General features: G+C 42.3%; 1 protein-coding gene across 3 annotated transcripts; it reads left to right on the plus strand.

Annotated features, from left to right (window-relative positions):
• The first annotated feature begins 650 nt into the window (after positions 1–650).
• On the plus strand, positions 651–57,171 carry jag2b (jagged canonical Notch ligand 2b). 3 transcript variants are annotated; one of them, XM_034075935.1, is made up of 26 exons: positions 651–995; positions 1,879–2,199; positions 21,699–21,753; positions 26,512–26,769; positions 27,490–27,550; positions 29,968–30,098; positions 32,089–32,208; positions 32,697–32,810; positions 33,079–33,192; positions 36,654–36,764; positions 37,145–37,191; positions 38,927–39,100; positions 44,632–44,794; positions 44,887–45,048; positions 46,149–46,262; positions 46,904–47,017; positions 47,818–47,931; positions 48,344–48,460; positions 48,744–48,771; positions 49,652–49,737; positions 52,191–52,304; positions 52,459–52,574; positions 53,554–53,811; positions 53,914–54,045; positions 54,202–54,352; positions 54,487–57,171. In XM_034075935.1, exons 1-26 carry the CDS (start codon positions 927–929, stop codon positions 55,017–55,019), a joined length of 3,777 nt encoding a protein of 1,258 aa, XP_033931826.1. In that variant the 5' UTR covers positions 651–926; the 3' UTR covers positions 55,020–57,171. The 3 variants fall into 3 exon arrangements, with proteins under 3 accessions (XP_033931826.1, XP_033931827.1, XP_033931828.1); XM_034075936.1 differs by lacking the exon at positions 36,654–36,764; XM_034075937.1 differs by lacking the exons at positions 33,079–33,192; positions 36,654–36,764.
• Positions 57,172–72,089: the final 14,918 nt, after the last annotated feature.

Here is a 72,089-nt window from a genome sequence, read left to right on the forward strand (position 1 = left end):
AAATTATACATTAGTAACGTAAATGTTGTTTAGGGAGCATTATTATGATTAAATACAATTAGATCAAGTGGAAAAACCCATTTGGATGCGAGGTTTAAAATAAAAAACACACTAAGAGGCCTTCAGAACCAATGTTCCGTGTAAACTGTTAATTTAATGGTAGCTGTAATCAAATTATCATAATCAAATCACGTGTCAGTCACCAGATTTCAGTCCACATTGACCTAAGACTTTCAGTCTATGTGGGGCTTCTATGAAAGTTTGGTAATAAATTATACTCTATTATATATACTATAAATAATTGTGTGAAAATTAAGCCTGATATTTTTTTTTATAAAAGCACAATTTTAATTGTCTCGTCTCTTAAATAAATTCAAGATGAGTTCCTAACTTGAAATAATAGCCCTGCTCATCATGATATATTTTCGGGTGCTTTTAATTAAAGTCCACCCCTGCTTTGTTCGCATGCTGTAATGCGGTTTGCCCAAATGAATCTCAATACAAACCCAGCATAATTCAAGTTTTGGGAGGGAGGAGGAGGTGGAGGAGGGTTGGCGGGGGTTATTGTACTCTTGTCCGCCCCTTAATCCGGTTGGCTCAGAGACTGCCCGCAGGCCAATTTGTAAGTGGTTTGCGGAGCTGCCAATCACAGCAGATTGCCTCTCCTCAGGCTGTGGCTGCCAAAGCTTTCAGTTGCTGTGTGGAGAGATTTGACGGTGGGACACTCCTGTACATGGACCATCACTGCAATCCGCCTGCGAGCACACACACGCATGTAATGCCTCGGTGAAATTTGGACGTACACGGTGGAGAAAACACGCATGTGAATATTTTATTTTTGCATGTCAGGAGAGGAGGATCTCGTCGCCGGGTCCGCGGCTGTTTGTCTTTTCATATCGCTTCTCCCACTCTAATTAATCGGAGGCATGTGGAATCGCACAAGGATTAGGAATTGCTTCCCAATAGTGTGCCTGCTGTTGACGTTATGGACGGAGGTAAGGAGGCTCTTGTTTTAATTCAAAAATATTTTTATTCTGCTCCCTCGCAAATAAAATATTTTTAAAATTACAAATGTCAAAAGTTGGTGGGCGTGGGCAGATGTATTTGCTCTCCGGCGTTGCATATTCGCATCACATTAATCGATGATTTAATTACGTAGCAGTCAGTTGTGCAGCATGTGATCATGTTACCATGACAAGATTGAACTCTGAGGAATTGATACAGGCTCCTCTCCATTTTTCTTTATATGATTATATTATATAGAGCACTGTGCGTTTTTTTTTTAAGGAGAATTAGGCCTGAACCAATAAGTTGTAAGTTGCATGGCATCAGGCTGCTGCAGCGGTTAATTTCCCCCCGTCAGAGTAACGTGATTGTCTAAATCCCCAGCATGCAAACTGTAGGCTGTTCACGTGCTCCCTTCATGATGCAACACATTATTTTGGAATATTAAACCCAATTTGGTTTAACGATTTTAATTTCCCAGTTAGACACTTGTTTGGCCACTTGTCCCAATTTTACGCATCAATTTGAGCGATGCATGCGGTGTAGCATGCGAATATATAGGCCAGTGTTTCCCACATATCTGAAATATACTTGGGCGGGTGGTGGCGGCGGGCGGCGGGCGACGGGCGGGGGGGGGGGGAGGTGCGCGGAGAAAAAAAAGAGAAAAAGTTTTAACCGCATGTTTATTTATTGACTTTTCATTCCTGTATAATCATTTTGCGCAAAGATGGCACTGTTTGTCAGAGCACTTCATCCTTCTGGGATTTCATGAAGAACAGCTCCAACGCCTGTGTGTATGGGAACGCCTCTGGTGCTGGTCCATTAACTAAGGCCTATATTTAAATGTGGTCTTTTTAAAAATGTTGTTTCTAGGTGTCCCAGTCAACCGGCTATTTCGAGCTGCAGCTGATCTCCGTGGAGAATGTAAACGGCGAGTTGGCGGACGGGGAGTGCTGTGATGGCTCCAGGAGCTCCATGGACCTGCGCTGCAGCCGAGACGAGTGCGACACTTACTTCAAGATCTGCCTGAAGGAGTACCAGATGGAGGTCACCACCACCGGCACGTGCACGTTCGGAGCTGGATCTACGCAAGTTCTCGGTGGAAATATGTTTTCTTTTAAGGGAGCGAAGAATAATCCGAATAAGATCGACGAAGGAGGCAAGATTTTGATCCCTTTCCAGTTCGCCTGGCTGGTGAGTTCTGTTTCCTTGCTGCAATTAAGTGTTTCCTTGAGATGTTCATGTCTTCACCGTTTAAAACGTGGGCAATTTAGTGTTTATGTGTTGCATATGTTTGTACACGAGCCTTGTGGACGTCAAACAATCATGTTAAAATGGATTGGAGCCACTCTGCCATTCAGAATTCATTTAGTTGATCACAGCAGCACTGATATCAAGTTCCCATTCAGAGTTTGTTTCCGGTCATTGCAAAGTAAGTTACATTCATTATTTGGTGAGAAATACCCATCACAATCTTCTTTTGTTAGACGAGCAGTCCAAAACCCTCAAAAATAATTCCATTTAATATCATGTTAAACCAAGAAAAGTAGTAAATTCTGACATTTCATAACCGGCAACCATTGAATTTAAGACTGTTCTTAAAAGGTGACTTATCGATTAGTCGACCAGTCCTTTCATCTGTCATCCAACCATCTTCTAGTGCAGAACACTCTAGATCTTCAGTGGCTTCACAGAAAGATCCTGTTAAAAGTTACACGTCTATCCAAATAACTACAGCTTAATGTATCACATGGATGGCAAGTCGACCAATAACCCTTAATGATTGTGTACCCATCGATTCACGTGGATGAAAGACGGACCATATTGAGTGTCATTTGCAGCATCCTGTTCTTATGAGAATTGACACACCAGTTAAACGGGGGCATGCTTCTGGAGGATCCTATTGCAGCTACAGTGGTTCACAGTGTCATCTTTTAAAGTTGCCCTGATATATGAGGGTTGGCTTTGTTCCAATCCACCGGCTTGCACCTGCCAAGCCCATGATGGGGTAATTGGACTGGGGGAAATGCTTTGATATGTAGACCCTGCAGGGGGACCTCTCTTACACGGAGAAACGGTTATGGCAAAGCTGCTTCCAGAAACTTGACATGTTGCTGATTGACGAGGGTGCTTCAATCTTATCATCTGACAATCCATCAAGCGGAATTAGATTTATTGGGACTTTTCGCTTGGACCCACATGGTTAATCCTGCGCCTTCTGTATGATGATTGTGGGAAACCTCAGGGAAAGTTGATTTAAGGTAGAATTGGTTTGTGTTTCGACTTCCATAAGATATCTAACTTTTTTTTTACTTTAAAGCAAAGGCTACATAAACTATGGAGTCACCCCTGGAGTCAGGTGTGACGCAGGAAGATGGCATGTACTGGGTCTGCAGGTGCAGCTCGGCTGTAATGGATGGTTGCCCCAATTAATTCCCCATTATTATTATTATTATTATTATTATTATAATGATGAATGAGTGTGAATTATGTTTCAATGCCTCTGGGCAGTGGTTTGGCGCTTTCTGCTGGATGGTTTTGACACCTCGTGTACCCCCTCTGCACCCCACAGCTTCCGCTCCTGCTGTGGGTGCCAGGGGGCCCCTGGTGGCCCCTCCAGGGCAATTAAGCTGCACTGACTGCAGATGAGTGATAGTTGATGGATTAGGAACACGACTAAGGTGTGCTTCTGATGTCCCAGAGCGCTGAACACACCTTTAGCTGTTTGGTTAAGAGGGAAGCACTCCAAGTTTTTTATCACCTAGTTCTTGATGCCAACGACTTTGAGGGGAAATATTGTTGATTGTTTTGGACAATGTGACGCTATAAAGTACTGCTTTTAGGAATAAAGCTATTGTTGTGTTGCTTCCTGTTTTTGTTCAGGTTTGTATGCAATGGAGGTCAAAGGAACTAGACTGTAATGGGAATAAAACACCAGACTTGTTCTGTTTTTTTATTTGGAAGTAGAGATGAATAGTCCTTTTGATGATGGACAGTACAATTAATGCAACTATTTTGACGATTAATTGGTTATTTTAAGGCAAAAAATAGGCTATAATTGACTTGTTTCGGCTATTTTGATGTATTTCCTTTTTTTTCAATTTATTTGTATTTCCTTTTTTTTCAATTTCTTTTTATTAGTGGTAACATCACGGTTGGCTTTGGGAAATGTTGGTTATTGACTAAATGTTTCATCAATTATTAGCAGAATAACTAATGGTAAAATATTGCTTTCTTCAGCGCCATCTTAGATTGTTTAATACCAAAAAAGTGAATATTGTCTGTTAACTGCGTCTTCTGTGATATGGACTGAATATCTCTTGGGTATTTGATGATAGGTTAGATAAAACAAACCAATTAATTAATCTAAAAAACACATCAGTTGCATGCAGCCCTTTCTTAAAAGAGAAATCCCTTACACTTGATTTCCATAATTGGTAGTTCCAAATAATCAGCAGCACTTTCTCCTGACAGCTCGGCTGGTTTCTGTCGTCTTTTGTGTTGAAGGCATCACACGTTTGATCCAGGGTTGGTCTTTGTGTATTTAATTATTTCAGGGTTTCCCGCAGCTGTTTATAGCAGAGGCGGTCCCCCTTTTAGTGAATTAACAGCCGCCTTTGTTAACGTTTTTAAGCTTCAGGGGAAAATGGCAAAGGTGTGATTTCACACAGTAAAAGCCATATACTTAATAGACCATCAGGAGGGAAGGTGGGTTACGGGCGGCATTTACCCCCAAGGCTAAGCAAGGTGCCACAGCTATATGTTAATATATCTTACATGCCTGCATCACACGGAACACGAAGCAGTGCTATTCCTTTATTGGACTCATTGACTGACACCTGGAGGCAGAGGTGAAGAGGGCTATTCTGGTGTGTTGTCTTTCTGTTAAGTGGCCCTGGCTGATAACGTGCACTATTCCAGTGCCAGATGTCACAGCAACTCTGCAGGGTCACTTGCTCTGGCGTTGTCGCTCTTCTGACTGTAGAAACAAAGATGTAGTGTATTATTGGCTGTGTCATCGGGACACATGCCAACTTCAAGCCCCGATGGGAACCAATGAGGGGTGGACTATGCTGTCACCCTGAGATCGAGCAAATTAAATGTGAGAAGTGCAGGTTTCTTTGAACCGTTTGCTCCAAATTCTGAAATATTACGTCTTTTATAACTCCTTAAAATCTGTGGATAGAATCAAGCTGCATGGTTTGAATATCTTTCTTACAAATCAGTACATTTCAAATGGACGTTTTTATATTCTGAGTTGTGACAATACCCCTTTGATGCCCTTAATTGTCTAAATAGGCACTTTTAAAATTCTCAAAGAGCCCTTTGTATCTTTCAGTGGAGTCGCATGCAACACAGTGAAAATCATCCTGTATCTCTAGGAAACGTTCCTTCTTCCTCTTTTAACGCATGGAGACATAATGGGCTCTTATTGGCCAACTTATCACCACACCATTGTGATGCAGTCGCTAATGGCAGATTTGACTCGGATTGCACAATGCTTATCCATTCCTTGGAAGTCTTCCAGTGACTCTCCAGCTCTGTCTCGTCCTGCCAGCATGCCAGTAAAGAGACTGACTATTGATGCTGCTGCCACCTCTGAGCTCATCCTACACTCAGTGTTTCCCCACAGGCTTGCATTTACAGTAAATGCACATTGCTTCTCCTTTCTCTTCTGATTTTTTTTTTTTTTATATTGGTGTCATTGATAATATAAGCAAACGTTTTGAAGCGGAGGACGTTTTATAGGAAAGACTCATGTCATGTGGCAATTCTATGGACTTAAAATAATATATAATTAAACTTTTAGAGTTTTTTTTTATGAAGTTTGTATATCAAAACTTGCATTTTGAAGTAGCTTACAGACCAGAAGGAGAATATAGTTAGCCTAGCCTAGCAGTGATGCTAAACATTGACACAGTGGTGCTTTTAGCTAAATGCTAACATGCTCACAAAGACATTGCTGACATAATGACGTTTAGCATGTGCCCCATCTTGCTGTAGCATGTTAGCATGCTAATTTTACACTACAGATGAGGCTGAGAAGCCCATAAGCACCTTTTTCTAAGCTCTCAAATAAAAATGTATGTGTTTGTGCTCTCTCCACATACATATATAATTTGTGGTTTTTACATTTTGCTGAGTAATGAAACTTGCACTTGTTGCCTGGCAACATTGCTGTGACAACATGACTCCTGGCAGTTGCTGCGCCTGGCTTTTCATTTCCTAAAACCACAAATAGTTTTTAGAATAAACAGACAAAGAATAATGTCTTGATTATTGAGTTTTATAGTTGTATTTTTTGACTTTATAAAACCATGCTAGCTGTTTCCCCTCCATTTCCTGTCTTTATGCTAAGCTAGGATAATCACTTCCTGTGTCCAGCTCTGCAGTTTATGTACACAAAACTATACCAATATTAATATGACATGTAAAGTGTATTTCCTAAAATATTTAAAGTGGACCTATCATGCTATATTTGAAACATATATTGTAGGGCCATACCTATATAAAACATGTCTGTGAAGTCTTTTTTCAACATACCAAACGGATCGTGCATTTTAGCCATGCCTCATTTCGCTCCATTTGCTGTATTCCAGCCCTGTTTTTGCAAGGGCTGATGCTGTGGCAAATGAGCTGCAGCTGACCACGCCCCCCTCCTTTGCAGGGGGGTAAAAGGCAGGAGCGTCATGTTACCATGCTGTTACCATGCCACGCAACCTCTCATTCCCCTGATAGGTGGAGAGTTGCCCATATAGGCGGAGCTCCTTGTTTCTGATGTCAGAGATATTTCAAATCTGGATCAGTCTGTATCAGCCCCGTTTTTAGAGATTTGGGTATGGAGGAAACGAGAGGGTTTCGTTTTCTGACACTTGGTGAGTTCCCTGACACACCGGGGACACATACTCACGTACAAAAGTGCATTTTGCATGATGTCCCCTTTAAGCTTCTATTTTACGAGTCAGCACTCTCGCATGTGGATCATCGTCTAGCTCTTTGGCCTTTCTGATTGAGTTTCCACATTGTTGACCCATGCTGTGTGAGCACTTCAGGAGAGAGATGGAGGGAGAGAGACGCCACGTCTTACTTCCATTTGATCACTAATGAAATTGCCGGTGGAATTTCTTTGCCTCTCTCTCCCCCTCCCTGCCCCCCAGCTACATTAGCCGGACGTCCGTTTGAGCCGTCCTGTAACTGTATCTGCTCTGAACCTGGATGTGTATCAGACCTCCCTCGGCTAGTAAATAGATGCATGGAGCTGACCTGCAACCTCATTAAGAAGCTAGGGCCGTTCTGAATTAAGTGTTGAAGTGTTATTTCAAATAGACAGTCAAGACCGTTTTTAAACTTCTGTAAACACCCAGCCTCTTGAGAGTGTCTGTGATGAACAGATGAAGTATGTGTACCGAGTTGCTTTGTTTGGTCTGTTGCTCGTGCACTCCCTTGTGTGGCGTGCTGTCAGTCTCAAGAGGCTGATCATTTCTAAAAAAAAAGTGGGAGGTATAGACGATCTCATTCGCATTTTAACAACAGGTTGATCTGCACAGACCTGCTAAGATTGTTTTTCTTGGAACAAACCCAGAGTATTTACATGTTCTTGGCTTGCTGCTCTGCAAGTGAAGTGTTCTCCAAATGTCATACTTTTATTCGTTTATATCTTGTGCTCCTGTCAAGCCTTGTCCTGCACGTCTCTCGTAGTTGTCTTACGTGTTATAAGTTATTCAAGGTGTTCTCCCTAAGGTATTTTTTTTTGTCATAAATACTGACATGTTTTGAGGTGCAAACACATTTTATACCAGCACATAATGGGCCGCACAGAACTGCATGTTCATCATATTTATTTTATGTTTAGGATTCGTGTTCATAAATGCCAGTATAAAACCCACATCGTTTGTCAACTTTGAAAGAAATGCAAACCGTAACCAGCAACACTGTCGGTGGTTAAGCTAGCTCTCTTAGGTGAATGCCGCCTTTGTGATAAACTTTAATATGGGATCTCTTGGATTCTTTTTGCGGTTGTTTCTTATTGTCTTCCACTCTGGCAGTCTTCATGCCAATGAGGAAAAACTGTGAGGGGAGAATCCCAGCTGGGACACTGTAGTGCTATCAAAATTGGAAATAAATAGAAGTGGGGCTCGAGTTATATCTGATTCAGGCACTTTGACTCTCTCCTCTGCCTGAGACCGCAGTCAGCTTTATTTTGGATACACACACACACACACACACACACACACACACCCATAAGCTAACGCAGGCTGCCGTGGTTAGCCACACCTGATGCGGAGCTTGTCAGAGCTGTTGCTAGGAGACGGCTACATAGGCCTCTTGTAAACAATTATCTTTCCTCTCTGCCGCTCCCTCCCCCCTCCGTCCGCCTGCTGGTCCCAGGGCTGCTGCGTGGAAAACCACTCACAGGGGTCTCACCTGTGATTCAGCTCCGCTCCGTATTGATTATATAATTATCTGAACTCCCAAGGTGAAACGACGGCGTGTCCTGAGTGCTGGTTTCTTCAGCCCAGCTTTTTACTTGTTAAGAAGACAACAACAATAATAATAATAGCAATTAGCAAGCAACATGTGTGCATTGCATTAACTCTTTTATGTTCTCCTGACAAGCAGCTGTTAAACTTGAGTGCAAACATAGCATTCCCCTTTTCTTTATGCAACATGTTGTGCAGTGAAAGTGTCTTTTAGTAATGCCGACCAAAGTGTCTATCTGGAGCATTTAGTGCAATCAAGACATCAGCCTTACCTTGGGCATGGCTAACAAGTTGATAAGCCTTACGGTCCGTCTACATGACAGGCATCAAAACATCTTGAAGCTGGGCGTGTCTGAGGCTTGGCGATTTCACGCGACCAACAACCAATCAGGAATCTCCCTCCCGCCCCCGGCATACAAAGCAATAGCAATGTTAAAACGAAGTAAACTGGATATAAAATCCCCAAACAGGCGAAAACCTACCAGTTCCACCCACTGTCTCTGCCACCTCCCTCCATGCCTGGTTCCTCCGGTTTGTATCCCGGTAAATAGTTCTGGTCGTAAAGAACTGGGTGATTTGCTACCGTAATTTCTCGTTTGGAATATGAGGAAATGAACTGCGGTCTGGCTCTCCCAGCTTGCACGCGGTTTGATTGGCTAGCGCTTGTACGGCGGGATTTGCATAACGGGATTTGATTGGCTGATGCCAGCTTCGAAAGCATCGGGAGCATCAAAAGTTGAACATTGCTTTTGATGCTCACGATGCTTGCAAAGCCACGCTCCGCTCCCCACAATGCAGTTCGGCGAAGATTTAAAATCAACTACGTCACCCCATTCAAGTGAATGGGCGAAGCGTTGAAAGCATGTTTCGATGCCTGTAGTGTAGACGGGCCGTTAGTGTGGTGCCCCCCCTTGTGTGTGTTTTGAGCTTGTATTTAATACCCTGTCGTAAAAAATAAACACGGTAGACTAATATCAATGTAAGCCCTACATTTTGGTGTTTTTTCTGGTGGCCTTTGGCAAAAGGTTTTTGTTTGACATGACCAGAAGAAATAGGTGAACTAAAGATGATTCTTCTTTGCTTCAGAGTCTGTGTGTTTGCTACCATTTAACCTTTGAGTGTTCAAACCTGGAACTGTATGAACTTGGGTGGAGCACCACAGACACATATGAACAGAATGTATCCTCACTAACTGGATGATTTAAACGTGTAGTCCACTTATAAGTGACATTAATGTGATGGCTTGGATAAAGAAAAATGATACTTAAGTCACAAAGACTTAATGAAATGTGTCTACTTTTCCCAATAGCACACTTCCATTTTAATAAACATTTTTCTTTTACAGAAATCTGTTTTCTTTCATCAATAATGCATCTGGTGTTAGACATTATTTTGGGGTATACCGATGGGTCAAAGTTTCAAAAAGAAACTATTATTTGAGTGATGCCATTTTGGAATTACTTGTAGTGCTTTTGATTACAGAGTATAACTTACAATTGAAAAGGATCACGGTAGCTCAACCTCACTGTATGTAACCTAATTTATTTGAAATGACATTTAGTCCTAACGGGCAGTTGTGTTGCATTATGTGAAACTATGTAAAGGGCCAAAGAATCAGTATGCAGTCTCAAAATGGTGTCGTATGCTCTTTCTTGCAAGCATTACAAATAAGTCTCTTAGCTGCTGCTTCACCTACTCTTTTGCACCTATAAAGGAGTCAAATGAAAACCACTATCACTCCTACTCTTGACTCCTTCCTCCTTAGACATGGCACATTTTGTGTCATACAAATCTAGCGTACCGATGCCTGTCGTCAAAGCCTGCGCGCCTGCACGACATCGGTGTTGTTGCTTTGCTCGTCAACAAAGAGGCAGTGTAGTATTGACTGTGTGATCTGGACAGCTGCCCTGTGGAAACCCGCGTGGACTGAACTCTTGTCAGCGCCACCTGACTCCGACTACATTCTCGATGTGTGTGTGTTGTGGTGGCGGCGAGGATTTCCTCCGAGAACACTTTGTTTTGTTCTGTGATTTCACCAAAGGTACAGCATGTACGAGTGGGCAAGTAGCTGCTTTAATGCGCCAATAATTAGAAGTTGTGTTCCTTCTCGCTGCCTCAGGGGGGGATGATGTTTTAACTTGCTCCATTATGTTGAACAGACACATCGAGTTCAAACTAGGACCTGGCAAATTTGGAATGTAGCCGTTGTGTGGAGGAAGTTTCTCATTCAATGCGAAGAGCCTTTGCAACTTGATTTTGATAATTTTGTTGCGATGCTTTTAACCGTTTTCATTGGCTTTCCACTCATTTCTGACATATTTCTACATGAGCCAAAATGCACAAATGTCCCTCTGGTGCTGCCCTCCTTACCCAGTTACCTTGAAAAGCTACATCCAGAAGTATCAACACTACAGTTGTCCTAAAGTTATGTCTTGTTCGCTTTCATACTTAAATCATTCTGATATGTGGCTGAAAGGTGGTGATAAAGGAAATAAGTGTGCGGTGTCAAATATTTAAGTGGCGCCATCATGAGTATGCCATAGATCATGTATGTTCCCTTTAGCTTGTTAAAAGCTTAGGTATTCAAAATCGTTTAAACATATCCCGCAGCGATGTATGAATCCACTCAATGCAAGTTTAAGCAAACCACTGCACGGTTTGACTGTCAACCAGCATTCACACTGGTTATGTAAATGTTTTTTCACGAGGACCCTGTGTACAGATGACGCAAGAGGGACCGAGTTGGTCCTTGAGGCTGGTTTCCTGTAAGTCGTCCCATTATTTAACCATAGTGCCACATCCTCTGCAGTCAAGCCCACAGCGATGCGACCAGGTGAAAGAAGGGAAGGATAGCACCGCTTTCAAACATGATGGCGATGGGATGTTGCCTGAGTCCTTTTGTTGTGATGGTGCAGGTACTCCTCAGGGTGCTCTCCTGGGTCCAAGCGCATGTGACACTTCAGAAAGCTCTACTGCGTGTTTATATCTGCAGTATCCAAGGCTGAAGGAGTGTTGTTTAAATCAGCTACTGTACATATAGCTAAGGCTGGTCAATGTGCCAATATGGGGTCTTTTGACTGGGATTGAGTCGAGGCTGAAATCACAATGCTTGTCCTTTTACACGGGAAAACTTCATATGTTTTCTCAAATGAAAAGTAGTCAGACTTCTATTAGTCCAAAACAATCAATAAGAATACCAAATAACTTTGGTAGTGGTTGAAATATTTCGGTGTATGTTTAGGCAAGCTGTAAGAGGACTTACTTTTCAGTGCTTCAAACATACATTTGTGTATTTCAAAAACCTACCTAGCACCAAATAAGATGACACCCTGACTGGGTTAGAAACATGCCATTCTCCTCGTTCCTCTCATGCATTTTCATCAAAGATCAGAGTATTTCCACCCATTGTATAAGAACTACTTTTTCAAAGGTGCACCATACAGTAGATTGTAAATATAGCTATGTTGAAACGATCAATATGAGAGATAATGTGTTCTTTACACATAAAGCATGTCCTACTGGAAACGCACACAAGTATACATCTGACAATTAGCATAACCCTTTAAGGGAAAGCTTTACAGATTGAGAAAGGCTGCTTCTGCTGTCGAGGAGGCTTGTTACCAGTGATACATTGTCACTACGTTAAAGGTGGGGTAGATAAGTTTCAGAAACCGGCTCGAGATACACTTGTTGTTATATTCCATGGAATGCTCTTAACATCCCGATAGCAATGAATATCTTAAGTGCTTTGACAAAAAATCCATAAAAATCTGTCATCTGTAGAAGCCGTAATACTGTAAAAAGTACAACCAATCGGGTGGCCTACCTGCCTGTCAGCCTTCCATCGGGGCACACACTTATCTCGTGCCCTCATTGGTCATGTGCTCGTTCGTGTGTGTGTTGGGGGAGGGGCTCTGTGAGGAAGTGGCAGATTTTCTCCGGTTGTGTATTTTCAAATTCTAGCGATCTCGAGCCGGTTTCTCAAACTTACCTACCCCACCTTTAATTGTGACTAAATTATATTGACTCGATTCTTCTGTTATCAATGCGGAGAGGACTGGAAGCCACTACAGCATCCTTTTGATTCCAAATGCTGTTGATTGGTGGGGGTGGCTTGTGACAATAACGATAAACACATCGCCGATAATCATGTCCACTCTTCAAACCATTTCCTCACATCTGACTCATTTTTAGATTTTTTGCATGACTTGAAACATCAGTCGTAGCCTCTGATAACGTAACTCAAAGTATTGCATGCTGGCTGCTGAGGTGTTTCTGCGTAGTAATGTGTATTTTGTCTGTATTGTATGAACACACGGTGGCTGCGTGTTGCTGTTGCCCGCTGCGTCCCCTGCCTCTTGTTAAACGAACGGTGTGCAGGTGCCAGAGGCTCCTTGTGGGGGTAATTAAAGCGTGTCGTTACATGGGCAGTTAAATTGTCACTGTACTGGTGAACCCGCTGTGTTGCCCTCCGCCAGGCTCCCTGTTGCTTTGGATCAGGTGTAAGTCTGTTTCTGAAGCGTGTCTGTTGCTGTAGGACACGTGTGTCAAACCCGAGGCCCGGGGGCCAAATCAGGACCGTGGTGGATTTAATTTCGGCCCGCAGGATAATTTCTAATTACTATTAGATCTGGCCCGCCGGTATATTGCACCTTCACTCCATCCTGAGGGTCTCCTCCGCTCAGAGCCTGAGCCCAAACATTGATGACCTTGCTCCCGAGATGAGACGCCAAGTATCTGCTTGAGCTAGCATCAGAGCAGCATCAGAGCAGCAACCTGAGTTTAATGGATGCTTCCTTCTGCACTTTCTCTCACGACAACAGGGCATGTTTGGTTTGTTCTTTGAGGGAAATAGTTTTTTTGAAGCTGTTGTTGGCCTGTGGAAAAATGTAATCATAAGAAATGACTCAGAAAAGCTGCAGATAGAGCCATGAGAAATGAATGCAACTGATTATTTAATGTTTCATGTTTTTATAGGCAATATTTAAGCTTAGTTAGTTCCAAGTTTAATATGTGCAATAAGTTAATTTCAATAAGTTCTGCAATAAGCATTGAACCAGTCCGGCCCTCCACTAGTACCATTTCTTTATTTTGGCCCACTGTGTATTTGAGTCTGACCCCCCTGCTGTAGGAGCTCCGAAGCTACTTCCACACCCATTTGTTTTAAAAACTGCAATTTACTCGGTCACTGATGATTTCGTTCCATACTAACCTGAAAACTTGTGTCACATGACCTTAATGTCATGAATGGGGCCTGCCCAGTGTAAACGGGAAGCATATTGTCAACTCAGCGGTTGGTTGCTAAATAATTGTACTATATAATATAAAGTCTCGTTTGATCTGCCTATATCTTTCCCGCACACAATCTCAATCAAATAGACATAAATGTTTTTTTTTTTTAAAACTGTTTTAAGACTGGTTCGAGGTTACTGTAGCCGTGGTCTTGCTCAGTCTCTATAATAATATAATTACATTTGCTTAAAAATAGATACAAATGAAAGTATTACTGCATTGTGGCTCTAGAAATGTGGTCAACACACGTCTCACTCGTTTTGCTGTTGTCTCACTTGTAGCTCTGCGAGGTGGCTTTCCCTCGAGAGCAGGAAGAGCTGTGCGTTAAGGTTTTCTTAGTCAATTAAGTGGTCTTTCGGTCCGAGTAAACTAAGATGTCCTTTTACTGAATAGTCATTTTTCTAAATCCTTTTTTCTTGCTGAATGTCTTATTTCAGACACACTGAAAATATTTGCATGATTCTTTTTGCAGAAACAGACGTGTCAATTCCATGAACCTATCGATTGTTTAACACATTTGTATATTGCTAATAAACTAAGAATGTTAGCACATCTCTTAGTCATTGATTTAGGCATGAATCGAGGCCCTTTGTTCCATTGAATTCTATTGTCCTGACGTTTCCGTTTTGAAGCATATCAGACATTCAGCTCAGTTCGTGCATCCTTTACAAGTTCAACAGGAGTTAACCCCGTTTGTTTTTGACTCCGTGTCCAACATTTAATTGCTGACATTCTTCACTTGCACATGTCTATTGTTTGCCTATGATGTATGCTAATGCACATGTGTTGCTGTTTGTTCGACGTGTTGCATACTCTTGGATCAAGCTGGGTAATTAGCACCAGGAGGGGAGGGGTTTGTTGTATTGGAAGTGCATGGGTAATGTCCCTGTTGGCATAGTAGCAGCATGCTCAATGCTGTGTGTGTGTGTGTGCTACGTGCTTACAGACAAGACACACACACTAGCCAGCCAAATGCCTTGCATCTCTTGGCCCACGACTCTGGCAGGAAACTTGTGTGCAGAACTTAAAACTCTCCACCCAGCAATGACTTGACTGAATGCGCCATGCTGTGGTTATAATGGTGCTTATGCATATTGTCTTAAGGTATTGGTCCGATGAGCTCGTCACGGAACCGGATATAGAATCTGGTTCGTCTACATATTTTGTCACGTAGCAGTAGTGCTGTGTACCGGTACGCCGAACCGGTACTGGACTTGTAAAAAGTTTCGGTTCAAGTCCGGTTAAAACCGGAACGTCGGGAACCGGTACTTGGACTCGCAAAAAAACTAGCACTTACGTATATTCTGGTGTCTGTGGTTATTTAAAACATTCCCTGATAAACGTTATTCAGCGTCAATAAATGAGTGCTAATCCCAGTGTGCTCAGTGTACAACATCACATGTCATTTCACCTTCGATTCACGGTTTGAAAACGTAGCATTTCGCCACATGCTAATGCTAACCGGAACGGAAGAATTTTCAGAATAAAAGCATTAAGTTAATATTGTGAACTTCCGTTTTTTCAGAATAAAACTGATTTAAATTAAATAGTGTATTTAACTCAAAATTACGCCATATCAACATTGATTTTAATTTCTAACAGTATGTATGTACATCACTATGTATGTAGTATGTACTCCTGTATAATGTACACAAGCAGAGTTGTAGAAAAGTGGCAAAAAGTGTTTTTTTTACATTTGTACTTTGTAGAGAAATGTGGACACAAGTTGGAAGGGAGCAAAATAAACCTGACGAGTTTGAATTTGAGTTGATTATGAGTTAATTTTCAATTGATAATTAGCTCACAATAAGTTCACTTTAGTTACTCACACAACTTGACACAAGCCATGGGTTCAGGTCCGGACTTAGAAGTCCGGCCCTGAACCTGAACCTCTGGACTTGAGTCCGGACCTGAACCTGAATGTGAGTCCAGGTACGCAGCACTACGTAGCAGCATTTAAAAACAAGTGCCGTTGGCTTGCCAAATGTTTTGTTTGATGCGCTGGAACGTGGTGAAGACAATGGGATGGATTTCGTTGAGCTCGTAAATTAAAATACAGACTGTTCTTGTTTCTTTGATGGAAGCACTTTGGCTTTAATAGTCTTGAGTGTCGTTGCAACAGTCACTCGACGAATGACTCGCCCCGTTTTTGGATGCTTTTGGTCAACGATTTGAAAATATGTTCAAAATTCAAATTTGTTGTGCTTTGTTTTGTGAATATATTACCCTGGAGCATGCAAGATACAGATATGTTTAGTATAGATGACAAAAAGGGTCAAAACCTTTCCAACTTATACTCCTCTGCCTGCCAACACCATCCTCACATGTTCAAGGATGCTGCCGCTGGAGGTCTTTGATCCTTGCCTCTGAACAGATTGAGGAGCTAGACTGAGAGGGATTTGCATTTGGGTCCACCCTCCAGGGAGAAGTGATGTGAAGATGGTTCAGCACACATCTACTTTTTCTACTTTTCACCCTTGATTGGAAGACGCTGCTACCCCAACCCCCAAACAACCCCCCTCCCATTTGAAATCACAGAGGGTGTCTAGACTTTGTGACATTCAGCCGGTTTTGTTGTCTAATTCTTTAATTGCCCTCGGTATCATTGGGAGTTAATTATGCCAAATTGTTTCGCTTCCCGTAAGTCTTAACTGCTAATAAGAATCAAAGACGCGACTGACTTTTCAGAATAGATTAGGATCATTTTATGGGATGGCTTTCATTCTATAATTCCTAATTACGGCCCATTTGCGGTTGCTTTTCTATATTTTGACCAGTAATTCCAACGACGAGTGTCTGAAGAAGGTACAAGGTGCATCCATGTTGTGCGCAGAGATGGCGCAGCTCCATTGCCCTTACTGGAATAGTGTAGACTCAGCCCGAGTAAAAACCAAAAGCTGGGATTGACATCACAGATTAATGAAGATTACATGCAGCGATTACTGGCCACGGGATGAATCGTGATGACCTCATGTCCCATCAGAAGGCAATAAATCAGGAGATGCTACAGGGAGGTGAACATTCAGGTCGCCTATCCATGACATGGGCGCTGAAATAACTCAACCTTGGTGTGTTGTTATTGCGAGTAAACATCAGTGATTCTTATGGTTGCCTAGAGAACAGAACCTAGAAATAATCAACATTTGAGGTCCTCCCCACTTTCCCTAAGAGGCAGAAATAAGTCACTCAAACCACAGATCTACAAAGCAGCCTTCCATTGATACCGATTGTTGGCAGACTGGGATCTCCCATGGGATTACACACCAGGCCTGGATCTCACATTCTTAGTATTCTTCGAATGCAAACATGCACATCGCCCCACATGCAGAGGGCTGACCCCTCTTTTGAAAAAGAAGTGTGCAGATCCCATGCTTAGTGACCCCAACCTGCCCCGGCTTCCACTTCCCACTGCTACCTCTCCCTGTCCCTTTTTTTTCAAATGTATTTCAATGGCCACCTTCCACTTACAAATGCACCCCTGATCCAGCGTGGGAACCTACACCTGTGGCTCTCCCAAGACGAGCCTCGAATACCTGAATTTAATCCATCTCTGGCGTTTGGTCCATTTTGTGCTTCGTGATGCAAACGGGGCGCTTGAGGGTTTCATCGTTTGACACGCATTCGCTGAGAACAAGACAAATAAACATCTTTTTCCTAACCATGCCCCCCCTTCTCGACTTGAAAACTCGGATTTCTGCGAGTAAATCCTCTTATCCATCAGGGGACGGGCCTGGTGGGGTTTCGGAGGTTTGACTGACAGAGGATTCTTCGAGGTCTGGGATAAAGTCGTTCACTCTGTCAAATGTAGCTGACGCATGTTTTTTGAGTATATCAAAAAGTGCTGGAAATGAAATCAAGGTATTCCTCTGATATTTTGTAATTGGTAAAAACATTAAGACTCATGCGAGATGCACTTTTTTGACTTTGCCCTGCGACTGACTGCCCCGGCTCAGCAGCACACATGCTGACACTAATTGTCCTCGTGCTGACTGTGTCTCTTCGTGGACAATGGTTTTGATTGGGATGGGGGTGAGTTATGATGTTGGGACAAGGGCCTTTGTTCAGTAGCCTTTCCCCCTTCCCTCCCCCACACCTCCCCTTTATCCCCCTGCCCATCCATCTATCTTGTTCCAACCATTTGGGCAGCTGTCACTTAATCCAGCTAATCACAGAGTGGGATGGTCTGTGGGAAACCAGACTAGTCCGTGGCTTTGCTCAACCCAACATGCACCCACTCTGGGAACTACTTACCCAAACAATTACAACACGTAGGCATGCAAGGGAGCAGGGTTTTAGGTGCAGGAGGTCACAATGCGGCCACCTGTTCTTCCCTTGATCTTTTGATTCTGCTTTGTGACGAGGTTCGTCTGCAGAACTCGCACAGTCGTCCCATACAGGCGTCCTCCGAAGATCTCCTGCCACTAATTCATTCATTGCCACTCAAAGTCCCTCTTGTATGCATTGGCATATGCACACACCCACCCACATGCTCAGACTGGGGCAGCTCGCCCACCCTATTGTGGTGGGGGGAGGGGGATTGGGCGGAAAGGTCAGAAGCCGAGCTACATGTCGTGGGATGATCACGTTCATGTCAAATAATCCATCTTTGAGGCTGCATCTGTTGTGCGTCTGCGGTCGGGCGGGTTGGCAGAGCTTCCAGGAACTGCGGCACGAGTGTCGCCAAACCCCCCAGACGCACTTCTTTCTTCCATAGCCCTTTTCGTCCACACCCACCTCCCCAAACCAGAGCCTAGTGGTGGCCTCTTGTGTGTCTCCAGTAGCTACAGTCTCATGCAGTTGTACCCCCCTCCGTTGTCCAAGGTCCGACCCAAGCCTTTTAGCTCACCCCTCTCCTGTCATCTTCTATTCCCTTCTCTTGTCACCCATGGTCTTCCACAATAACACTCCCCTCCCCTTCCTCCCGCCACCACCCACAGCCAGACAAGCCTTCTTAATCCCACAGCCCAGCAGCAACCAGCCTACCAGCTTGTTGGTCCCCCAGATCAACAACACAGACTGACACACACATCCAATCCCCCTCCCTGGGATTTCTCTTCCCCGCTTCATTGAAGCATTGAAGTCCCTCAAATACTTGCCTTATGCTTTTTTTTTTTTACCCCCCCCCCAGGCCAACGTCCCATCAATGACATTACAGTAGAGGTCACAGCAGTCACTCTGTGGCTACTACAACTGTCACTGGTGGTGACGTAATGACTGTTATTTAGGTCAGCTGGTTGCCTAGCAGTGTGCCCTGCAGCACACCAGCTAGATTACTCTTCTGATGCTGGTTAGCTTGTTTGGTTTCCATCTGTGTGTTCATGTTTACTCAAACCAGTGTCGGCTCATGTTTTTCGCTACGTCATTGCAAATAAGTAGTCGGAACAATCCCTCCAAACAACCATCGAATATCAGTTAAAGTGTTTACCTAAATTGACAACATGGAATATTTCAAATGAAATAATATTTGTTATATTGCTAAATAAATCAAAACCGTTGTATTTTGAGCCACTGTGAGGCGTGCATTAGTAAATGGTGTCCCAGATAAAACTTGGGTCACACATTTATAATCTGTTTGTGTATTCATCAAATATCCATTAAGTCAGACAGTAATGAATAGTAGCTATCCTATTTTACAAGAGCTCACATCTTCAACACACGATTAAAACCAAACGGATTCCATAAAACTATATAAAATCCCCCTAATTGACATTTCTGCTTCATTATGCAATGGATCGGCCTTCTTGTTCATACCATTTCTGATTATCCACTAATTGATTAATAAACTAATTTCATTACAGACTACAAGGCTTTCATCATTGCCCCACTACTGTTTTACTGGTCAACTGTTATAGTGATAATCCCCTTAGCTGCTGATTTACCGCCGTCTGACAAGCAAGGACCGAGCCCGGCAGAGTTCATCTCAGACGGCGAATATTGGCAAAGTGACCTTCTTAAAGGTGGGGTAGGTACGTTTCAGAAACCGGCTCGAGATACACTTTTTGTTATATTCCATGGAATGCTCTTAACATCGATAGCAAAGAATATCTGAAGTGCTTTGACAAAAAAATCCATAAAAAAATGTCATCTGTAGAAGCCGTAATACTGTAAAAAGTAAAACCACCGTTTGGATGGCCTACCTGCCTGCCAGCCTTCCATCGGGGCACACACTTATCTCGTGCCCTCATTGGTCATGTGCGCGTTCGTGTGTGTTGGGGGAGGGGCTCTGTGAGGAAGTGGCAGATTTTCTCCGGTTGTGTATTTTCAAATTCTAGCGATCTCGAGCCGGTTTCACAAACTTACCTACCCCACCTTTAATGTACATCAAACCTGCTGAGGCTTTATTTTTCCTAAAAACATGGTGAACTGCTTCTTTTTTTTCTTTTAAAACAGTCCTGGTGGAATTTCTGAAAACTTGTTGTTTTTATACTCCAGTTTTTGTTCCGATTAAATAATTGTAATGCACACAAAGCTATTGATGTGTGTGTATTTGTTTCACACCAATCACATGAAAAGAAAAGTACATGTTGGGGTGTGGTATAACCTTTATGGCTTATATACAAATACAATTTAGATGTGAAATACATACACAAAACCAAATATTATCATACACAATTATCAGTACATAATACTGTGTATATTGGTGTTTGAAATGTTGACATGAAAAAAGTGTAGAAGTTAAAAACTAGCGGTCAATTATCTTTGTTAATTGGCTTCATGCTAAGCTATCATACAGAGTTGCATTACTCTTCTCACGTAACTCTTTGCTGCTACTTGTTTTTGCAGATCGTGTTGATGTCCGTTGCACTCAATGACACAGTATAGCATTTGCAGCTCCACCGCATTCTGACCTCGAGGAAAGTTAGGCAGTTTGTCGTTCTCTTATGTCCTCTCCACTCTTGCAGCTTCTCTTGGCTTCTTCCCACAGTTGTACTTACCGTATGTTGCTCTCTTATCTTTGTATCATCGGGTTTCATTGACGGCGTAACTCGAGCGCACCTCGGAGTAACGGGGCCAAGTTTCATACGAGACTCTGTAGTAGCAGTGAAATCGATTATGCATCGTGTTTGCGTGCGCTGAAGCTTGTAGACGAGCTGTGTGACCATCGCCAAAAAGATCATCCACATTATTCTCTCTATATAAGAGGGGACATTGTGATGAAAGGTCATGTTTACTTATTAGTCCATTTGGGAACAACATGACAAATGCTGTTCTAAATGTTCCCTTTTTACCGTGAAGAGTAGACGAGACTTCATGCCTGATTTGATGTCATGGGATTATTCTAGTACCGTACTTTTCGGACTATAAAGCGCACCTGCATACAAGCCGCAGCCGCTAAATTGTCCGTCTGTCTTGCTCTCGTTCTGTCTCTCGGTTCCACTTTTACTTTGGCGCGCTACCTGTCTCACTCTTTTCCGGCCTCCAGCTTTTCCTGCTGGAGCCCGCCGCTTAAAGGTGGCGGGCGCGGACCGGTCATAGAGCCCATAGCGTTAAAGGTGGTTAATTGTACCTGTAAAATCCATAGATTTAGGAGGTTCCCTAGTGGCCGTTAGCTGTACACAAAGAATGGGGGAAAAAGTCGAGGCTTATAGTCCGAAAAGTACGGTATTTACAAAAATATATTATAATTAAATACTAAAATTATCATGTTTAAAATGTCAGACTTTAAGTGGGCTTTGACTAATTCTAGTGCTCATTGAAAGAAAAGGAGACTTCAATTAGAGAACATTGGATAATACAGCAGGTTTTAGAATATTATTTGCACCATGCATTCGCTCGAGATGCAACTTGAGGCATTGCTACTCCAAAGGACCTCAGTCTCATCGCTCAGTACGTGCACAGAAAGTAGCTCTTGCTCTGTGTGTTGGGGGTATGAAGTAAACTGTTCACCTGACTGACTTCTTCTCCTTCCTTCCTCTCCAGCGGACGTTCACGGTGATCGTAGCAGCCTGGGACTGGGACAACGGCACACGCAACAGTAAGTCTAAACTTCACACACCTCGATCTGCCGTTGCTTTCATTAACTGTGATTAACAGATAAATATATGGGTGTGGTTTTAAAGGATTTTAAGTAACATTTCTAAAAGGACTTGTGCCGGCATGCCATCGTTTGAAATATGTTAAGCAGCATTGACTATGTGATGGTTGCGTTTTAAGATTTGAATCGATAATTTCAAGCAAAAATGCCCTCAAAACATCAATAATGGCTGCCGCTAGGATGAGAATATGTAATGCTTTCCTTAGAGCTGATATGAAGGTATCTGAACATGTGTGTTTCTTTGACTGTTGGTCAGACATAACACATTGAATATGTTAGCCAGTCTTTGGAGTATTATAAGAGAAGTTTCTTTCTTAATCTTCCGATGTTTCCATTGACATAGCAGTCGAATAATGTTTAGACGAATTGAAAATAATCTTGAATGTGAGCGACAACCCCGCATCAGAGTGTATGACACTTCCTGTTCACTTCTTTAAATCACACAATGTGTATTCATGTTGTGAATGACGTGTTTGCTTTAAGCCTGTAGGTAGCAGGTGAAAACATGTAGCCCCTCAAGACGCTTCATATAGACTTCACGTCTTGGTTCTCCTCGGCTGCAGCGCTCCAGCTGTATCCTGTTTTCCTTCACTTATGTCCGCTGGGTGGACTCCTGTATAACCCCTTTTTCCCGTCGGAGCAGTAGCCCAGTCTGGGAGGAAGAGGACCCATTGAGCACTGAAATGTCTGTGTGTATGGAATGGATGTAGCTTTGATCCGTGGACGCGGTGACATTTTTCACGGGTCAAGTGTTCTGCACATTGAAATATGTACATGAATGTATTTATATTCCATACTGGCCTTTTCTAGTCTAAACATGCTGCCATTTTATTGATATGAGGTCATTACATCCTGTTTTGTCCACAACTTCAAACGCACTTCCACTCGCGGACGCAGACAATGGAGAAGAAATAGATTTGACATCATAGTGCTTTGATTAGACGGTTGCATTCCTTGTGTAGATTCACAGGAAGTAGCTCAGATGTTTGTGATGGCCTTAATGTTGCTTAAGAAGCCGTCCAGTTGATTTTCTGCCACTCGCACTTCAGTCTCAGCCAAATTGCTTTAAGGTAGCAAAATAAATGCCTGTTTGATTCAATTCGCTGGCACAAGATTAGAAAGGAAATGCGTTCCTTGCTTTTCTATCAAAGTAAGAATTATGTGGGTTTTTTTTTCGCACTGAGGCTGCCGTCAGGTCGCAGACATCAGCTGACTTTAACCTTAATGTCACGGGTTCAAGAAACACAAGCGTCTGGAACAAATGCTCCTTTCAACCTCACCGAGAGATCACAAGGGGCGTCTGCTTGAAGTGGGAAACGTCTGCAGGGTCGCAGCGAGTCGCAGGAGCGATTGTAGCCTTTGTCCCGCAGGTCACACTCATTATGTTATTTTTGATTTGTTTTCACACTTTAATATGTAATGTCACGGCACATGCATCACTTCACAAACATTTCATCTGAGAAATCAGAGCTGGAGTTTCACAGTTTGGGATCAAAGACGAATTTGTGACAAAGACGTGTTGAAAGCCACCTAATTGTCCCTTGGGATCAAAGCAAATACTTGGTTTAGGGGAAAAAATGGCTTTGTTTAATACACATACTCGAGATGTAACATGATGGACCTTATTTGTTATTTATTGGGTGATTCTAAAGGAATACTCTACCATATTTAACACTTTCAGGGAAGCCACAACCCATTTTTAGGGAGTCATAGTGCGTGATAGTAGAATACGTTTTGTTTTAATTAATGCTGTCAAAATTATCGCGTTAACGTCGGTAATACATTTTTTGAATTAATTGCGTTAAAATATTTAACGCATGCGCAGAATGGCCCGCCCCATACATCCCACCAGTGGCAGCGCCAGGGTATACTACTGGGGTAGGCTTACCATACCAAGAAATGGCTTAGCCCCACCATGAAAAATGATGTTAAAGTTAGCAAAATAAAGTCCGCCAACTCACGCGGCGTAAATTGCGCAGACAGCCGTTACTAAGATTGAGTTCAGTAGCCGCTTGTCTGGAAATACCGAAGACTAGAAACGGTTTTGAAAACTTTTCTCACGTAGTGATCGTCTTCTCAATAGAACATCTTTGATCATGTCTTCTGGCCAATCAGAATCAAGATAACGGCGTGGTGTTGTTGCAGGAAGTCCCGACGGAGAATACTTTTGCTGTAGTAGCCTACACCTCTATATACAACATATAAATCAACACGTAATGAAGTAAGACCCCACGGTTTGATGATTGATAGGTGTGTGGGCTGTCTTTCATTTTGACACGCAGAACAATGTTATAATAAACATGGAGAAGATGGATGGACATACTGTATGTTAAATGGATATATCCACCTTTTATTAATCTTTCCATTCCCACAACAATATACATAAAGAAATGGCATATTTTGGACATAGTTCGAATGGTGATTAATCATGATTAATCAATTTTTAAGCTGTGATTAATCTGATTAAAACGTTTTAATCGTTTGACAGCCCTAGTTTTAACTGCTACTTGTTGACGGAGCTGGCGTTTGATCGCGTGAAAAGCTTGATGTTGTGACATTTTAAGACTCCCAGCAGTCACATTTCGCATGGCCTTGTTTCTATTCTGCAGACAACAACACTCATTTGGTTTTTAGTTTACTTCCTATTCGCACTGAGAACTGGATCTCCACCTATTTCCTTTGGACAAACCCAGAGAACACAGGAATCCGCTGGCTCACACCCAACCACATATTGATGAACAATTGTAACAAAAAAAACAAAGGCGGTTTCTACAGTAGCACCACCAATTACTTTTATTTAAGATAAGCATCCGTCTAAAGGCAGTTTAGTTCTCTGATCCTCCTGAACTGCAGCTGGTAGACATGGACTTGTATCGGGTAGTTTTGTGACCACTATATGGAAATGTTTTTGCTGTTGCCTCTGCTTTCATTTTTGTTACAAGCAAAGGTACATTTTGGGCATGCAATCTTTCTCTGACCCCCCTGCTCGCCATCCCCTCCCAAGTAGAAAGTATGGGAATTGGTGAGAAACCCTTCAGTGATGCCCTCAAAGAGAGACATTCGCAACAAAGTGAGATGTTGAAATTCATGCCGGTGTATCTGTGGGACACCGAAACGTGTTCTTCAGCCTGAGTCAGCACCGGCCTGATGTCTTGTCCTACGTAAGAGCCCATCAGCGTGTTGTCAGTGAGATTCCTCTCCTCCGGCGTCACGTCCTCCAGTGCGCCTCCCCCCCCCACCCCTCCGTTAACCCTTGTGTTCTCAGGAAAGGCAGCCGGCTGTTTTCCTTGTGTTTATCGAGCAGGAAGTGGAGTGGACTGGGCGGCCGGGCTCAGTGTTTAGACACCGAGTGGACTGTGGGCCCGGAGCCATTGTTCTCTATCTGACAACTGCCGGGGGTTATTTCTGTTATTGTTGCTTAATTCTGTCTGACATTGTGTCAGTCCCTCAGCAGAGGAAGGTGTGTGTGTGTGTGTGTGTGTGTGTGTTCCTGCTTCAACATGTCTATGGTGCATTGCAGTCCAACGCCATAGTGAACAAAAAAAAAAAAAAAAGGAAATCGCAGACCCCCTATTTCCACAGAGATTGTTTGCCGGCTTCGATCCCACTGTGATAAAGATTGCTTTCTTCCTTGGAGCCGGAGCCCCTCGGAGGCAAACGATGTTTCATGGGAGCGTTGGCGCGCTGGAGGCTAAACGGTAGCAACCTCCCGACATGACGGTGCACATGCAGACGGCTCCGAGGCACCGCTGCTGTGCGCCTTCGCCAGAAAATAGATCAATTTGCAGACAATGAATTTCAATTGCGTACTTAAAATTCAGTGGGTACTTTCCACGCAGCAGCATGATGTGATATCAAAGCTTCCCTCTGCTGAATACCAATCCACTCGTCTTGTGAGGGACTGACTTTACATCGGAGGAAGGGAGATTCCACATCGCTGTCGGTTTTCTGTGATGGAGGCCTTAGGTCTGTTTGCTCTCCTCCTGTTGGGAAGACGGACTAAAACGGTTATGAAGGCTTATTACGTTAAGCTTTCTACTGATTGTCTTATTGCTGAGATGCGAACACACACAGATCGGAGTGTATATAATCTTCTGATGACTTTATTACATCATTGACAGCTGAAGCCCTTTTTATGGCCCTTTTTTGTGAGCAACTTGAAATTGAATTGTGGTTTACTTGCACATCCAGCAGCTACAGAATGAAATCAGCCATCAATTAGAGTCGTGTTTCTGTCCACTTCATGACATCCAATATTTCTTCCCTTTTTTATAATTGTTTTGGTCTCTTCCAAATCCTTAGGGGGAACACTTATTTTTCGCTTTCTCAGTTCATACAACACTTCAAAGAGCTTTTCCACAAGTCGCCATTAAACCGTTCGCACACCTTTTGGCCATCGGGACCAAGTTGGGGTTAAGGGTCTTGCCGAAGGACCCATCGACATGTTGACTCGGGACTGACCTTCTGATTGGTCCTGAGCCACAGCAGTACACCCCTAGTTGTTTGAGGAGTTAGTCTTGATGCTCCCAAGTCCTTTCTGTAACATTTATCCTGGTATTCTTTTCTTCAGTCTTCTTCGGTTGCAGGGGATTTGTAAGGAGAGTCGGGGGTGTTTTTAAAATGTTTATCTTCTTTTGTTCTGTGGTCAAATGAGAACACGTATGTGACTGATTTGCCTTCGTCATCTCTTTGTTTCAGTTGACGAGGAGCTGCTGATCGAGCGCAGCACCCACACCGGTATGATCAACCCCGGGGACCCCTGGCAGACCATCGTACACGACGGACCCGTGGCTCGCATCGTCTACCGCATCCGGGTGCGCTGCGACGAAAACTACTACAGCAACAAGTGCAACAAGCTGTGTGTTCCTCGGGACGACTACTTTGGACACTACCGCTGCGAGCCGTCGGGAGCCCAGCTGTGCCTCGACGGCTGGATGGGCTCCGACTGCAGGACGGGTGAGAGGATTCGAGGCTTTTATCGTCACGTGTGCATGGCAACGGTGTAGTTATGACAATCTTAGGTCACGGGCTCCTCCAACAGGGCAACAACAATAAAACCCATAATAGTGCAAGAAAATTGAATATAATAGAAATAGTGCAGAATAGTCTATATACAAGGAATTGGAATATTGATATATATAAGTTGCAAACAGATGAATGTTATGGATGCACTTATTTGACTACATTTCTTGCACAAAAATCTAATTTTATAAGTCATTTTTTTTAAGTACAATTTTCAAAACTCATGGTTGAAATGCAATATTTAAAATCGTTACACTAGCAGCACTAGTGTCTTGCTTGTGGGTGGTGCCAGAGAGAGTGGGGGGCCTCAATAAATCATCCAACTGACCTTAGTAGACGAAGGGTGGAAGGAGGAGGGGCCGGGTTGTTTTTAAGAGGGGGGAGAGTTGTACATGCGGGCTATAAAGTTGTCCCTTCCTCGCTCGGGGTGCCACGAATTCTCACGTCTCGTTGCACTCGTTAGAGCGACGGCAAACAAACAAGCGTCTCCTCCGCCCTCCTCTCCATGTCGTCGCCTCCGTTCTTATCCCCCCCCCCTCTCTCTGGCCCTTCTCTCAAAGATAATAATAATAATGTGATTTACTGTGAAAATGTCTCCAATGGAGTTCAAACGGCACCTTTTGAATTGTTTCTCCGTCTTTTTTTTCTTCTCAGCAATCTGCAAGCAAGGCTGCGACCTGTTACATGGCAGCTGCTCCGCCCCAGGGGCATGCAAGTAAGATTAGCGGGATTCATACACAGACATGTGACCTTTCTTCTTCAGGGTTTGTCTTTCTTTCTGATGTTCACAATGCAGTTTGATGTCTTTGCTTTGTTCTTCTTAAAACCCTAAATGTGTGCAATACGGCAAGAATGATGTTTCTTAGATGCCAAACGGAGGCGCCTTCACTTGTTGTCAGCCTTTCTCTTCCCTAGTGGGCGTCTTCACCTCGGTTCAAAAGAAAAGGGCAGAGCCGCGCCTGCCTTCTTGTATTTTTAGCCACCTGAAACCCTCCGCAGAATACCAAGCATCTCACCAGCTCTGCCGCTCGGACAGAAGAAAGGGAACTCGTCGGTGTGTGAATTTGACCACTGGTGAACGTGCTGGGAATTGTCATATCCCCTCCCCATCCGCATTGCAGTCCTTTCTCGAAGGACGGGAAGTGAATATCTCACCGTGCTATGTACATTTCTGAAAGTGGAAGTGCCGTTGGATAAAGTGACGTCGACCGGCCCCATAGGTCCACGTTTCCAGGATGTGGTGCATCCCGTCGTCGTTTGTAAACCCCCTCCTCCCACCTGCCAGATGGAAAGAGACACTTCTTCCTTTATTGGGACACGGCTTTGGCTCGGAGCCGAGGAAAGACGGGGGGATGACCAGTTTTAGGAAACCGCTTCGAATTTCTGTGTCTGCCTCGATGCTCAGTCCAGCTTACAGACGGACAACAGACGGAAGCGGCTTATTCTTCCCAAATGTCAAGTCCCAGTCAACAGGAAGGCGACATGAATAGAAGAGCGGCAGTGAAGACGCTTCCTGCAGTGGCACGAATGTAATGAAGCCTCGGGTCACGCAGAAAGCTGCTATTCAATCCCTCGCGGTCTCCTTTGATTGGCTCGACTTCATCGCAGCTTTTCGGGCTTTGCTTCGTTTGCTGCTGCGGGCCTGTTGCTACGGCGCCGCGTTGAGGCTCTTTATTAGCACACGTCAGGCTTGTTCTGACTCATCCGTCAGAGGCTTGCCTTTTCACAGAAAGCACTTGGCTCTGCAATGTAACACAATTTCCCCCCACTTTGCAAACTTTGACATGTCAATATTTTTCTGCATCGCGCCTACGCCGCGAGGGCTTCAGGACTAATGATGATATCATCGTGGCCAACAATTAAACCACAGAATACCTCACCTTTTGTATACCTGCAAGCGTAAAGCACTGTGAGGAAGTCTCCTTGCCAGGTCTGTTGCCACATCGCTGTCAGACCCTCTGAAGCTAATCATATGCAGTGGGAGAAGCATGCCAAGTATTCCCCAATGCCCATACACTACCCCCCCCCCCCCCCCCACCCGCAGCCTGAGATTTCCGAAAGGCCTCGTCTCTCAGAGAGACAGCGGTGCCGTCTGCAGGACACTCAAAATAGCAGTCAATTGACGAGACAGCTGGCCCGACGACACAGAAGCCTTGGAATAGCCAAGCGCTGTCGTGAAGCTGCAGGATCACGCACGCACACACACACACACACACACACACACTGTGGATACACACAGTTGTCTCCAGCGTGCTCTCAGCGCGGCCGTGCCACCCTCGTCGCGGCACACTCTAACCCGAGCACAGGAGCTGCTGGAAGTATTCTTAACCCTCCTGCCCTGGAATGTGACCCTCCACTAAGATTAGTTGGCAGAAGGCCGTGGGACAGGTCGACACACGAGCAGATACAATGTGAGGCGTCTCCACTGTGGGCGGGTTGCACGCGACCGCTTCAAGCAGACACAAGTTCACCGTCTTTGGCTCTTGTGTGCATTTAGCTGCCGAGTGCTTGGAGTCCTGAATCGGCCGCTTCCTACAGACTTTGTAATGATGATGTAATCATGCATACACAACTTCAGGGATGGCTTTGCTTTAGAGGACACTTGGCTTTTGGGGCAGCCTGTCACTGGTCTTAAAGATCTTTTTGACAAGTCAGGATGGTCGGCTTATCCTTAATGTTTAAGTGAGTGACGCGTTGTGTGTTTTCATCAGGTTTCATTGACTTTCTTTTGGATGCATCCACACAAGAAGTGGGAAATGTCCACAACATACAGAGCAACTTGATTTTTCTTTCCCCCAAGTGCAACATATAAAAAGATATGAATATAAAATAATCATTTATATGTGTTTGTCATCTTTTTGAAGTGCTATATCTTTACCTAAGATTGGTAGCAGATGCATTTGAGTGTATCCTACAGGTGAAAAGCTGTGATGTCTCATTTAAAGCTTCAATCGGGACCTTTCAACACTTTGCGAAATATCATCCCATTTCTAATACCAACACTGTTTTGATGAATAACCAAGAAAAAGAAACGTCTTCCAACAGCCAATGAAAGACGAGGAAGGGCTTCCTCAGAGCAGGTAATGGGGTTTGATGAGTGGAGTGATTTATGCGTGTGTGTGTTATTGACAGGTGTAAATACGGCTGGCGGGGGCAGTTCTGTGATGAATGTTCGCTGTACCCGGGGTGCGTTCACGGCACCTGCAACGTCCCGTGGCAGTGCAACTGTGAGAGGAACTGGGGCGGCCTGCTGTGCGATAAAGGTATGGAGAAGTCCATGTTTTATTTCTTTAATCGCCTCCCACTCACAGCTCTCGCCCTGCATGTGCCCTCCAGCTACAGCTGCCTGGGTGTGATGAGTAAGACACGAGCGAGCTACTCGGAGCAGAGGTGCAACAGAAAATACTTTTGAAGGAGACATGTAGAAAACTGCAAAGATAATGCTGCTCAGTCGTTTGCAGCTGGAATTGAAATGTCTCTTCTGGCTCTCTAAAGTACAGTGAAGGCATATTTGTTAACATTTTTAACATTTAACCTGAGCTTCCCGTCAAATGGGAAGTTATTTTAAACTATTATTAGAGCTGAGACGATCAGTCGATTAATCTTATACATAATTACCTGATTATAATATTTGGCAGCTATATTGATATCTGGATTTATTGCTAGTATTATCTCGAATGTTCCTAGTTGCAGGTTTACATTGATGACGATTCTTTGTTTTATGAAATAATAAACAGATTTCCTTTATTTTTGGGCTTCTAAATGTCCCTTCAGACACAGTTTTGACATCTTATAAATCGAACAATGTTTCAGTTACAAACACTTTAAGGCAGATTAATAATAGGAATTATACTAAAAGCCCTTTTTTGTTTTTGTTCGGCCAACAAATGGAGAGAAAATAACTGTCACTGTAATAGAAAAATATGAAATCAATAACAAAACGTAATATTGCCAGAGTATGAGAGGGCGATGTAATGATGGTGATATTTCTGTTCTGTATATTAGGAGACCGAACTTTAAAAAGTGCATCTAAAGGTACCTTAACATACCTACATATGAGGTCTGAATTCTCTCTCAGCTGGATAGTTTTACTGCCGTGTGATCCGAGCAGCAGCACGGACACTCGATCCCCGGATGCCTTCGTCACCGAGGGCTCTTCGTCACCGAGGGCTCTTCGGGGGATGAGAATGGTCCTAAGATCCGCGGTGGAGACGGATCCTGCTCTCTTATTCACCAGCTTTAGACATTTAGCCTGAGGCAGGGATCAGATGGGGGGGGGGGGGGCTTGTTGAGCTTCTTCTGCACGTGTAAAAAATCACCATAAAGGTACATCTAGGAGGCTGATATGTAAATACTGTAAAGGCTCCATCATGATGCAGTGCAGCAGAGTGTGTGTGTGAAAACACTCGGAGCTTCCCGTCAGAGCTGACAGCAGCTGGTCTGAACCGAGTGAAGATCCCGACGAGCTTTCTGGGAACTCCGATGGGATGGTGAAACGGACAGTGATCTCACGGGGTCGATCCAATTAACACCGTCGGAAGGTGTGGAGCCACGAGGAGGCTATAACACTCCAAAATAAAAACGTGGAGAAAACGTATATGGGGGGTGTATAACATCCCTTATTTTTAACATTTAAATATTTTAATGAGATTTATGACGTCTATGTCATCCCCCCCAAAAAAACACATTAAAAAAACTTGACAAATTTCACTAAAGTAATTCTTCAGATTAAAGGTGGGGTAGGTAAGTTTGAGAAACCGGCTCGAGATACACTTTGTTATATTCCATGGAATGCTCTTAACATCCCGATGGCAATGAACATCTGAAGTGCTTTGACAAAAAATGTCATCTGTGGAAGCCGTGGTGCTGTGAAAAGCACGACCAATCATTTTAGCCGTGGCTAAAGTAACTGGATGGCCTACCTGCCTGTCAGCCTTCCATCGGGGCACAAACTTATCTCGTGCCCTCATTGGTCATGTGCGCGTTCGTGTGTGTTGGAGGAGGGGCTCTGGAAGGAAGTGGCAGATTTTTTCCGGTTGTGTATTTTCAAATTCTAGCGCACTCGAGCTGGTTTCTCCAAAATGACCTACCCCACCTTTAAATGAATTACTCAACCAGAGACTGTAGAATGTGCTCTTGGTACAGCATGGTAACAAGGCTCAGTTTTCAGTGCCAGGAAGTCAGTCCTTCCTGCAGAATAATCTTTTTGCTCTTCAGAAATGCTCAAATCTGTCCGCGTGCGTCTTCCTCCAGATCTGAATTTCTGCGGTCGGCACCACCCTTGTATCAACGGAGGAACCTGCATGAACACAGAACCAGACGAGTTCCACTGCTCCTGTCCTCAGGGATACTCCGGCAAGACCTGTCAGATCGGTGAGAGAGAAACCACGCTACTGCTGTCTGTGAAAAAAGACATTCACACTGTTTGTTCAAACGGGCTCGTTCTTCTGTCATGTACAACATTTCATCTTTCCGCTTTGTTCCCTTTGTGGTACAAGCTCAGTACGATAAGGAAGTCCTTTTTATTAGGCGATTCCTACAGCAAGAACATCCAAAACAGTGCTTCTCAAATGTGAATATTTGCTGCATTTTTGCCATATAGGGTTTTGGACTGTTAGTTAAATAAAACAAGCAATTTTAAGACGTCATCTTGTGCTCTGGAATTGTGCTGTTTATTTGATGATGAATGAAAACAATCCATAGTTACAACCCAATCAATTACTTAAGCACTCATATATAGATACTAGTGGAACATGCTATATGCAATATTTCTAATATGTGCTGGGACTAAGTGAAGAAAATGCCTTTAATCTCTGAATCTTTAAGGAAATGTTAATTTTGTTCTGTTTTAAACCCTCCAGCTGAGCACGCCTGTGTTTCCAATCCTTGCGCTCACGGCGGTTCATGCCACGAGGTTCCTTCAGGGTTCGAGTGCCACTGTCCACCAGGCTGGGAGGGTCTGACCTGTGCCAACAGTGAGTAACTGGTGTACATTTAAATTATCTTACATCTTTTACTCCCAGACACGTCTAACTTGTTTTCCACACACTCTCTCCTACTAACTGAAGGTTAACTTCTCAATATATCAAGGCTCTCTTCACACATCCCTCTTCACCTCTCCATGTCCTTTTTCACTATGTTCTTAAACGGGCCTAAAGTCTAACTCAACTCCAACACTTTGTTTGAACGTTGCATGTCGATAGAAGGAAGCAGACCGTGAGTTTCAGAGTGTTTTCTTCTCAGATTTGGACGAGTGTGCGTCCAGTCCATGTGCTCAGGGGGGAACCTGTGTCGACCTGGAGGGCGCCTTTGAGTGTGTGTGCCCTCCACAGTGGGAGGGAAAGACCTGCCAGATAGGTGAGATTCATGCTTTCAGTAAACACATTTCAAACAGCCTCTGGTGAGAAGCACACAAAAAAAGGAGTATAAGATTTCCTGTGTTTTAGCTTTTTTGGCAAACGAACTCTTTATTTCTACAGGGAGACGTGTTTTTGTAGCCGTGTCTTTCCTGTTTGTGCCGTAAAACAAATGAAATGGCCTCTGAGACTTCGGCACAGAGCTCAGGATATATGTTTTAGAATAAAAATTGGTCACCAGCAACCTGAGCCTCGCTGCACGCTGTTGATATCCTGGGCAGCTGCACAGCCCTTTTTTCTCAATGACTTTATGAGCTACTAGTGTGTCTATATCCGGCTGTTTGCTGCTGCTGGTGGCATCGGTTTTTTATATCGCTCCTCAGTGTTTCCCCTAGGATGGAGTCATAGCAGCGGTGCTAAGGCACGTGGGCCCAGCATAATGTGAGCGCGTGGACTTTTTTAGTGTGTGCACGTGCGAAGTGCGCCCCGCCAATTTGTTTCCATGTGTCTGCCAGCACAAGAAAGGCTCTTGAGGCCTAGTACCAGGGCCGGTTCTAGACAATTTGCTGCCCTAGGCGAGATTTTATAAAAGAATAAATGAAATAACTCTACAAAAGACAAATACACTACAAAAACAGAAACTTATTGACATAGGTGATATACGTCAAAATGGCTTCAAATGTATTCATTATTGTATGAACATGTTTGAATTGGGGTGGACGTCACACCCTGTAGGGGGGTCCGGGGGTATGCCCCCCCGGGAAGATTGTTTTGAATGTAAAATGCTTCAATCTGGTGCACTTTGAGCAGAATTACTAGAGACTAGATCTAGGGGGTACAACTCTAAAACACCCATATGAAAAAGATTGGTTTACATTTTAATAATCAAACAAGTATGTGAACATAACCGATAACCTACCGTAGCCAATAACAAATAAATGTAGCTTATTTTTGTTGTTCATTCATATCTTATTTTACTTAGTTAACATTTATTTATGCATATTTTTGTATCTCTCCAACTTTAAATGATATTTTTGGATTACTGTCCTATAGTATACACTGGAATGATTTCAAACCTGTTTTTATTTATCCTAATAATTATAAAGGAGTGCCTTTTTTAAACGTGTGTTTACATAATTTGTGGTCGAAACGTTTGAGACCCACTGAGATGACTCAGACTAAAATTAACTTATCTAAACACTTGGAGTCCTTTACCTCACTGAGCCTCTCAGTCTGACAGGAGAGCTCTCCTCCACCCTTGTTATAGAAACATCTACTTCTTATATCCGTTAGCGCAGCTAGCACCAGATTCTAATAGCAACAGCTCCGGTACCGGTGCGCCCTCTCTCTCTCCCTCGCACGTTCCCACACTCGCACTTTGGCTGTGAGCTGCGGGCGCCTGATAAGCCAACATCCCCCACTTTCCTCACTTGCAGCGCCCATCGTACAGGGCAAATGAAAAGTGCAACTGGGGTGAAAAGGGTGTTACATTTACTTAATTATGAATGTTGTTACATCAAGGCCGAAAATTAGGATGAGCGCCAACGGTCAAAAATGTTTTTTCCCCTCCCAGAGCTACCAGCGCAGCGCCCCCCAGATCTGGCACCCTAGGCGACCGCCTGTGCCAAAAATCGGCCCTGCCAAGTACATACAGTGGCAATGTCTCAAGATTTAGCAAAAATACACCTTTATAGAACATACAGTAACACAAATACTACAAATCCACATAACAAACAATCAAAAATTAAAAAGCGTTGCCACTTATTATTTTAATAATAAATTAAAAGTAAAACACAAATATATATTTTTTTAGCAGCGTCGCTGCTATTTGTATTTAGGGGAAACACTCTGTCTCTGAAAGCGGACGTGACCGGCGTGTAGCCAGGAAATGGATTACGACTGGTAAACAAGTCGGTGTGTGTGAGAGTGTGTATGTCGGAAGGTAGGAAAGAGATCCCAAGAGTTCAGTGTCATCTTACCAGCTCAGATCTCAGCTTACAGGCGGCCATTGGCCTCCTGTCTTACCGTGTGTGTGTGTGTGTGTGTGTGTGTGTGTGTGTGTGTGTGTGTGTGTGTGTGTGTGTGTGTGTGTGTGTGTGTGTGTGTGTGTGTGTGTGTGTGTGTGTGTGTGTGTGTGTGTGTGTGTGTGTGTGTGTGTGTGTGTGTGTGTGTGTGTGTGTGTGTGTGTGTGTGTGTGTGTGTGTGTGTGTGTGTGTGTGTGTGTGTGTGTGTGTGTGTGTGTGTGTGTGTGTGTGTGTGTGTGTGTGTGTGTGTGTGTGTGTGTGTGTGTGTGTGTGTGTGTGTGTGTGTGTGTGTGTGTGTGTGTGTGTGTGTGTGTGTGTGTGTGTGTGTGTAGTTTAGGGTTTCAGAGAGGACAGGTGTGTGTAGAGTTTAGGGTTTCAGAGAGGACAGGTGTGTGTGAGGGAGCACAGCAGGACTCCCTGCAGATTGCGCCCCCCCCCCCTCCATTCCTGTGAATATTTGAGCAGCGTTGCTTTTCTTTGTTGGAACACTTTTGATGTCTTGGAAGGTTTTGAGGGAAACTGAAGACTTTTCTCATTATATTCATTTCGAACAGATGAGAAATGAATGCGTCAGCTGTTGTGACTTTGAAGCTTTTCTGCGGGAGGTCTGGGAATCCAAACTGATTGGGTCCCAATTAAATTCAGTTTCAGTCTAATGTGACTGCTTCCATCACAGGACACGTTTCGTTCAAATTCAATGAATAGGTCAAATTAATAGATTTATTTGTAGACAGAATTCTATTTGTTCTTATTGTGGGGTAAGCTCACATTAAGCAAAGGCAGCCATTACTGTGGAGTGAAGACGAGGGGTATAACGCATACAAACGTCCAACACCACGTCGCCTTTCTTCTATTTTAATGCCTTAGGAAGCTTTGACATTTTTCCCGAAGCTGCAAGAAATTCTGTGTTCAGCGACTTATATGTTTTTAAAAGGTGCTACTTCTGTGTGTTTCTGGGTGTTGCATATCTTTGAGTATTTAGACTTGTACGGTCCCCACCGGCTCAAGGACACGAGAGGGTCCCATTTTGGCATTTTATCGATGAAGTGGTTTATCAATAAAACTCGCAAACAAATTCATAGATGTATATATTGTGGGACTATAACTATTTTATTATTGTAATTGTTTCCAAATGATTGTGTTTTATTACTTTTTTTTAAATTGTATTTATTTTTGTAAAGGTTTAATTATGTACTCCCAAATAAAGGCTAAACAACACGGGGTCCTACATTTAGCTGTATGCAAAATGTCTCTTGTGCCACACCAAGCTTTCTGTTGAATATGTCAGTCTCCAAGCCGACCTAACTAACCAAATAACCCGATGACACCGTCAGGGTTTCTCAGGTTGGGTTTCTGGTCTCTTTTCTTTCTCGTTGACCTCCCCTTTGGTTTGTTTTCAATTGATGGACTCGGTCTCCTTTACTTCCTGCCTTCACAGATGCAAATGAGTGTGCAGGAAAGCCCTGCGTGAACGCTTATTGCAAAAATTTGATTGGCGGCTATCACTGCGACTGTTTTCGGGGATGGTCCGGACAAAACTGTGACATCAGTCAGTATTTACCTCGTCGAAAAGTCACTTCTTAAATGTCTGCCCTTCCACTGGCGTCCTCTTCTTCTGGCTACCTCTCACTTCCTGGACTCACAACATAGGTGTAGCTTAGCGTCACTCCCTCTCCCACATGTGGTAACCCGTTGGCTTTCCCGTCTTGGCAAACAAATCATATTCGAATCTGCATGACCAGTCCCTCTTTCCGAATCCAATGCATGCCCAGTTACAACCTATACTCTCTTGGCTTCACTAGCGATTTCTTTTTCAAATTCTGATAATCCGTGCACATCCCACATTGTACTGTCGGTTGGTGGAAGAGTTAATAAAACATGTTATTCATAATGTTTTATAATGAAATGTAACTTGTGCCTCCTGTTCAGACATCAACGGCTGCCATGGTCAGTGCCAGAACGGAGCAACGTGCAAGGTATGGATGTTTTTTAATTAAATGTATATTCCACCGCCGTTCCTCAACCGTGTGTTTGTCGTTGCATCTTTAAAGGTCACCTGTTGTGCAAAATCCACATGTCTTTTATACATCAACATGTGTCCCCTCTTCTTCATGTCTCTTCTACATCAACATGTGTCCCCTCTTCTTCATGTCTCTTCTACATCAACATGTGTCCCCTCTTCTCCATGTCTCTTCCACATCAACATGTGTCCCCTCTTCTTCATGTCTCTTCTACATCAACATGTGTCCCCTCTTCTTCAGGTCTCTTCTACATCAACATGTGTCCCCTCTTCTTCATGTCTCTTCTACATCAACATGTGTCCCCTCTTCTTCAGGTCTCTTCTACATCAACATGTGTCCCCTCTTCTTCATGTCTCTTCTACATCAACATGTGTCCCCTCTTCTTCATGTCTCTTCCACATCAACATGTGTCTCCTCTTCTTCATGTCTCTTCTTCATCAACACGTGTCCCCTCTTCTTCATGTCTCTTCTACATCAACATGTGTCCCCTCTTCTCCATGTCTCTTCTACATCAACATGTGTCCCCTCTTCTCCATGTCTCTTCTACATCAACATGTGTCCCCTCTTCTCCATGTCTCTTCTACATCAACATGTGTCCCCTCTTCTTCATGTCTCTTCTACATCACCATGTGTCCCCTCTTCTTCATGTCTCTTCTACATCAACACGGGTCCCCTCTTCTCCATGTCTCTTCTACATCAACACGTGTCCCCTCTTCTTCATGTCTCTTCTACATCAACATGTGTCCCCTCTTCTCCATGTCTCTTCTACATCAACATGTGTACCCTCTTCTTCATGTCTCTTCTACATCAACATGTGTCCCCTCGTCTTCATGTCTCTTCTACATCAACATGTGTCCCCTCTTCTTCATGTATTTTCTACATCAACATGTGTCCTCTCTTCTCCATGTCTCTTCCACATCAACATGTGTCCCCTCTTCTTCATGTCTCTTCTACATCAACATGTGTCCCCTCTTCTCCATGTCTCTTCCACATCAACATGTGTCCCCTCTTCTTCATGTCTCTTCTACATCAACATGTGTCCCCTCTTCTCCATGTCTCTTCTACATCAACATGTGTACCCTCTTCTTCATGTCTCTTCTACATCAACATGTGTCCCCTCTTCTCCATGTCTCTTCCACATCAACATGTGTCCCCTCTTCTTCATGTCTCTTCTACATCAACATGTGTTCCCTCTTCTTCATGTCTCTTCTACATCAACATGTGTCCCCTCTTCTTCATGTCTCTTCTACATCAACATGTGTCCCCTCTGTGGAAAGAGACTCTGAAAGTTTCAGGAACAAAGATTCTCTCTCTTTTTGATCCATTTCTATAAAAACCTGTCTGAAAATGAGCTGATCAGATTTTGGCCACTTTATGATGTCATAACGATGTGTTGGCTTGGTAACCATTAGCCAATCACCAACCAAGGTAACCCCCCCCCCTTATCACCTGAATCTCCTCCTAGAGCACCATTGTGTTCTTTGTATCCAAATCTCTCTCAGAGGGGCGTGGGGAGGGGCTCCTTATTTTCATCTAAAGTAACAGACAGAGAATCAGCACTTTGGAAACAGGGCTGAAACAGAGGGGATTATGGGTAATGATGTGTTTGGTGTATATCTGAGAGCTGTAATATATTGATGAAACGGTATAATAGGGGCCTTTAACTCGTCTCTCTTCGTGTGCTCTGTAGGAGGGTCAGAGGAGTTACCACTGCCAGTGTCCTACAGGCTTTGTCGGCACTCACTGTGAAATCCAGAGGAACAAGTGTGAGAGCAGACCGTGTCAGAACGGAGGACAGTGCCACGCCGTGCTGGACGACTTCGTGTGTCAGTGCCCACCGCAGTTTGCTGGACAGCTGTGTGAGGTGGGTCTCGTGTTACACACATTGGGTCACTGAGGATACAGTGACGGATTATACACTGGTGTTGGCCTTTGTTTTGAGCGGCCTTACTGGAGGACTTCATTAGGGACACTTTACATGTCTGGAGAGGAAAGTATTTTCGTGATAAAAGTCTACAATACAAACTAAATTGCGTACAGGTCAATACTGGTGGGAGGGCTAGAGCTGCACACTCTTAATCGATTAGTCTACTTCTGAGTCGACTACGTTTCCTTTAGTTGGTTTTAAATGCTATTTTTCATGTATTTGAAAACATATGAGCACATCTCTGGTGAACACAAGATTTAAAGTTGACTTCTTTGTGGAGACATTCAGTTTGACAGATCTGTTGATTAAATTAAGTAGTCGACAAAATTGCGTTAGTTGCGTAACAATATCTTAAGTCGAGGTTTTCTGTGAACTGCTCAGCAACAACCTTTCTCCTACCCTTTGGATGCAAATGGCAAAAGTCAGAATGTGGCAAAACATGCCAAGGAAATGATCCAAGCCAAGATGATATGGTAAAAAGAATATAATACATACTTGACGGCTACTTGAGTGGCTTGTGGTGCTGTGCAAATACTCAACCTGCAGTGGTCCTTACAGCACGGTTATGTAATCCAACGACCAACACAGAAAGTTGTGTAATGTTTCCAGCCAAAGAGACTAAGCCAAGGTTTCACTGCGAGCTCCTGTAGTGATTGATCATTGAGCTCCATGCAGACACGACATATCGGTGTCCTTGCTGCAGCCTTTCTATAATGGACGTGTGTGTGTTGGAAGCTGATGTGGGTTAGCAGGGAGGAAACTGACACTGCACTGCATCTCCTGGGCCCTGAATGGAGGACATTGCTGGTCAGGAGCCAATCCTGTTTTAGCATCTCCACTATAAATATGAGCCGCTCTGAACGAGGCGCCGCTGGATTTCTGCCTGCATACTACAGAGCTCCGATGCCTGCTATGGCACGGCGTACATTCCTGCCCTGCAGTGCCAACACTACAAACGCCTCCTGCGCCGTGTTGCTCTGATTTACTTCCCCCTTTCAAGTCCAGAACAGTTTGATTGTGTTTCTGCCCATTTCTAATCTTGACTCGTTTCTTCAGAAGAGATGAGGAGTTCCGGGAAAGAGAACCCTTAGGTGCTGCGTTTGCGTTTCTGCACGGTATGCGTTTTCAAAAAAGTCTTCCGTTCACACGTGTTAGTTTCATTTGACGCGTCTGTTCACACGAGAACGCTGGACAGTGGACACGCTGTAGTACGTATGCCGGGCCTGTAACTGGCGCTGTAGCTTCCGCCACAAAATACACCAAAAGCAGCGAGTATAAGATCCCCCCGGATGTGTGAGGCACAAACAAAGGCGGGGGGAGGCGGGGCTATCGTTGTTTTTTCAGGAAATGATCGTATAGAGGCGATTACACGGAGCCGTTGGACCCCCCCCCCCCCCCCCCCACAGAGTGTTTCGTTCGCAAATCTATCCACCTTGGGACCCGTTATCGTTTGTGGGGTCCGTCTCTATCGTTTTGTTACGGCCTCGTGTAAATGAAAGGGCTATACGCAAGATGCGGATCCAACCCGTTTGTTCTCGTGTAACCGGGGTCGTCTTCTCTTAGTACTGTCGGTGACTGTATTGATCATGTAAGGTCAGATTATGAATGTATTCCTTTGTTTACCCGAACAAGTGTAATTATTTGGCCCTCGTGGCTCTGTGGACGGCAGCATGGGTGGCTCAATGACCTTTTTTTCATTTAATTTCAAACCTTTATTTAACCAGATTGGTCCCTTGAGATCATAGATCTCTTTTTCAAGGGAGACCTGCAGCATATAGGTTCCACATGAAACATAAAACAATAAAGGACATTATACATTATATTTACATAGTACATAGTTATCGACATTTACAAGTGCCCATAGTATCAGCAAGCATTTCACTTAGCCTAGCTTTAAAAACATGCAGAGGAATGAGATTGCTGTTTCAGTTCTTGCTGTAGATTGTTCCGAGCAAGTGGAGCTGCACATAAAAGCTGTCTTACCTGAGACAGTCCTTGCTCTTGGCACATCTAACAAGACTACATCATGTGACCTCAGACAATAGCTGCTTGCAACTCTCTGTGTTATCAGAGAGCAGATGTAATACGGGAGTTTACCCAACAAAGCTTTATAAATAAACGTGTACCAGTGACTGAGCCTCCGTACAGAGAGTGATGGCAGACCTGAGTTGGTATACAGGCAGGGTACAGTGATGTTTACAGTTAGTGACACATCTCAGTGTGCTGTGATAGGCGGCATCTAACTTGCTCAGGCAATAGGCAGGTGCATTCGTATAGACCAGATCCCCATAGTCCAGCACAGGTCAAAGGTCACGGAGCCTTTTCCTGGCCTCAAGCGAGAAACAGGACTTGTTTCTGAAAAAGAAACCTAGCCTAACCCTCAGTTTTTTTTAAGCAGGTTATTGACATGAAGTTTAAAAGTGAGACAATCATCAAGCCAGATACCAAGGTATTTGTAACAGGCAACAACTTCTAGTTTTGTTCCTTGCGTAGTTACAATATCTAAAACAGGCTCTGGTGTCTTTTTAGCTTTAGAAAAGAGCATTACCTTGGTTTTATCAACATTTAAAAGAAGCTTTAGTTCAGAGAGCTGAGTCTGAATAATGTTAAAAACAGCCTGTAATTCAACACCAGCCTCTTGATGGAGGTTTAGACTCTCATATCACAATAGTAATGAACCCTAATGATTTGGGCCCTGGTGTTTTCTTTTTGCGCCACCAACAGATTGAAATTATGACGTCATTTTGTTTTTTTAAACTCTACTTTGGTACAAACATTCAAGTTCACCCAGTTGGATCAAAACTATAATACTTTGATTTATGAATAATGCCTACTGGTATCTTTTTCATCCTGTGCTGCAAATAAGAAAATGGTAGCATCATTGCAAAGAAAGTGACGTCCTTTGTAATGCATTTTATCTTTATTGTATACGTTTAACCCTCCTGTTGTCTTCGGGTCAAATCTGACCGATTCACTACTTTCATCAATCATCACTTTTTTGTTTTACATTCGATTACATTCAGGCTTCATGATATCCTTCACAGGAGACATTTGAACATATGATAATGCTGATCACCACTTTCATTGCATTTTGGATGAACTTTGTAAAACCCGTGGTGTTCCCGGTTAAAAAGAAAAGGAATTGGTAACCATCCGGATCAGATAAAACACACACATACTCTAGATGTGTGTGTCCCCCCTTATGTGCCCAATCTCCCCATGTGAAACACACACACACACACACACAACAATTTGACACATTTCCCGCTCTTATGTGCCCCTCCCCCACATGGATCACACCTGGCTCACACAATACATGTCCAGTGTCTGTTCTTTGTATATTTACTGCAGATGTTCATGTGTGCCAGTACTCTGACACAATATGTACAGTTTGAAAGGGTGTTAAAGGAAATGTGGTGATGATGAATGGTTTTTGTGTTAATGTAATAGCAGTTAAAACAGGGCCGAACACCAAAGTAAGGAGGGGGGGGGGACGAAGACGATAGCAGGGTTAAAGGGGCCCTATTTTGTTTTTTCGGGGGTTTCTTCTTTCCTGTAATGTGTTGTGTATATATATTTGTTTGCATGTAAAGGGTCTGCAAAGGCTGAAACTCCAGTGGGAATGTCTCTCCCACACTTGTTTACACAAAATAGGAACATGAAATGAGCATAATAGGGCCCCTTTAAGGGGTAACCACCCAACGGCTTTATTTCTGAACTTTCTAGAGGTTTCCATTAAACCACATCTTTAACTGCAATTAGAGTCCATGAAATTGTCAGAAAGTACTAAAAAACTGCTGAGGGAAAAATACATAGATATGACAAATTGAATCACCCATGCTTTTAAAAATGATGAGATGTGATCAAGAGCTCCCGATGAATTACTATATGGACCTCACAATGATACTGTATGTGAACTGCTTTTTTTAAAGGTTAAAAAAGGACCTCATTTGATAAAGTGGCTCCAACATGCATTTGCTTTCTTAAATAATCAGTATTCTAGTTGTTTCCTTAAGGATTTACACGTTTAGTTTCAAATATCCAGAGTAATTTAATGTTGCTATCGACCATCAAAAGTCTGTTTTTTATCGCAGAATGTATTTATAGTTGACCTCAAGTAATTCATGACGTTGCCTGGTGGCTTTCTGCTATAAATAAAGCCTCGATCTGCCGCGATGAGAAATGTCCCTTGTGCTGCGAATAGTCCAAACAGTCGCGTTAATGTGCTGAAGATGTATCGACGCTCTTGCCCTCAGACACGCTCCCCTGACCACACACAGGCAAATAGGCAAAGAGAAAAATGTATCTGGTCCGAAAACACTTAAGGTAAAATAAACTGTGTGTGACCGCAGACCTCACCCTACCCCAACGCTACGTTCAGCGCCTTAAATGGGAAGGGGTGCAACACGGAGTTTACGCACAGTAGGCTTCTGTTTACATACACTGTGAGATTTTGTCCTCAGACCTCGGGAGTCGCTGCAGGTAGAAAAGGGAAAAGATGTCAGTCTCGTTTCTGTCACGGTGGTACGACGGATGATTGATCCTCATTGTATTCACCGCGGCTCTGCACCATGTTGGACCAGAGTCAATATTTGCGCTCATAATGGGCTGTTTTTCCTCACACATGCTCCCTCTGTTCCGTCATGCTTCTGTCTCAGAGTAATCCCGCCAGATTTAGCGGGGCACACGGATGTAAAACCAAAAGCGTAGATTCCCTTGATGAGCTTAGAGACAGTTTCTGAGGCTTACTCTGCTCGTCCGCCTAATTTCCATTTGTTCTGAACTGCGGCGGAGGCGCGAGCCAAGCTAAGCCGTCACCTGCACCGACTTAACATCTGCTCGTTTGGCTTTACTTGCATCTTCGCTTGTTTTAATAACGAGTTAAGAACCATGTCAGTGAGTGGCTTTTGGCAAGTTAACGCACTAATCTAGTGGAGCTGCTAATTGGAAATGAAGTGATGGAACTTTTTAATAGTCCAATCGGTTGGATCTACTTTCTTATAGAAATAAATATAAAATGGAAGGCTTACTTTCCTAATCATACTAAAGCCTCGATGTATTGATTATTGCCACGTTTGGACACAACATTGATATGTTAAGGTGAACAAATATGATAATTCACACCCATTAGACGTGGATTAACACTAGCGTCCTTTGGAGTTGTGTTTCTGAGCACCTGGTGAATCTGAGTCTCAATATTTACACTCGGTTTGGCTCTGTTTACGTCTGCACCAACTCGTGAAAGCAATAAACAGATGGAGGCAGTTACTTTCTCACTTTGTCTGCCTTCTAACCAAAATAAAAATACACTTAAATACTAGGTAATCGGTGTCACTCATGATGATGAACCGACAGGGATTTAATAAAGAGTTCATATCAAATATTGGTTTGTGCAGTTTTAAAGAAATGTCTGTTCTTTGTGTCGCCCTTATTGTAAAGTAATCTTTCTCTCGTCTTGGTTTCCTCAGATCTCTGGCTGGACCCCCTCAGATGCGTGTGATCCGAACCCCTGTGAGAACGAGGCCCAGTGCCACAGCATGGAGCAGGACTTCTACTGCGCCTGCCCCGAAGGCTTCGAGGGGAAAACCTGCGAGCGTCTGAAGGAGAACTGCCACACCGCCCCGTGTCAAGGTGACCGAACGGTCTGCAAAGATATACCAGGACTGAACAAACGACTCAAAGAAAAGTTATGCATTTGAACCGTTTTTCTTTTTATCCTTCAGTGATTGACAGCTGCACTGTTGCCGTGGCGACCAACGACTCAGCCGGAGTGCGTCACATCTCCTCAAACGTCTGCGGGCCGAGAGGACGATGCATCAGCCAGCCCGCCGGAAACTTCTCCTGCTTCTGTGACCCGGGCTTCAGCGGCATCTACTGCCATGAGAGTACGTAGAGACTGTTGCATTGAGATGTCGACCTCTTTTGTATCGTGCCTACAACTGAAACTAAACGTGTAGTTCTTCCTGCAAAGATTCCTGAAATGATGAACCCTTGTGTTGTGTTCAAAAGCTGTTACCGTTCGCGGGTACATTTTGACCCAGGATTTATCTCAGTCCAAAACACTCAAAAATAATGATTATCATCCAATATTATTTCATCTAAATCATAACTAACTTATTATGCATTCATAACCGTACGATCCAAAAAACATTACACCACATATTTAAGTTAAACATGTGATTCAATTCACTCATTATATTTCCTACAGTGGATCATTACATTATCTGACTATAGTAGACTAATATTAGAATACAATCTCCCCAAAATAAGTTTAAAATGATTGTTACAGTTGAAAAAGGGGGAGGGGTTTATAAAGTCAAAGATGAATCTTGATTGGGCCAAATTTGATCCGAGTCACCCACAACAATTCTGCGGGGTCTCCCCAGACCCCAACACCAAATTATACTCTTTTTTAAGAGACCTTCAGACTTGGCTAAAATGGTCAAAATCTGTTTTGTAGTGTTCAGCTGTTGTGCAGGATATCACGAAGCCTTGTTCCGATAAAAAAAACTAGAGCTTAGTTATTATATAATTTTAACTTGAAACGGGTCACGGGAGACCCGAACACAACATACTTAAATTTGAAAAATGAAGAGGGTACTGTAACATGTTTTTAACTTCATCATTGAAAATTAACAATAGGTAGTTTCTAACAAAGTATAATGTCAAACACTCAAATGTATGTTAAATAATGGTATAAGCAGAAATAAGTATTTTAAAGTGTTGAAACCTGTATAAAATCATTTTAAATGTGAACACAATATATCAAAGCTTTGTCCATACCATAAGGATTTACAGCTATTGTGAACTAATAAAAACGGCATGATGCATACGCTTTAATAAACATGTATGAAGTGTTTATGAACCAGTTATAAATTCTAAACGGGGAGCGTTTGAAAGTGTTACTCGTGTAGTAATCTAGTCTGAATGTTTACTACTTCCAAAAGCGTTGAATCCATCTAACTTCCCCCTCGACTATTTTTAGATATCAACGACTGCACCAGCAACCCCTGTGGGAACGGAGGGACCTGCATCGATGGAGTGAAGTCGTTTCAGTGCGTCTGTCCCGATGGCTGGGAGGGTCGACTCTGTGACCTCAGTGAGTTCATCGGCTGCAACATAACTCACTGCAGCTCCCTTCGACCGCGCAGCCTTTAGATAGTTTACAGAAGAGCTTCTGTGTATTCCTCTAAATGGAAGACACGTTTGGTAAAGGTCCCGTCATCACCAGCTAAAGACATGTCCTTTTAGATTAGCTTTTTATTAGCAACCCGCCACTTTAAATGTTCTTTTAGTCTTTATTATTTACCCACCTTTTATATATATTTTTTCTTAAAGGATGTTATCTTATTTTATTAATCTAACATGCTTCAATAGCAGTATTTATTTTTACGTTGGTCTTTTTTATTTCTTAATCGTTTAACCTTTATTAAAATAATGGTATTTTTATTACTATTATCTTTGTATTTCTGTTGTACCTATATGTTAAGTTTTTTTATGGGGTTTTATATTGCTGCATCGATTCAGTTATTTATTTTATTTGTATTATCATACATTTGACCTCCTTGTGTCTATTAACCTGATAACGTGTTATATTTTGCTGCATGTTCGTTAAAGTTCTTAACAAATAATCTGAGGGGAATTTCTTGTTCATTTTTAACTTGCACTTTGAGCTGCATGTGTTGTATGAAAAGCTATATAAATAAAGCTTTTTTTATTATCATGTATTCCTTCCTCCAGATGTCAACGAGTGCAGACACAACCCGTGTAAGAACGGCGGGCGCTGCGTGGATCTGGTGAACGACTTCTACTGCGAGTGTGCCGACAACTGGAAGGGCAAGACCTGCCATTCCCGTGAGTTATGTCGAGTCTGTGTTAATGTGTGTGTTTATGTTCTGCAGGCTTTTGAGGCACAGACGCCACCATGCTTACACGTCTTTGTATGTTAGGAGTACATTTGATCTCAAGAACAGAGGTGGACGGAGCACTCAGATCTTTGTTGAACTGAAAGTATTATTACCGCAGCGAAGTAAAAGTCCTGCATTAAATGTTTTACTTGAGCAAAAGTCCTTAGTACTGCGCGACGGCCCTTTTCAGAATAATATAGATTAGACTTTTTGATGCATTAAAATGTTGTTAATGGAGGAGATAAATATTTCTACTATATATACCGTCGGGTTTTATTATTTGTTATTCTATTCTTTTATCACTAATCTGAATATTACATTACATGTCACTTGTTAGACGCTTTTATCCAAAGCGACTTACATACTCAATACTGTGGGCACAGGAGCAATGTGGGGTGAAGTGTCTTGCCCAGGGACTCAACGACATGCTGACTGCAGTGGGGTTTGAACCTGTGACCCCCTGATCCTACGCACAACCCACTGCACCACAGGCCCCCATATATATATGAATCGTGAAATTGAGTAAAGTTACACATACATGTAGTAGACTTTCTGAATTTATTTTCTTCTGAATTGTAGTGGAGTAGCATGGAATTTGTAATGTTCAGCTTAACTACTAGCTCTTCAAAGTTGTACTTAAGGCCAGTACTTTACTAAATGTATCTCAACACAAGCATAAGAAGTGTCTTTTCTTACTGATGTTATGAATAGTTCTACAAAGTGTCTGACCTCTGTGTTCCTGACCAGGTGAGAGCCAGTGTGACGCGACCACCTGCAGTAACGGAGGAACCTGCTACGACCACGTAGACGCTTTCCGCTGCGCCTGCCCTCCTGGATGGGGAGGAAACACCTGCAACACGGGTGAGGCCTGAGGACTGCTTCGATTACATAACCTATTGAAATCAGATATTAATAGATTGCTTAAACTACTAGTACAGATAGTATATTCGAGGACACAACACAGTAACAGTTTAGCTTGTTATTTCGTTATTGAGTGCTGTACCATATATAGAACGAGTTGATGTCAAGCACTCAATGTAAAGCCCCTTCCACACATGCACCACGACATACAGCTCCTCCAGGTAATGTCTATACCGTCTATCAGCTGCTCCTTACAAGCCTACTTTTAATGACAGGATTGTTTCTTTGCAATATTATGGATTCAGACCGATTTGAAATGCCTTAATTTGAGTTTAAGTGCAAGCATCCCGTTGATACTATTTCTGTATTTTGGATATGTGATCCTTGACTAATGCCTCCTCTCTTCCCACAGCCAAGAACAGCACATGCGCCTCCAGTCCTTGCTCCAACAGTGGGACCTGTGTGGGAGGAGGAGACACTTTCACCTGCATCTGCAAAGAGGGCTGGGAAGGCCCCACCTGCGGCCAGAGTGAGTTTCTCTATGTGGACTTGCAGGACACTGACATTAAAGTCGTCATACTTACAGCTATAAATGTACTTGTGATGCCTTTTTAAGCCCTAAATGCCCAGTTATTTAACATGCTAAATATAATTATCTAAGACTGCAAATAGAAACGCAGTAAAAATGCTTGATAGCAGATGTTTTATCTTCCATAATATCCAAAAATGTTATAAAGACACTGGAACAATTACACACATATGGTGCTGTAACAACTTATCTCTAAGTGTCTCTTTGTGGTTCTCTTCAACAGATATAAACGACTGCAACCCTCATCCATGGTGAGTACAGTCTCCTACATCATGAACCCCCACCACCCCACACACCCCTTGCTCTCCCTCATCTCCACACTTCACACAGAGCTCGCAGGCTGGAGGGGTGAAGGGCCGCTAACAGCAGTGGAAGTTGTCTTTAAATCAAGCCTCAAAGGGGCATCTCTCAGAGGAGGGGGGTCTTCGATATTCAATGGGACAGAGAAAGGTGGCGAGAGGTTTTTTTTTTTAGGGAGGAGGACAACAGTCCCACCTACCCCATGGTGAATGCAGGTGGGGGGGTGGAGTGGCGGGGGGGTGTTGGGGGGAGGGCGTACGTGTCCATTCTTCCCGTTCGACCTGGGGGGGGAGTCGGGCTTTGAGGAGGAATGGAAGGAGAAGCATGATGAGAGGAGGGGAGGGGAGTCGCTGGACACGCCAATTAGCATCTGAAAGGTGGAGGCTTGTATTGATGAGTTGAATTGAGCCTTGTGACCCCCCCATCTCCACCATCACACACACACACAGAAAATATGTGCTTTGTTGCAGCTGGAAAGGATGTGGCTCCTGTACTCAAAGACTCAAAGGCTTTTTTCTTCACGTGCACAGTGGCTAAAGTGTAGATATGACAATGAAAGTCTTAAGTCCCAGGCTCCTCCCACAATGCATCATCATAGATAAGTCATGAATCAATAAAACGTAAAAATAGTGTTGGAAGAAACAGAGTGGAATAGACTAGAATAAAATAGTGCAAGTAATGCAGATGAAGTCAACTATATACATGTCAGAAAATAAATAAATATAATAAGCTAAATAATGCAGAGGATGTTGTAAGTGACAGAACAGAATGCACATTTAAATATTGAACAGTGAAATAAAATACTGTTTTTCATTTCTTTCCTCTCTTCAGTTACAATGGCGGTATCTGTGTGGACGGAGTCAACTGGTTTCGGTGTGAGTGCGCCCCTGGGTTCGCCGGACCAGACTGCAGAATCAGTGAGTAAAGAAGACATGGTTACTTCATGTTGAAAAAATATCACTCGTCACCGGCTTGATCTTCACTGTCAGGATCCATGTGTCTGTGATCTTCTCCAGAATGGAAGTAGTCCTCACACACAGAGCATCAACTAGTTCCTGAGCAGTGTCCTTCACATGCTGATATCCAAGAGAGGGAGTCACACAGTCACAAGATGGAGGAATAGAAAGCAGTCTTCAATGTTTACTTCAGATTAGCTCCACGTCAGAAATGAGCATGCTTGTCATATGTCTCTCTCCATAGAGGCTGAATCATCATGTTAATCATATAGCTATCCAACCCGGTCTCACAGTCTGCGTACAAATGGCACGACTTTGCAAAGGCGTGCAATAGATACGCAGAAGTCCGATTTTGCGTGCATACGATACGCTGATATTGCACCTCAAACATTAAAACCAAGAGCTCTGTGGCTTCAGGCTTGATCGCCGTTCCAATGACGGTTTTAAAGTTTGCGGTGCAATAAACGACACGGCAGCTTATTGGGTTAGGGTTAAATAAATGGCAAAGATATGTAGAAAATAAACACATTCAAGATACGTTCATAACAAACGTAACGTGGGAGTATCATATGCACGCAAAATCGGATGTATCTATGGCACGCCTTTGCAAAGTCGTGCCATTTGTACGCAGACTGAGCTATCGTATGCCTCAAACAGCCCTGATGCTCTTCTAGGTAATCAGACTTCCTGTTGCGTACACAGCTACGTAGGGCCCGTGTTATCATGCGCACCTCTGATATTGGAAGAGAACATTCAGTATTTTCCCAACACTTCACATGCCTTTGAATCAGAATCAGAATTCCTTTATTTGTGCTGCAACGGGCAAACAGCAGACGTATAGTGCACAAGACCCGAACAGCCATCGTATGATTAGGAGGATGGATAGGTGGAGAGAGGAAAGGAAAAGGGGGCACCAGCAGGAGATGGACACATTGACACCTAAATGCAAGACCAGGACGCCGCCCTCTCCCTTTTTCTCGGTCCTTTAACGCCTCAGGGGTCAGAGGCCGTCCCTCCTCCATACTCACACAGTCACACAAACACACGGAAGACAAATTACCCAGTGACCCTGAAATTCTTCTTCTCTGCTCCTTTGTTTTCGGCCGGATAGCGTTCACCTTTTCTGTCAGGCTTGAATTTGAGAATCCTCGTCCCGACTGTGTTCATGTGGAATCTGGGTGACAATGGCAGCGGTTCCCAGTGATTTCTATGGGAAGGGACAATTGATACGTGTCGTTCAAAGAGCTTCTTATATGGCAGATGTGTTCATAGTCCAACATACACAATGTCGGTCTCAGACGAACTACTGTATGTTCTAAATGTTTGGCTTTGTGACTTAATTTGCACAAACTGAAACGTCATGGTCTTGACCTGTTTTGAGTGTTCATGACATGATTCACATAATTGCTAGAAAGAGGCTTAAACATGCATGCAGAATTGTAGTTTATTCGGTTAAAATGCAAAGTTATGCAACAAAATCAGTAAATTTCCTTTAAAAAAACAGTGTATTGTGGATTTGCTGGCACATCAATTTGCCCCGTTTACTATTAGTAAGTTATTTTGACTTCTTTAAGGCCAGTGGCAAAATAGAAAATGGAGGAACATCCATTTTGAATCTCTTCCGTCAGAAAACAATGTCGATGTGGTGGCTTAAATATGTTTGCATACATTTTGTCAACCTATAATCCCTTTAGCTAACGAGCCAACTGTAACTTGACAATTTTGTATGACCCAGTAATATAGAAAGAGGCCCCATAAATGACTAATGCTAGCATGTTAGCGGTTTTCTAGTTAGCTACAGCAGATGATTTACAAGCCCGATAAGAAAATTCCTACGTTGTCAAGTTCATAGACATGCGAAGACTAGGGTTGCCAGAAACTGACCATGATCAAAATCGATTATTCGGCAGACCTGGCGAATAATAATCGATTAGGAAGGAGGAACTCTTTTTACCTGCCGCTTTGTTCATCTTTAGTCGCACGTGTGAGGTAGAGGGGGGGTGGGGGCGGGGGCGGTGTGGAGCGTGCTGCAGCAGCAGTCTGCTCTGCGCAGGCTTCCTCCCAAGTTTACAGTAACAAACTGGTGGTGTGACCAATGGCCATTTACAATTATTAATACTATTACTATTATTAGCATATATTTATAATATATATTTTGGTTGAAACTAAGCCAGAAAAAATAATAATACATAAATAATAAAAAATATATATATAAATAAAATCGATTTAAAAAAATAATATTCGATTATGGAGACTAACGAATATTCGAATAATCGCTGGCATCCCTAGCGAAGACATGAGGCAAATTTAGCCATTCCTCTTTCTGGTTTGACCGAGCGTTTAAAATAAGTTAAAATGTTAGAATCCATTACCTTGTGTCCAACTTAAATGTAATGCTCCTCTTACCTTCACAGACATAAACGAGTGCCAGTCTTCGCCCTGTGCCTACGGTGCCTCCTGTGTGGACGAGATCAACGGTTTCCGCTGCATCTGTCCACTCGGTAGAGCAGGAGCCCGATGCCAAGAGTGTAAGCGTACATCTTCAATCTACTGTTATAATTCACTCCATCAAAAGATTTATAGAGTCAACATTTCTACCCATTGTTCCTAATTTGATCTTAATCTGTAATATATGCGCTTATTACTGCTACAGAAGTTGAACATGTCCCTGTCTGTCTGTAGTTATAGGTATTGGGAAGACTTGCCGCTATGCTGGGCTGCAGTTTCCACATGGCAGTCACTGGGAGGAGGACTGCAACAGCTGCCATTGCATCAATGGCAAAGTGGAATGTACAAAGGTAACCAGCCCTACTTAAATAACATCCCTACTAAGATACAGCGCCAGCAAATATCTGCTACATCTCAATTACAAACACAAACGACAGCAAGCAATCATGCTCCGAGGAAAAAAAGAGTTAAAAGGCGAAACAATAACTCTATAATATATAATAATTAGTTTAAAATGCAACTCACAATACATAATTTCTTTAAGTCAAAATAACAAATATTAAATGGTTTTGCTGATATTCATCGCCTTAAATTCTAGTTAATTGCGATGGACTTTTTTTCACTATTTTCTGAAAGATTCAAAGATAAACTAATCGATACATTTATTGAGAAAATGGCTTCAACAATAATACAGTCCACAGTGTAATATCTTTAAATTAGATCATGCCTAACATGTGTTGGCTGTCATTAAAACTCAACATGCAGAAAACCATTATAAGTGTGTGGTTACATGTATGTGAAGATGTAAATCAAATCAAATCAAGTTTATTTATAAAGCACATTTTAAAACAACTTTCGGTCGCGCCAAAGTGCTGTACTACATGAATAAAAAATATACGGAACATATTGCAATTTGTAGCATTTAAGTTAAAAACAACAAATATAAAGGCAGACACAGTTAAAATACAAAATGAAAAATGTCATGCTCTGCTCACTTTTAAAAGGCCAGAGAGAAAAAGTGTGTTTTTAGAGAGGATTTAAAAGTGTCTGGGCCGACCTCACAGGTAAGGGCAGAGTGTTCCAGAGCCTGGGACCAGCTGCTGCGAAGGCTCGGTGCCCTCTAGTTTTTAGCCTGGTTTTCGGCACTACCAGCAGCATTTGGTCGGCAGACCTTAGAGCTCTGGCTGGGGTGTATCGCTGGATTAAGTCAGCTATATAAGCCGGAGCCAGCCCGTTTAGGGCCTTAAAAACAAATAAAAGGAGTTTAAAATCTATTCGGAACCGAACTGGAAGCCAGTGAAGTGAATGTATTGCATTGTATGACACCAGGTGCTGTGTGGTCGTCGTCCCTGCCGGCTCCAGACTTCAGATTCAGACCAGAGACATCAGTCCTGCCCGGCTGGACGCCAGTGTCTGGAGCACAGCTACCTCACCTGCTTCTCCCCCCCTTGCCATCAGTGGGGGGTTTGCTCCATGGCAGGAGCCTCACCTCCAAAAGCAACCACCAAGTGCCAGCCAAACACCGGGCATTTGGATAACAGCTGTGGCCGCATAACACTCATTTTCAACAAAGACAAAGTACCAACAGTGAGTCATGTCTTCATGTAAAATATTTTCTTGTTGAAGCTACATTTTAAAGGAGCAGTGTCTTTTGTATTGTTCCTTAAAAGTATGTATGTGAACTTGCAGGGAACAACAGTGGAGAACATATGCCATGAGCTAAGGTATCTTCCTGATACCCGAGGTTTGGCAAAGGACCACTTCCTTCTCCTGCTGTGTGACCTCTCTCAGTCGAATCAGGACGCTGTAGAGGTGGCTATAGTAAGTAAATGATCCAAGTTCTTATGTTATGCCTTTCTTGGCATGACCCACTGTCCACTATACTCTTTGCTTTGTACAATTATATCAAAACAACCCAATTTTGATTGAGTGTTTGAGGTCCTCGGTTCTTAAATGTTCTCTGGTTTGGTTTTTCAGTCTTTCCATCCAGAGGATCTTCCAGACCACAGTCTTATCCGGGAGGCAGCCAGCGCTATAGTGGGCACGTTGTCCAAGCGGCACAACAGCACCGTAATGTTGGCTGTCATTGAGGTCAAAGTGGAAACACCAGTCATGCCCCCCTCAGTGGGTGAGTAATAATTAACAAAGGTGTCCCACAGGGGTTTGTTGTGGGTCCCATCAGTTTCTCATCAGTGTCTTATCACTACTTTCTACTGATTTCTATTCTATATACTCATCCCTTGTACATCCTCATGTCAACAGATTACCTGGTGCCTATTCTATGTGGGATCTTCTGCTTGCTCTGCCTCTTCTGCATCATCGTATCTGTTTGGTGGACGCGCAAACGGAGAAAAGAGCGTGAGAGGAACACAGCCTCCGATGATAACGTGAACAACCAATGGCAGCCGCTTCGGCTCGTTGTTGGACGTCAGCAGCAGCAGCAGGCGCTGAAGGAAAACAACAGGGACGCCGAGCAGGAGCGCAAAAAGCTCATGGGCCCCTCCTATCGGACATGTGACGAGGGGGAGGAGGAAGAGGAAGAGACGGAAGGCGAGCTTGAACTCGAAGACGAGTGTGGTGGAGCAGAGGCGGGGAAGCAGCCAGTTTATAAGTACTCTAAGACTGCATCGCAGTCCAGTGGGGAAGTGATCTGTACCATGCACAGCTCCAGCTCATCCCTCAAAGCGCCCCACCGGACCCCAGGCTACAACCCCAAAGACAACCGCTGGAAAAATGTCAGTGCCGTCTTGACTGGTCAAAAAGACCTCAAAGACCATTGTGTATTAGACATTTAAACAAAGGACTCGTGATGTGGAAGCGAGAGAAGCAGCAAGGCAGCGGCTATTCTTATTTTTGGACTTCTTTTTGAAAGAAAAAAGGCTTTGTGTTTTTTATAAGTCTTTTTGATTTGTTTTCATGTTTTTTTCACTGTCACCTGAAATTAGTTTTGCTTCAGGAACATCACAGTGAACATCCTAATTTGCTTCTGTTCATTTATTTTTCTTTGATTATGTACAGAAGGAGCTGAAATGTAACACTTTTTCAGGAGGCAAAAGAAGCTTCCTGCATTTTTTGTTTATGGAGTTATACCATTTATAAAACGATGAATCATCGGAAAGGAGAAAAAAAGAAACCTGTATAAAGACTTTTTTTTGTTTACAGATTATGATTTTGTTTAATTGTCAGCAGGCTCCTGTTCAGTGTCTGTGGTGGGGCAGATACACTTTAAAGGGACAGTAAAGCAACGTTTTTGAGGGAAACGGACTGTTGCAGCCACAGTAACAGAGAAACCCTCCTTTGCTCTGTTTCTTTCCGGCTTTGCCCGCCGATCCACCTGTGGCCGTCATGCGCCAGCCTTACCAAAACACTTGGCCTGGAGGGGAGAGGGGACAGAAACCCCAGTGCCTACTATGTGGCCTTCCATTTTTGTTCTGTCTCTCAGTTGTCTTGGCTGAAAGCTCTGTTTGAGGATCTTTTGCAGTATTTGAGTTGGTAGCAAGTGCCTTTTCAAGAGCCGCCGTGTTGAGGCTCCGAGTCGCGCTGCCCAGTTTGACCATTCGAGGTATTTGATCAAAACAGAAATGAATACTCTGTATATATGTGTAAATAAATACTAAAGGAGTCGCTGTGTATATTTGAAATAAGTAACTTAAAGACAAGTCACACATTTTTATTATTATTATTATTATTATTGTTATTACGATTAATATTATTTTTATTTTTTTTTACAACGTCATTCCTTTTATTTATGCCAGTCGAAATAGGCACGTTTTATAACACTTCATATCCAGAGTCCCACAGTTAAGAACCTTTACAGTGAGGTACCACCTATGAAGGACTTTCTGAAGGGTTTAGAAATGGTAAGCAATGAGGACCCCTTTTTTTTTTTGATAATAAAACCGGATTTTTCATGATGTATTTGGTAATCATTACTAGATTTGGTCGTTATCTTAAACCTCCGTTTTTTTTTTTTTATTGACCTTGGTCGACAGTTGGTCAGAAGAAATTACGGTTTTTGTAATTGTTTTGCACTTAACTTTCTCTATTGAAGGAAACCTTTATTAGGAACAGGAAGATGTATAAATGATTGTTCCGGTTCCTAATATTTCATAATTGCATTGCAAAATAGAATTTGAACCCTGTCATATTTGAACTGGTAGTCAAAAATGTATCAAAAAGGGCAAAAAAAAACTGAGGTCACTGCTTTTTATTGACAGAAAGTTAATTTAAACTTCTAAATTATTATTTTGATTCTATTATTACTTTTACTTTAGTAATTTCCCCCCCTTTTCTAATACAAGATGTATCACTGATTTTGGTTGTTAAATCATGATTTGGCATATAGAAAATTCAGAGAGTTTTAGGCAGGCAGTGTTGCAAAACTGCCAATATTTATAGCCTTAAAAAGTCCTCAAACTGTTTCTAAACCCGTCACAAACCCTTTTGTTTCAGGTGCCTTAATGTAATGCATTATTTGTGTATCAATGGTCATCTATTTATGTTTTGTTTTCAATATTAAGGAAAGTAACTCTTTAAAACGTTGTGTGGTGTATAGTGGCGTGTTTTATTCGCCTGAGTAAAGTGCTCTCCTTGTGTCGCTTTGCTATCACAGATTTCTGGAATAAAACACTTGATGGATGGAGGTTAAAAAAATTAAGCGGTCCACCATGACTCTTTGGCGTGTCATGCATGTGGATGTCAGTAGTTCAATTGTTGAATCATGCATTAGCTTCATGTTTGGTTACACGGCTTTAATGAAGGGAACAATATTTGCAGTTTTTGTTTTCTACCGTGCAGGTGTGGTTTTTTTTTAAGTTACCAAATCAGTTCAAAATGACCCGTTTTTCATATCTTGTCACTGTCTCAAAAAGGCATCGTATTTTCTGTAAATGGGACACAGCAAAATAAAGAATTAAAGATGCATCACTGCTGGTGTTAAAAACTGAATATGCATATTGTATACATTTTATTCTACAAGGGACATACGTTAATTTTATACAAAGGTTTCCATTCTTAGTGGATGTTTCATGGTTCTAAATAATCATCCCAGTTATTTATTAAAGCAGTTTTGACACATCTTGATCACGCTTGTTATATTTGGTTTCCACTTGCAGTATGCTGGCACTTTTGACCATATCGGATCACTTTCATCAGCGGTAGCTTAGTCCAACATTACTTGGTGGTAATGTTAAACACAACACATACATGTATTATGATACAAATTGAAAACATACCATCTTTTAGCGACAGTTTGCCGCCATGTCACCAACCATGCCTTAAAGCTCGAGTGAATCATGTTTTAATACTAAACATTTATTAAATTAATGTAAAATTTGAGTTTGCTAAAAAAACACTGATAATTATAACCTCACTCTATCTGCAGCTCAAAAATAATGTTTAAGTCTCTTGTACTGTTTCGATTCAGTCTAACCACTCCTATGAACCTAATTTCAAACTTCACCAGATTGATGTTTTACCACACACTGCTAACACAATCAGCAACTAGCATTGAGCAGTTAAGGAATCCTTAAGGGGTTGTTTGTGATTGTTGGAAAATATTATAATAAATTAGAAAAACTTGATTGAAAATGCTACATGAGATCATATCTTGCCTACTCTTTAGTGTATTCTAAACATGGACTACAAATGTTCAGAAAATGCTAAAAAAAATACTTCACATTAGAGGAGAACATATAAGACGAGCATATTTAAAACGGGGGTAAATTCAACCAAAAATGTCTCGATGGCTGCACTCCGCTCTGCATCAGCCAAACGGCTCGCTGCACCCGCACTGCGAGGGGGACCCAAGTTCCCATCAGCAGAAACACGTGGGTTTGCTATCCTGGCTCCAAGATGGTGGAATGAGCTCCCCATTGACATCAGGACAGCAGAAACTGTAGCTTACACACCTTCTGGCGCAGACTGAAAACGCATCTCTTTCGACTCCACTGCGAGCGATAGAATTACTAACAAATCACTGGCTTATCTAAAGCCAGTTGAGTAGCACTTGAAATGTTTTGGCTCTATCAAACCTGATGTACTTAATGATTCTGTTTTCTTCAAGTTTGTATCTTCCTGGTCGAATGCACTTATTGTAAGTCGCTTTGGAGAAAAGCGTCAGCTAAATGCAATGTAATGTAATGCTGCTGTGGCAAAAGTACATTTAGCTCTGCTTAGCTTATTAATCTACATTTCTTATGTGTTTGTCATCTCTCAAAAAAGTAGTATATATTTTCACATCAAGATCTAACTTGACCTCTAACTGTTGCAACTCACACAAGTATAACAATCTTCAGAAAGTCTGCTGTCCTTGCCCTCGTCTGTGTGGGCTGAGGACGGATCGATCGATGTGATAACCTCACCCGCCTCCCACCATCTCTCTCCTCTCTCCCACCACACCAATAGAACCTCATCTCCTGTTCTGGGCCGATCCGGTCTCCACCAATGGGAGACTGGCGTGATCATCCTGGCCACATAAGGATGTGAATGTTTCATGAGTAATGTTATGGTGCCGGGCGGAGTGGTGGGACACTTTTCCTTCCGGCTCCCATGGGTGCTACTGGCTGGCGCTAATAGGACCATTCCTTTGCCCGGATCTACTTACACAGCTTTGAGGAAGTGGTGTAGTCGCTGGGGGAGAGCGGAAGGGAGATGATGAATGTTTACAGATATATTAATATGTGGATGACTGTAATAATACTTTGGAATGTGCCTGATACTGCAGTCCAAGCATCATTTGATCTTAGAAAGAAACATTGACTACTTGGATGTTAGAATACTTTGTTTTGTTTCCAAATGTCTTTATTGTGATGTATTTGCTATTAGGTACCAACTTTCACTGAGGATTGACGCCTAGTCCCTGACTATAAGCATTAATAATGTTGAATATTCAGATTTGAATAGTCTTTTCTTAACTTATGAATACACCGCCAAACCTTCGGGGTATAGTAACCCAGCTAAAAGGTGTTGTGCTTCTCCTTAGTCAAATGAATGTGTGCTGATATTCTACTTCCAGTATTGCATTTATATGTGTATCATGCACTATTAAGAGTTTCCTGTTGTTGCCTTGTGGAAAGTCCAAACACTTTAAGTTGGGAGAGTTGGAAACTAAATTGTTTGTCAAGTCAAGTACGTTTTATTTATCTGGTCCTAAATTTGCCTAAATGGACTTTCCAGTCTGTACAGCATTAAGTTAACCCATCACGAAACTAATCTCACGTGAATAATTGTTGTACTCGATCCTTAATTTGTCTAATCATTATCAAACCTTTGTTATTGCCATAGCTTGGTACAAGTTAGATGCCAAGTGTCTTCATGCAGCATCAGTACCCTCCTCCACCACCCTCTGATCCCAGACTGCATCCGTAAACTGACACCAGAATCCAAAAGTGGCTCCTTACGACAGCCAAGGACATCTCAGCATTTGTAAACACGTAGTACTACTGCACCAAGCTCAAAATGGCTGAAAGCATACACCAAAAAAAACAAACAGCCAAAATGTAGAGGACACGAGTGCTTCATTTATCTTACAGTATAAGCAGAGAGGGTTGCAGACTGCAGTGCACTGACTGACTGTGTGCTCTCTGTCGCTGCTCTGTACATCTGACAGTGGAAGCAGCTGGGTGACAGGATTTTAGGCTAAGCCCTCTGTCCCTTTAAACACACATACACGCACACACACACACACACACACACACACACACACACACACACAGTCACAAACCAAGCATGGCCCTTTTGGGACATCGTGCTGGTGGGCAGCGTGCTGCAGCTGGCACAGTGGGATGACAGAGGGAAGTGTGTGTGTGTGTGTGTGTGTGTGTGTGTGTGTGTGTGTGTGTGTGTGTGTGTGTGTGTGTGTGTGTGTGTGTGTGTGTGTGTGTGTGTGTGTTGTGTGTGTGTGTGTGTGTGTGTGTGTGTGTGTGTGTGTGTGTGTGTGCTGGCACTGCAAGTCTTCCTTGCCGCTGCAGTAACCCTCACATGTACCCTCTGCACCAGGAGGTGGGGGGAGCAACACTTTGGTAGAGGGGAGGGAGAGTGCAACTGGGAGCCTGGCAATGTCGTTGCAGCTTTTCAGGGTCGTGTGTGTGTGTGTGTGAATAAACAAATGTGTTGAGAGGTAACTTAAATCAGGAAAATAAGCCCCATATTTCAGTTTTAGTGAAAGTATACTGGAAAATAAATTTGACGTTACAAATATTATTAATTGACCAGCCTTTTTTGTCTCCCTGCTGGAACAGCAGCAGATCTGCTTTGGAAGTCATTAAAACCTCACATGCTTTCGTGCAGGGCAAAATGAGAAGTCAAAGGTCAGAGGAGGCTAGACAAACTGTGAATCTGCATCTACTTTCCTACGTCAGCAAGAATGATGGCATATCTTCAGACTTGCACGCATGCACACACACTCATGCAGTGGCATGATGGCAGCACATTTTTACTTATTGGCTGATGAGAATCTGGCCTTAAGCAGCCATTAGAGGACACAAAACATGAACTTATATATCCTGAATATGTATATGACACACACGTAGTCTATGTTTACATGGACTGCCAGATGGAAAATCGGTGGGTTCGACCCTGTCCTTTTCTGAGATTTCATCATGTAGTTTTCCTTCCCATGTTTCCCTCTGCATATTCCATGCATGTCTGTTTGTACATGTTCAAGTGACAGTGTGCAGTGCAACCCAACACCCCATACAGTGATATGCAAGGTCAATTTGCACATCTCCTAGCATGAGTGACACCAGGGAGTGTAAAACACCCTCAAGGAGCCACTCTTAAGCTAGTAACAATATAGTACATCACAATTTAAAGCTACTTAATGTGCAGCGTTTAAAAAGCTACACTTACATTCTCTGGGTTTTCAGACACATTTTGATGCCAATATCTGAAAAAGATTTAATAAAAGCAATGCATATAAATAAATACAGATTTGTATGCAAGAATCTAATAATGTCAAATATAACAATATTGTATTTGACAACATAGTTACTTTGCAGATTTAGATAAATAATTCAGAATATAAATCACCAACAAATTGTAATGCATTGTTGTTATTGATGTTATATATTAAGAAACTAACAAGTAGGCTATATAGAGTAAATACAAGGAGCTCCAACAGCGCACAATTTACATTTTAAAGTGATTTAAGCCTTCACATGACTGCATTAAAAATCATAATGGGGTGATATAATACTATACTGAAATTGGCATTCAGCAAGTATTTCAGTAAAACGTTGAAAGCAGGACTTTCACTTACTACCTGAGGCCTTCTTCCACCCCTGCATGTTACAAACTCCTGTGGCTGTAACATAAATCAAGTGCGCCCTTTGGAAGCTCTTTTCAGGTGTGCAATGCCCTGCTGCTTTTCTGCAAACGTAGCTTTAATTTTAGATTATAGAATCGACTCTAATGTTTATATAACGTTAGCATGATAGTTAACTTAGCCTGCTAGCACTATGTAGCCTAAATGCTGCTCTGTGGAGGAGATAATCATGCTAATACTACACTCACTATTAGCCAGTGTAATGTACTTATTATTTCCCCCGTTCTGCTGTCAAGACTTTCCTTAAAGGATTAATAATGTCGAAGATAACAGCTTCATCCCAACAACTGTAAGTACATGCTGCTTGTGCTAACATGCTATTGTAAGTCAATGTTTTGGCTTTGCTGAATCTTGTTTATGGGCTTGGTAATATCTTATGCAAGCCAACACTGCTCAGTGTTAAATTGTTCTCTGTTGGTCCTGCTTGTGTCTCCTGGCAATACTTCGTTGCTTGTGGACATTATTAAGTCTATATTGCTTGTGAACTATTCTCTTGAAGTTGCTGATTTGATCTTGCTTTAGGCTTTGGTTTGGCAGTGTGTGTTTATGATGCTTTCATGCTGAGTGTTGCAGATTGAGAAGAACAAGTGTCGCATTTGCTGTGAGGCAATTTCACACTATAAAAATACAGTTTCAACAGAAGTATTGCTTTCACATAATTTGTTATAATCGTCACCACACTATACACTATAAAGTACTATAAAGTACTTCTTATGCATGCTAATAATAGCCATGGATCCATTAATGTGCAATTGCAGCTGGTAAAGGTGCTGCTTATTGTTTCTTTGTATAGGCCTAGTGCTGAGTAGCTTACTCTCTAACATCCATATTTTAAATGAATCCTTTTAATCTGCAAAGTTAGTAGTACTACTAACTTTGTATTTATCTTCAGCTACTTAGCTGAAGATAAATATAAGGGTGTAAACTAAAGGGTACAGTATTTTCTTTAAATAAGTACATATTATGTAAAAGAAAATGGAGTTACATAAGTAGGACTTGCTTACAATTGTAATTTTAAATGCAATACTTGGTGAAGTACTTTATTTTCCTCTAGTTGTTGATTTTGTTTTGGGGAATGGTCCCTATTGGCACACTGTAAACCAGGTATCTAATACTTTATGTTTTAATATTATACCTCCATCAAAAACATTGAATAGCTTTTCTGCAGTGTACCTTTTAACCACACATTTTCACTGGCCTTCACCTGTGACTTGAAGGACATCATCTTGTCTTGCACACGGGCTATTCACGTAATAATTCATGTCTAAATCACATGTGTATGCCAACTTAATATTTTGCTGATTGATTACATCTCACCTGTGGAGGTCTTGTGTCAACGTACAACTGAGTTTATCATATAACCAACTCATGTCCTTGGCATGGGCATACACACTTTTACTTAATGGATGATATGGTATCTCTTCCAATCTTCACCTCCCACTCAGAAAGATACCTGTATGTTGGGTAAAATTCTATTTCATTTCCATGGAATAAACCGCAGTGTTGCAACACCGCAATTCACTGTTAATAGTTTTGGGGTGTTGGGAACTTGTAATATCTTGTCTTGCATTTGACACGCTTGTGGATGGTGATTCAGTAGAACTGAGAGCGTGGCAGGTTGAGTTTTGATTTGACGGTGGTAACAGGGATTTAATATGCCATGTTAGCATGTCCACTATTGCTGAGGAGGAATGCCATTTTGATTGTTTTCATTAGTGAACTAATATGAAATTAAATGTCTTAATTATTGGATTAAAGGTGGGGTAGGTAAGTTTCAGAAACCGGCTCGAGATACACTTTTTGTTATATTCCATGGAATGCTCTTAAGTGCTTTGACAAAAAATCGATAAAAAAACGTCATCTGTAGAAGCCGTAATACTGTAAAAAGTACAACCAATCCGTGGCCTACCTGCCTGTCAGCCTCCCATCGGGGCACAAATGTATCTCGTGCCCTCATTGGTCATGTGCGCGTTCGTGTGTGTTGGGGGAGGGGCTCTGTAAGGAAGTGGCAGATTTTCTCCGGTTGTGTATTTTCAAATTCTAGCGATCTCGAGCCGGTTTCTCAAACGTACCTACCCCACCTTTAAAATGGAACAAATGGTACAACAAATGCATCACACTTCCTCTAAGCCCAAGTTGACCATCATATTTAGAATATCTGTTCTGGGGCTTATATGGCATGATCATCAGCAGATTCAATTTGTCATAAAACGGTGTATGTTCAATTTTTTGCAGTTATTTCTGATCACATTTAGGACGTATCATCATTTTTGATTTATAAGCTATTTTTAATCTGCCCCATTACTGTAAGACTAGGTAATACAATGAAAAAGCTCCACAACTTCTACTAAATGGACTTGTGGTGAATTTGGGTTCTCAATTAGTGTTTCAATGTTCAGAAATGTAGTTTTGAACCTCAGCTTTTCAAACTAAAATGTAGGGAAAGTCCATTTGTTGTTCAGGAAAATCTTTGGATGTACCTGTTTATCCACAAACCAATCAAAACGTTATAAAATGCCTCTGCGTTTGAACAAGAGAGCAAGTTAGTTAGTCTGAAATCTGAATGTCTTTCATTTTTGTCTGAATGTCTTTCATTTTTGTAAAGCACCTTGGATTGCCTGGTGCTGAAAGGTGCTATATAAATAAACTTGCCTTGAGTGCAGATAGAAGAAATGGAGTGTGAGTAAATGTAAATGTTGTTTTAAAAGAGAGGAGGAACAGTCTACTGTACATTTAAACCTTTTGGCTACTATTTCAATGTTGGCACCACTGCTGTCCTGTGTGACTCAGCATTGACTCATTTAATCCACATTGAGTAAGGAAATAATGAATGTAATTTCACACATTCTTTGGTTAGCCTGGGCATGTCACGGAAATATGTTGCCTTGAGCCATTTCAAAAGGTGAGCCAATGTGTTTGAACAATAACGCCGGAGAGAAAGTGATTGAGCGAGTTAAACACTCTCTGAACCACATCTCAAACTTTAACTGAGCTTTTATTCCACGAATAAAGGGACATGTTTTATACCCTTTCTTCATACTTAAATAGTTTACTGCAGTCATTGAGTTTTTTAATTGTATTTGATTGAATGCAGCATGTATGTGCTTGAAGCCTTACACAATGATATTTTATTGGTTGGAACTTCCTGCATTCCCTTTACCTAACAACGTACGACTTTTTTAAAATGTCTGCCAACAAGCACATGCACGGTCGGCCTGAAAGCAGGGTTTCAACTAACGATTATATCCATGATGATTGATTTTGCTGGGTGAACTGCAAATAGATGAGTAGCTTTGTATTTTTTGTTAGACTAAACGGGACATAATATGACAATATGTCAACTTGGACTTTAATATATTATCACAGGCACTTTTCACAGTTTTTAAAACAAATCTTATAGACCAATCATGGGCTGCATAATCATCAAGTCTCTTTATTCATCATATTGGCAAACCTGAAACAATGGACTGTTTATAAATGAATCCTATCAGCTTATAGCAGACTCATTTTTATTATGAATAAGGCTTGAATATGATGTATTAGTCACTGTTAGGGAAATACACTTCAAGACACAGTAAGAATTGAATTGACACCCTTAATATTTTATCTTTTTAATCAATCAAAGAAGGCACTTTCTGAACTGAAAAGTCACCTTCTGTGATTGTTAAATGTCCCTTCTCTCTGTGTTGATGGAAAGGGACACTCTCCACAAGAAAAAATCAATTAATCAGAAACCCATTCAATACTGAAATCAATTATCTCAACTTGACACTGGACAGAGGCGATCTTAGATATCTGATTGGGGGTCAACTCCATCTGTGCTCAATCAATTCAATGAGCCAACATGAAAGGATAATTGAAAGTTACAAAGGGAATCCCACTTAATAAGTTAAGTTAAGTGATTGCATTGTTTAAGGTCTCTATGAAATGGGTTCAAGTTACATGTAGTTGCAACTATTTCATGTTTACTTGCCTCTACGTACCCACGATGTATTAGTCTAGATTTGGAGTATGTGTGTTAATCAGGATTGGGGAGAAAATCCCCAAATGGAGGTTGTGTGAGGTCAAGCTAGGTCTCAGTGTGGGCATTGGGGCGATAAGGGCACAGCTGGGAATAGCAAGTGGAGGGATGTGTCGCTTGGCAAAGTGCCCGATGAGACAGCTGACTTAATAAGGAAGACCTTTTATCCTGCAGACGAACATGTGGCCGATGCTGCAGCAGCCTCTCTGACAGACAGACGGTTTCGCTGCTGCTATAGACAAGAGGGGGAGGGGACATGTGACCTGCTGTGGACCCACCTTCCCTTAAAGATCATTAAAGCTGATTTCTATAGTTCATATAGCGAGCTTAACCTGACATTGGTGGAGTAAAAACCCAGCTAAATATCTGTTTGCCCAATAATAAATCACATTTTTGTCAATAATGGACATAAAGCTGGGCAGACACTGTCTTTAGGGATATTTTACAATACTCTAGTAATATTAAAACAAGTTAACTTGGAACAGCTCAAAATGCTATTACAGCAAACCAAAATTGTGTGATATGCCCCAAATCTTACCGATTATCCAAAATACAGATCGCTCATTGTTATGGCACATCAAAAAACAATAGATCTGGGAATTGCCTTTTGTCAAAATATATTTAAAACAAACTGGGTTAATCTGCTGAGGCTGCCCAGTTTAGAGCAGCTTCATTGTACATTTTGTTTATTACCCAACTAATAGTATAGTAGTGAACTACATCTCATCCAAAACATTTGATATATTCAAAATCATGTCAGTCCGAAAGTAAAACAACTTTTATCTAATTATCAACTTCTCATTTTAGCGTGAATTGTCAGCGACGTACAAAAAACACACGACCAAGCCATGGGCAATTTATGATAAAAGCAAGTAACGTTTTTTTGTACTTTTACTTTCATTACATGCCCTTATTACTCTTAATCTAATTTATTTCTAATTCACATCCCTATTATAACCTATGGTCCTAGTCCTAAAAAAGCTTATTGAACAGATAAGGATGTCTAAACTCAACAGGGTATTTCCGCATTTTTCGATTATCGGGGGGGACACCACGCACAAACGTCCACCAGTCAGGCGACTTATCCCCTCACCCACTGCTCCCCCTCCCTCCCCAGTCTGTCTCACTGAGTTCCTGTTCCCATCTACCCAGAGAGCCCGGCCACTGGAGATACTCAGAAGAAAAACGTACTGTGTTTTTAGGACATTAAAGGCCTTGTTACAGCGTGGCTTTGTGTGCTACCTCTTTTGATAGGGAAATTGGATCTAGACTTGAGAGAGGAGTGTAATGCAGTTAAAGGTGTCATGAAAAGCCTGCTGTAACAGGATTTCCTCCTCTGCCGAGCTCCAGACTGACTGCTGCCGTGAGGCAAGTCATTAGAGGGAAAAATGTGTAGGTGTCATACTGTGTGTAGGATACTGTATGTAGGATACTGTGTGTAGGATACTGTGTGTAGCAGTGGTTCCCAACCTGGGGGGAAATATCATATTTAGACTTTTTTTTTTTTTGACTTTTTTTTTTTTACATATAATTGTAAGGCAATACATGATTGTCACTAAAAGCCTCTTCTCTACATAATATAAAAAATAATTGACTAATTAATTTTAATAAAAATTCAAGTTAGTATTAAAGGCATAAAAAGACAGAAATGTATAATTCTTTCTTTATAAATGTTTCTTCTGCCCATAAAGTGTCCAAACCAGGCTTGTCTGGATAAGCGCATTTTTAAAACATAGTCATCGTCCATGCCGGTTTCAGTTGGATTATTTGTCACAGTTGCTCCAATCGGATCGGTCTCCTCCATTTTGTAGATTATTTACGACTTTTGAATGATACTGTGTGTATGATACTGTATGTAGGATACTGTATGTAGGATACTGTATGTAGGAGGTTATACATCATCCACAGCCTGAGTCGAGGAATCTGTCGTGCAGAGAAACCACGTTTTACCTAGCAGAGGGTTGTACATGTCAGAACACATGTTTAGTAATACAGCAGAAGAAACTGAGGTTGCAGAAAGAAAGAACAGTTTCAATATTAGATCGTGTGTACATAGAATTAGAATACAAGTTTTATTGCAATCGAAATATGGACTAGTTCAATATCTAAAGCGCTGTAGGTGCCATATTTTTGGTAAAGGAAAAATATGTGGACATTTCTGAAAGAAGTATTGCTGCAGAGAACACATTATTCTACTGACCAAATCAAAAAATCCCTGTTTGGTTCAGATTCCCTTCAAGAAATTAAGCAATCATTCCAAATGAAAAATGCTTTTATTTGGCATAAACTGTATGCTATTAAATGTAATGTATTTGGGAGTGCTTTGCAGATTATTCAACTATACAAATGTCCGCTAGTTGCAGCCCTATAGATAGAATATGATATGATACTGTAGATTACGGGTCGATAGATGTGATACGATATGGTGGACAGAAGGATACGGAATGATCGTTAGATAGACGCATGAATAGAACATTTCCCTCTAGTTTCCAGTGCAGTAATTTGTGTCTTTCTACACACCGCCCTTTGTGTTTTCAAGCCAGAAGCTATTACAGAATCATGTTGTGCTGCATGTAAGAGTGTGCCAAGGTGACTGTACATACATGAGTGTTCAGTGCAGAATAATCTTAATAGCTTCTCACCAAGGTCAGCGCCTTCGCTGAGCTATGTGTGGAATGAGCGAAGGCCTTTGCTTGCAGTGCCTTCAGCCGACTCCAGAGAGTCGCGCTCATTGTGTGGCAGCCCGGGGGGAACAAAGACATTTCCACTGGAGGAACTTTGGGTTCCTGTCGATAAGGAGGGCAGCGGTGTGAGTCCGGCCGTGTTTATGTGCTTGTGTACAGTGGGGATCGACGGAGCAGCAGAGGCTCACACTTTCCAGACAACAAGTGGTGGCTGTATAAATAGTCACCCTTGGAGAAACATCAAAGGGAGAGAATTCCACCGGATGATCACGATATTCCCAGCCTGAGTGAAGTGTGTGTTTACCGGGGTTTACGGTTTGGACCGAGGTGCATTTTCAAAGAAGACTTGCACTCAAAGTTGACTTTCCAACCCGCTGGTGTTCAGCAATGTCAATATGATCTAATGGCATCGACCAAACGTTGGTCTCGTTGTTTATTAAGCAGACGACAATTTGGATTATTTTTATACGCTACATTAAATTCCTAACCTTTAATTTGACCCTTTGTGTTCCTAATTAACATCTGGGTTATACTTGAGGACATGTGTTGCCCTCAACAGGAATGTTCCTGTGCAGTTTAAAACCACTTTCCTTTCATTTCAGTCACAAGTATTACATTTAAAGATGTTTAAATATCCCAACTGATTGACCTTTGTGACAACTTCTGGATGTGTCCTAGTTCATGTGTATGGCATACATCAACCAAAGGGACTTCTCTTGTTATTCTCCAGTTCCTATGGCAATCAATATGAACAATGATGTATCAACAATGTATGCCTGATGGTTAGCATTAAACTGGTTCCCTCGACAATAAGTATTTTCATTGGATTTTGGATTATTGCAGAAGTTATACAACGGCAAACAATGATACTTACAATAATGTGATACTTGCACGTTTTGTTCAGATAATAATCTTCAAAATCAACACCAATTTCATGATTTTTGAAGCATAAATGCAATCGCAAAAAGTTAACATTTCATGTGAGCAGGGGCGCTGTAAGGGGGTGAAAAGTTAGGACGATTCTAAGGGCCCGTGACTGACAGGGGCCCAAACCATTTCCCTGGCGGCGCCCCTGCCTGTGAGGCTAAACAAACTACACCACTTCACACGACTCCATTGTCACCACCGCTACGCTAAAGGAAGTGTTCGGATTCATCCTTTTTAGTCTCATTTTAGTCGGCAATCAACTTTGAAAAGACGAGTTATTTACTGATGTATTTGATGTCGTATCAAAGCTTTTGTGACGGATAGACTTTTAACGGACAGCCCATTCATAAAAACAGTTGACTCACACCGCAGCACTCTTTGTAGACATAGTTCTCAGGAATCACTGTGTTTTTAAGCATTACACTTCACAGGAAATGACTGAATAAATCAATCAGTGTGGCTGCTCCAGACAACAAAGACTCACGTTAACATAATTAGGCTTCTTCTAACCCTATAAAATTAAACGGTAAGATCAATGACTGACCGCGAGGAGACGACATGTAATGGTCATTAAAGGACGTCAAGCCTGAGACTGACGGAGTGTGATACGGTTCTTCTCAGGCTGAATTCATTCTTAATTTTGTCTTAATGAAGTATTTTTATTTGGCTGTTGATCACGTTTGGGGCCACACGACATTTTCAGCATTTTCAATAAATGTTTTTCGTTTCAAATATTTGTGTTGAGACAAGAGTAAGCAATAGTACAGACTTCTTTGGGGTGGAAAACATGCTTCCCTTTTTCAACATGGAAGACACACATAACAGCCAACAAGAAATAATAAAGAAAACACGTAGCATGACAGGAATACTATACGTAATGACATACATAGTCATAGTGGGAAAGAACATAGTATATATAATACAAATAAATAAATAAGCTTAAAGGGCGCAGAGGAGCCCGGACCAATAACTGTTTTCCACCAATTGAACTATGACCGCAAAACGTTCTATGTGTCCGAAGAATAAGACGAAGGAGGACAGTTGCTCAATCCGTAGGGACTTGTCTTGGGAAGCTGTTTAATTTCCTGGAACATTTGAGTGGGATAATACTTTCTTCATTACACCCTTTTAATAGACCCTAAATCACATAACCCTTCAATAACCTGATAATCGACTGCTTCCTGGATTTGCTTTTGTTGGCGTGCGGCAACTTTGCTCTTGACCCTGATTCTATCGACACGACTATCCCAGCTCTGTGACATTCACACCGTCTGCTGCCTTTCATGCCCACTTATCGGCAGCTAATTGCCGGTAATGCTGAGGAGACAACGTTGCATCTGAACTGTTCATTCACTTATCCCGGTGTTGAGACGCAAGCTTTCATGTGCAGGATTCCCACGCTTGGCTTTGGGACTTTCCAAACGTTGAGTCTGCAGAAAGATCAGGATCGGGCTATTTCAGCTAAGATACACGAGCATTGGCTTCATGAGCAATTACTTATTAAGTGATTGCTATTTCCCTAAGCTTGGATGATGCCAACCGACTATACCGTAACTCTAAATACACGTTTGTGTTTCTTAATGTATTTTACATGCGTAATGGAGATGTTTTGTGTTTCTCCTTAGTCTTTATGACCTTCTGTCAAATCACCATTGTTACGGAGGAGGAATCAATGAGAGCAGCTGTGTTGTGCGACCGGATGCATTGACTTCACATTTTGATCATCTAAAACAGGGGTGTCAAACTCAATTTCATCACGGGCCACATCAGTATTATGGTTGCACTCAAAGGGCCGGTTGTAACTTTAAGACCAAAAATACATATATAAATATTGAATCTATATAAAATAATGTATTATATTACATTATTGCCTCTGCATTGGATTATTATTATTATAACTTCATAATTAACTACGTCCGAAAGCAAGTCTAGGGCAAATAATTGCAAGTCTCTTCAGTGAGAATGTCACATTTTGAAAAAAAAGTATTTTTTTTAGAAAAAGGCACATTTTAAGAAAAAAGGCATATTTTGACAAAAAAAGTCAAATTCTGAGAAAAAAATCTAATTTGAGATGCATTGTGGGACATTTCGTTTATGGGCAACGTGCTTCTGTAAAGTAGCATGTAACCGTATAATAAACATATTATATTCTTTGCAAGCTCTTGTGGGGCCACATAAAATGAAGTCGCAGGCCGGATTTGGCCCCCGGGCCTTGGGTTTGACACCCCTGATCTAAAACATAAATTAGTCTAATATCCTTATCGGGAGTCCAATATAAACCATTGGCGTTGAATCCCCCCCCCAACCTTAGTCCAAAAAAGAATGATTGACATTTGGTCATCCAGACATTTTCTGCTCACCTTTGCTGTAGGACCGTCACGATATCACATTTTCACTACATGATTAACAAAGCCTAAACAATTTCTGATAACGATATTATTATAGTATCTGTAAAAAAGTATCACTTTTTCTAAAATATCACCAAATCTGCGATATCCCAACACCCCTTTTTGCTAGAAAAAGTATTTTTGTTTATATTTCATATACAACCGCATAAAAGGGAAAGTCAGGATTCTATCGGCTGATACAATTAAATCCAATACATTTGTAAATGCATTAATGCACTAATAAGTACAACTTAAGCATAACGAATTGAAATGCTATAATTTGCACTCACTCCGAACTAAAGAGTGAGAGAGCCATGCACTCATCTTGTTATTGTGTGCACGTAATAAAGCTCAGAAAGCAGGGCGTGAAGGGAAGTGGACTGCGCTTCAGCGACACCGAACCCACCTCTGACACCTGATAAGCAGCTCAGCGCGGCATGGACACCAGCCGGCACGCTGCCAAAGATACTCTGGCAGCTCATCGTGATGAGGGCTGAGAGTGCTGAGAGGTGAGAGGCATG

Source organism: Pseudochaenichthys georgianus, chromosome 24, assembly GCF_902827115.2.
Source record: "Pseudochaenichthys georgianus chromosome 24, fPseGeo1.2, whole genome shotgun sequence".
In the NCBI taxonomy this organism is placed as follows: domain Eukaryota; kingdom Metazoa; phylum Chordata; class Actinopteri; order Perciformes; family Channichthyidae; genus Pseudochaenichthys; species Pseudochaenichthys georgianus.

Bases quoted from the DNA above. Each gene is read 5' to 3' on its own strand.
- jag2b (XM_034075935.1), top strand. From the start codon at position 927: ATGTGGAATCGCACAAGGATTAGGAATTGCTTCCCAATAGTGTGCCTG. The intron at 47,018-47,817 runs GTGAGTTATGTC...GTTCCTGACCAG, and splicing joins GGGCAAGACCTGCCATTCCC to GTGAGAGCCAGTGTGACGCG. The intron at 49,738-52,190 runs GTGAGTAAAGAA...TTACCTTCACAG, and splicing joins CGGACCAGACTGCAGAATCA to ACATAAACGAGTGCCAGTCT.